At 32.5% G+C, this 72089-nt stretch overlaps 1 protein-coding gene across 1 annotated transcript; it reads right to left on the bottom strand.

Moving 5' to 3' along the window:
• Positions 1-27233: 27233 nt before the first annotated feature.
• On the bottom strand, positions 27234-30755 carry LOC108487285 (protein PIN-LIKES 6-like). The gene is made up of 10 exons (XM_017791586.2): positions 30230-30755; positions 30066-30145; positions 29851-29975; positions 29594-29715; positions 29146-29334; positions 28983-29057; positions 28385-28485; positions 28240-28292; positions 27872-28066; positions 27234-27608 (listed from the first exon to the last, which is right to left on the bottom strand). Exons 1-10 carry the CDS (start codon positions 30398-30400, stop codon positions 27487-27489), a joined length of 1233 nt encoding a protein of 410 aa, XP_017647075.1. The 5' UTR covers positions 30401-30755; the 3' UTR covers positions 27234-27486.
• Positions 30756-72089: the final 41334 nt, after the last annotated feature.

Below are 72089 nucleotides of genomic sequence, written 5' to 3'. Positions count from 1 at the left end.
TCATGGCATGAATATCCGATTTATTTCCTAATGTTCAAACAGGAGTACTACTATCTCAATATTCATCATACATAATCATTTCCGCAAACAAGCAATTTATGCTATATCAATTCAAACACATATAATAACAATGTAGTTGTATTATTTACATACAACTTACCTCGATATACAAAATGTAGGCGACTAGCTCGGCTTAGTCCACTAGTTTTGTTTTTCCCCGATCTAGGCCCGAATTTTGTAATTCTTGATCTAAAATGATAAAAATTCACAAGTTTAAATCATTTTATCAATCTAAGTACTCAAAAATTTATAATTGGGCAAAATGACCATTTTACCCCTAGACCTGAAAATTGAATTTTATCGAATTTCCTTATTAGCCAAGCCTAACCGACCATTTATTACTCTTATGAAAACCCCAAATTTCCAATATTTCACAACATTATTATCTATTTTTACAAACTTTACAAAATGGTCCTATTATGGCTTTCATGAGAAATCCCTTCACAAAAGTTGTTTACTTTACAACCATGATTCATTTTCTTCCATAAAATTTTAGAAAAAAACATGACCACACTCATGATAAAACCCTATACTTTCAACCATTTTGCAAAATAGTCCCCTCATTTGAAAGCTCATGCTAGGAGGGTTCCAAAAATATAAAAATTATCAAGAAAAGTCATCAAAACCACTTACTTGTAGGGAAATTAAGTGGCTGAAATTTTTCAAGCTTCCAAAACCCTTATATGGTTGATATTTTCGGTCAAGAAGGAATGATGAATGAAAAAGATGAAGGCTAGGCTTTAGGGTATTATTTTATCACACATTAGGTCATCAAATAGCTAACACTTTGACTATTTTATTTTCTTTGTCTTATGGTCGGCCAAGCCTCTCTAAAGGGTCTAATTGCCTTTTAAAGACCCCCAATTTAAGTTTCATGGCAATTTAACACCCTTAGCTATCAAATCAAGACTTTTGCATTATATGCAATTTAGTCCTTTTTCGTAATTAAGCATTAAATTGCCAAAATTACTTAACCAAATTTTTCATGCACTAATATAAACATGCTATAAATTTAAAATAATAATAAAATAATTTCTTCAACTTTGGATTGGTGGTCTCGAAACCACCGCTCCAATTGAGCCCAAAATTGGGCTGTTATAATAGGAATTTTCATGTCTCTTTATAGAGACTTCTTTCATCAATACGTGTCTTTCTAAATAATAATGTCTTTAAAATAAACACATAATTATTCATTTAATATTATAACTATTCAAATAATATTATTTAAATGTTATAATTTTTTTTCAAAAAATCAAATAATATAATCTTTTGATTAATTACACCCATTCATTTATAATCATTGGAACACTATAAATATTTGAAAATGTTCCAACAATCTCCCCCCATTTTCAAAATATTTTAGATTTTGATATTCTTGGAAATCAATTTGCATAAATGAAGGTATCTTACGATTGAATCTTCATTTAGTGAAAACATGTTAAAGTTAATCGAAATTGCATGGTAGACTAAGCATTGAACCAAGTATTTTATTTGATTAACCGAACACATCTCACACAATGATTTCAACATCGGTCAATGCATAGTATCTAGGGACACTATTATGGACATGTGCCTGTGTCCTCTTTTCATGAGTGCTGTCAGAGCTAAACCCTTGAGCTCCTAGAAGCGGCCACACTTCCACTCACATAAGTAGGTCCCATCAAGAGTGTTCCCGTAATTATAACACTCTAACATATTTATGTTATGGGTCCATTAAGAGTACATTACTCATCCTTCCCTTATCATTACGGGTAATTAGCATTTTAATCTTAAGATGGATTTATTTATAGTGCTAACAATCACATACTAATGATGTACTCTGTCTCATTGAACTCAAGACTTGACAACGTTGAGTCGAGTTTCCATCATGGGTGACTCTAATTAATGGGCTTGAGTCCATCCCTTTTGAAGTCCTTTTTACTGCATCTCTATCAGGACTTTTTGTCAAAGGATCCTCCAAATTTTCACTTGACCTCACATAATTAATAGTGATCACTCCATCAAAGATTAATTGTCAGACATAGCTATATCTTAATCCAATATATCTAGACATTCCATTATATACTTGGCTATATGCCTTTGCTAGAGTAGCGTCACTATCACAAATGATAGAAATAGGTGAAATTGGCTTAGGCCATAAAGGTACATCATAAAGCAAATTTCTTAACCATTCTGCTTCTTTAGATGCAGCGGCTAATGAAATAAATTCTGCTGCCATGGTGGAATCAATAATACATGTTTGTTTCTTGGAACCCTAAGAAATGGCTCCTCCACCAAGAATGAAGATCCATCCACTAGTAGATGCATGATCTTCCAAACTTGTAATCCAACTAGCATCCGAATACCCTTCTAAAATTGGAGGATATCCATTATAACACAATCCATAGTTAATAGTTTTCTTTAGTACCTAAGTACTCTATTCAAAGCTTACCAACGCAAACTACTTGGATTACTTGTGTACCTACTCAATTTCCCAACAGCATATGTAATATCTAGTCTTGTACAAGTCATTATGTACATAAGACAACCAATTAGACTTACATATTTCAATTAATCAATTTTCCTACCAGTATTAGATACTAATTTTATTTGAGGATCCATGCGTGTAGATGCTGGTATACAGTTGAAAAGATCAAACTTTTTAAGCACATTTTCAATGTAATGTGATTGTGATAAAGCTATAGTGCTTTCATCTCAGGTTATTTTAATCCCAAGAATAAAATCTGCTACACCTATATCCTTCATAGCAAAGTTGTTTGACAAGAATTTTTTTGTGTTTTCTATTTGTTCCAAATCCGTGCCAAAAATGAGCATGTCATCTACATATAAGCAAATTATGACACCTTTTCCATTTTTAAATTTGCTATATATACATTTATCGGATTCATTTATTTTATAGCCATTAGCTAAAACATCATTTTCAAACTTTTGATGCCATTGTTTGGTGCTTGTTTAAGTCCATATAAAGATTTAACAAGCTTACATTCCTTATGCTCTTGTCCTGGAATAACAAATCCTTCCAATTGTTCCATGTACACTTCCTCTTCCAATTCACCATTTAAAAATGCAATTTTAACATCCATTTGGTGAACATCCAAATTATATATAGAGGTAAGTGATATTAAGAGTCTAATTATAGTAATTCTTGCTATTGGAGCATAGGTATCAAAGTAATCGATACCTTGTTTTTGTGTAAAACCTTTGGCTACCAACCTTGCTTTAAACTTATCAATGGTTCCATCAACCTTCATTTTCTTTTTGAAGATCCATTTACAACCTATTAGTTTGGAACCCGATAGAAGATCAATAAGATCCAAGTTTGATTTCCCATTATTGAATCCATCTCATCATTTATTGCTTCTTTCCAAAAAATAGAGTCTTGAGATTTCATTGCCTCTTCAAATGTAATAGGATCAAATTCCGTATTATAACAATAAGGTAACTTATTGCTTATACTTTCACCTTTTCCTTCTACAAGAAACATAATGAAATTTGGTCCAAAATCTTTTACCTTTTTAATCCTCTTACTTCTTCTTAATTCTTGACAAGATTCATCATTATTATCAATTTGTTCAAATGGAATCTCATTCTCATTTGAAGAATGAATCAATTGTTACTATTTTCATCAAAAATAGCATCTCTTGATTCAATAACAATATTAATTGAAATTGAACCATTTGGTTCAATTACCATGAACCTATATGCCTTGCTATTATGTGCATATCCTATAAATATGCATTCAATTCCTCTTTCACCTAACTTTTTACGTTTAGGTGTTGGAACTTTGACAATAACTTTATAACCCCAAACCTTCAAATAATTAAGGTTTGGTTTCCTTTTCTTCCATTGCTCATAAGGGGTTATTTTATTTTCCTTATTAGGAACTCTATTCAAAAAATGACAAGCTGTCAGAACAACTTCTTCCCAAAAACCTTGTCCAAGACCTGAATATGATAACATTGAATTTACCATTTCACTTAAGACTCTATTTTTCCTTTCAGCTACACAATTTTGTTGTGGTGTGTAAGGAGCTGAAACTTAATGAACAATTCCAGTGGATTCAAAATAACTTAGATTATAGTATTATTGACCTCTATCCGATCTTAAGCACTTGATAAATGATTCACACTAAAGTTCAACTTCAGATTTATAAACTTACAATTAACAATTCCAATTAAATTAATATTTTTACTATTTAATTTAAATATTCAAATTGACTAGAAAATCGTATCAAGTGCTTCATCTTTTGAATGCAATAAATATACATAAAAATATCTAGAACAATCATCAATAAAAGTAACAAAATATTTTTTTCCACCTAATGTAGGAGTATTATGCATGTCATATAAATCACTATGTATCAAATCAAGCAATTTTATTTTCCTTTTAACCTTAGGAAAGGGTTTCTTGTAATTTTAGTCAACATACATGTATTTCATTTTTCAATATTATTATTAAAAACAGAATTAAATCTAACTTATGCATGTCATTCAATTTTCTATAATTCAAATGACCCAATTTATAATGCCATAAATAAAAAGATTCAACCATATAAGCAGCAATAGTATTTTTATTCTTATTAATAATATTCAGTTTGAACATACTCTCATACATATACGCTTTCCCTACAAAAATTCCTCCCTTAGACAAAACAAACTTATCTGCCTCAAAAACAAGTTTGGTGAACTTTGTGAACATGCTTTTGTTTTTGCCATGTACAAGATGTTGTCATTTTCACACTGTGTGAACTTTGTGAACATGCTTTTGTTTTTGCACACATGTTTGGTTGCTCCGGTATCAACTCTACCATGTATTATCATCTTGTGCCATATTAATTTTAGATATTATCGCAATGAACTTTTCATTATTATCAGCCTTAGAAGATGATTTCTTCTTTAAAAATCGACATTCATTCTTGAAATGTCCCGGCTTACCACAATGATAGCATGAGACCTTTTGTTTCTTTTTGAACTTAGGTGCTCTATCAGTCTGTTTGAACTTTCTCTTGAATAGTTTAGTAGTTTGTACTTCCTCCGTAACATGCACTTTGGCATTTTTAAAATTTAGGTTATGATCTTGCTTTCGATATTCTTCTTCAATACGAAGATGATTTGCCAAAGCCTCAAAAGATATTTCCTCTTTCTTATGATTTAGACTTTTTTTTAAAGTCTTTCCAAGATGGAGGAAGTTTGTCTATTATGGAGGATACAACAATTGTTTCATCTATTTTCATATCATATTGCTTGAATTGATTCAACATCTTTTCAATATCACGAAATTGTTCCATAACAGAATGACCATCAACCATTTGATAATTATTGAAACGTCTGACAAGAAATTTCTTACTTGTAACATCTTCGATCATGTATCTTGTCTCCAATTTGTCCCATGATTCTTTAGCGGTGACCATGTTTTAGTAGGTGTCGAACAAACCATCAGATAAACCATTCAATATGTGGCCCATGCACATGTAATCAGTATTTTCCCATTTTTTTTCTTTCTCGGGTTGCAGCAACAGATTCGTTTTCATTCTCTTTAGGTCTTGGAGTATCCAAAACATAAGCAGTCTTCAAAGTTGATAATAAGAAGTGTATCTTTTTCTGCCATCGTCGAAAATTGCCACCATCAAACCGATCAAGTTTGACAAATTGGAAGGCAACTCCCTTAGTGTTTCACTTTCATGTGTTGTGGTAGTCATCATGAAATATAACCTTAATATTGTTTGTAATAGCCCATTTTTGAGTTATATCGAAATAGTGGTTTCAGGACAACAAATTCGATGTTAAAATATTAATTAATTATTTTATTAAATTTTACATCATGATAGAATTATTATGTGAAAGTTTCGTAAAGAAATTTTACTGTTTGAATACTTAATTTGGTAAAAGGACTAAATCGCATAAAATGCAAAAGTTGCATGCTATTAGTTAAAGGTGTCAATTGGCCTTGGATTTTAAATATGATGGCTTTAAATGGTAATTAGACCATTTTAAATGATAGTGGACAATTTTGGACAACCATTAAGTGATTTTATATGTTTATTATTAAGGTTAATATAGTAATTCATTAATAAAGGTTGATAAAATAAAAACAAAAAGGAATTTTGTCCATCTTTATTCTTGTTGGCCGAATATTGAAGAAGAGAAAGATGTCATTTTGTTCATTTAGGGTTCGGCACACACATAGCTTGATTAAGGTACGGTTTTAGCTCATTTTTTTATTGTTTCTATGTTTTTGTAATTGTTGCAGCTTAATCTAACTAGCCCGTATCTTAGTTTTGAAACTGTTATAGATTTTTAAAGTTGCCATTGTTGAATCTATGAGTTATTTGATGTTTAATGTTGAAATATGAAAGCTTGATGATAGTTTTACATGTTTTGTAAAGTGATTTTTGACAAAAATGTCTAATAGGGATTAAATTATGAAATGTACAAATTGAGTGGTTGAAATGTAAAATAAATGAAAGTTTTGGGCTTCTAGGGACCTATATGTAATTCAGCCAAGCTTGGGTTTAAATAAATTATGTGAATTTTGTGTAATTATGAAATAATGACTAAATTGTTAAAAGTGTGAAAGTTTAGGGGCTAAAGTGCAAATATGCCTAAATGTATGTTTTGGACTAAATTGAAAGAATATATGATTGAATAAGTCAATTTTGAATTCATATAGATCAAGAAAGAAAGAATTCAGATTTAGATCGAGGGAAAAACAAGGTTATTGAGTAGTCGACTCAATACGACAATTCTGAATATGAGGTAAGTTCGTATAATTGAACTTAAAGGTGTACTATCTTTTGATGGATGAAATTGAGTTAGTAATTATTCTATTGAATAAATGTTAAGTTATTAAATGAAATGTACGAATTGAGTAAGGTAAGTTGCCGAATAAGACCATAGTTAGGCTATGGCAATCGAGTAATAAGACCATAACCGGGTTATGGAATGTGAACAAAAGACCATGGTAGGGCCCTAGTAATATATGTTTAAGACCATAGTTGGATTATGGCATCAAAAAATCGATGAATTTGTATCGTAAGCACTTATAAACCAGAGCGGTTTAATAAAAGTATTGATGAGAAACAGAAATGTATCGGTACAGGTATGTACGGAAAACTATTCAAGTATAGAGATAGATGAAGTTGAGAACTCATGAATTAGGATATGAATAAATTTTATGTTAGCTTATGAATTGATGCTTTAAATGTTTATGATTTTATCCATTTTGATTTGCTAATGAATATTGTGATTATTTCATGTTCACATACGGACTTACTAAGCTTTATAGCTTACTCTGTTTAATTTTTGATATTTTATAGTTTGAAGAAGCTAGCTCAGATCCAGGGATCATCAAAGACTTCCTCACACTGTCGATCATCTGTTTTGGTACTTTTGAAGTTATGTATATATGGTATATGGCATGTATAGGCTTGATTCATTTTGGTATGTTTGATGGATATGTATTTTGGCCATTTGAGTTGGTATAAAATGATGAACTTGTTGATGCTTATGAATGTGCAAGTAGTTCTACTCTTAATGTTTGGTAATAAACCTATGATGAATGAATGGAATTGAAGTGGTTATGTATGTTTGGATTAGTTTTGCTAAATGAATTATACATGTGAATTATGCTTAGTAAAGCAAATTAAATTGTTTGGTAATTGAATAGGTAAATGATATGGAATTGAGTATTGAATTTAGTTGAAATGGATGTGGTTATGATTATGTATTGGTTGAAGACTTTTGGTTGCATAATTGTGTCTTAAAATGATACCATATGAGCTTGTGTAGGTATGTGCAAGAAAGGGTGGCAAATTGGTCTTATAAATGGCCTATTTTTGTCCACATAGGTAGAGACGAAGGCATGTGTCTTAGCCATATGCGACACATGGTTAGGTTACACAGCCATGTGCCCCCTGGTGTTGTAATTGAATTTAAGTCAGTATGCTCCACACGGTCTCACACACGGGCATGTGACTGGCCGTATGGTATAAGTTAATATACCCCTTAAATGGCACAAGGCCTAGCACACGGGCGTGCGTGGCCATTTCGTAGGGCAAACGGGCTAGACACACGAGCGTGTGGTTGGCCGTATGACCCAAGTCAGTATACTCTCCAGTTTTCACACGACCTGGCACACAGGCGTGTCCTTGACCGTGTGATGCAAGTCAGTATGTATGCCCTATTTCCACACGGCCTAAGACACGGGTGTGTCTACTAGCCATGTGAGGCACACGGCCTATTCACACGGGCGTCTGACCCTTGTATGATAAAAAAATTCCTAAGTTTTTTGAAATTTTTATATGTTATCAGTTTAGTCCCGAACCACTTCTAAAGCATATTTAAGGCCTCGTAGGCCCTTATAAGGGACAATGTGATTGTTTTGAATGATATATGAGAAAAAATGCTTAAGGTTAATAACTGTAAGCTAAATGTTGTATATTGATCGGTAATGCCTTGTAACCCTACTCTGGAAATGGATACGGGTTAGGGGTGTTACATTGTTAGTACAAATCTCTGGTGAGGAAAATCTCGAACACACAAATGGAACTCGAACAGAAGAAGAAATAGGACAAGGCTCCAAGGCGTGTACCAAGCCACTATCTTTAAGGTTATATTCGCCCCTACCTAACTTCGGTGTGCAACTAGTTCCAAGGAAATTAACCTTGAGGATACAATGAAGCCAATGACTATTTGCGTTTTACACTAACGAGAATAGCCCACTACACACTAAGTAATGTATGACAAGAAACTCAATTTCTATAAAGGATTTCTACAATAATACTTTATAGAATAATCTAATAATATTAGAAAATAAAGGAAGAAAGAAAGAATATTAGAATTTGTTGGTATGATTTCCAAATGAAATCTCATTCCTATTTATAGGAAATTTCATGCCTCTTCATAGAGACTTCTTTCATCAATAGGTGTCTTTCCGAATAATAATGTCTTTAAATAAACACATAATTATTCATTTAATATTATAACTATTCAAATAATATTATTTAAATAGTTATAATTCTTTTTCAAAAAATCAAATAATATAATCTTTTGATTAATTACACCCATTCATTTATAATTATTTGAACACTATAAATATTTGAAAATGTTCCAACTGAGTGGAGTTGAGAGTTATATTTATTGTATGTTGATTATGGTTTTGTTCTCTATTAGGGCTACATGAACTTAGCTTGTAAAGGGGTTATGGGTTTTAGCCAATAGAGGTGGATTGTTACTGTTGTTTGATTTAGAGATAGAATAAGAGTATATCTTGAGTGGGGCTCCATAAAAATAAGACCATTGTGTCTGAAATGTGTTAAAAAAGATTGGTTTTGTCATTTCTTTTTCCTCTTTTTTTATTTCCTTACAAGTTCATTTCTTGTTCTTTTTATTGTTGCAACAAATTATAAGCATAGTAGACTTTATCACATTGCAGGCTAATTTTGTTTCAAGAACAAACCTAGATCTAAATAAGAACAACAAGAAAACTACAAAAGCTTAGTGAGATAAGAGAACTTAGAAGAACAATATGATAGTTGGACGATGGATAAGGATAAATCAATGAAATAAAGAAAAGGAAGGTTAGATGGGAAGCAAGATGCAACAATCTAAAAGAGAATTAGAATATTTTAGTTGTTTAAGCATCACAAATTTAGGGTTTTTTAAAAATAGATTTAATTTAAATTTAGGTTGAGTAAAATAGTTTGAAATTAGGTTGAGTAAAAATATAAAAAGAAAAAAATATGATCCAATAATATACCTTACTTTGTAAACAGAATAGGTTTATGCCTTTTTGGTAATTTCTCAACTGAGTTGGGACTTAGTTGATGGGCGACACCAACTCAGTTAAAGGCTTTATTATAGTAGAGATATGTATTAATATCAATTAAATTGGTCAATTCAATTATGAATTTCATTAATCGATAATTAACATAACTATTCTAACCAAACCCTAATTCAATTTAACTAAAATTACTGTCTTAACTGAAATGAAAAAACTAAATGTGTCAGTTAAATAAATTGCACTAACTTTTGGTCATTGTTACAAATCCCACAAGAATTGAAGCCTTATAGTTGGAGGCTAGGAAGTTGTGTGCATTATAATATATGTATATGCAATTGTAGTTGTGTTGTGTTTGTGTATTTCAAAGTATTTGTTGGAGAATGTTGCATTATACTTCTTTTGAATAGAAGTATGGGATAAATTTGTTGCCACCGAACTACCACAACTATAATATTTAAAATAGGGTGATGAAGATTGAGGAGTGTACTAGATCACTCTCTTGACACAATACACATCCTCTCGGTGATAATAATCTGTGCAAAGAAGTTTTATTGTACATCATTCCCCTATGATACAAGAAACTTAATCACCCACTGTACATCTTGCTAACCTACACAAGTTAGAAGGCGAAAGTTGCACCAAAATTAACACTTTTTTCAGCCAAATAATTACAACCCTTAAAAAGGAAAAACTTAAGAAAAGACTTTAAATTTTAAGGATAGTAGAGACAATTAAAAAGAAAGCTTTTCTCTTTGAAAAATGATATGCATTAGTAATGAAATAACGTTGATATTTATAATGTAAGATTAAAAAATAATGAAGCAAAACATTAAATCAACGTTTAATAATCATTTATTAATATCATAACTTTAATTAAAATGAAACTTTTAATTGAAATAAAAATAACATTAATAAATTCATTAAAATCTCATGAAGTTAACTAACCTCATTAGATTTTTATTAAAATACATCAATAATATTTGTATTCTACTTTCATTTAATATCAAAATGTGTTACAATCTCTATCTAGCATTTTTTTTAAATTTCTATGATTTGTAGATTTTGTTATTTTTATTCTTAAAATCAAATTATGCTTAGAAGATTATGTTGTTTTTATTTTTAAAATCAAAATATGCTTATAGTTCCATAATTGATTTTTGGATATTTTGGAATTTAGGCTTGAAATTGTCAATTAAGATGTTTTAATATTAGTTGATTCATAATAAAATAACTCTTCGATATAATTAGGTATATTTCATAGATGGGTCACATGAGGATTCGATAATTAACATGTCCAAATCACTAGTGCCAAATCTGAAGCTCATCAATCATGGATTTTTGACATTTTATCAAATATTGTTGTTGTTGTCCATCACTATGCATTCATCCTTTGAGGACTTGACGTGGAGATCTTGGTCAAAGTTTACTAATATTGATGAGACTAGTCTTTAGTCCTTTTACTAGCAACATATTTTTCAACTTAGACATGCCTCCTAGATTAAGAACTCCGTTGTTGAGAAGTTCTTCTCTCTTCTTATCTGTAAAGGTGACTTTGCCTTATTTACAATGTTTGATCTCCTTCAAAAAACCATATTCACCAGTCATTTGTCTCGAATAACTACTACTAAAGTATCACTCATTGTCTGTACTAACTTGCAAGGAAGAGTGAACAACCAATAAACATATTTCATATTTTCTTACCTATATCTTTTTTAAACTATTGAGACTTTTTTATTACTTGTCTTGTTAGAACACTGGTATTAATATCTTTACTTTTCCCCCATCTAAAATTTTTGAAGTGTTTGAAACATAGATGCTTTATATGATCTACAACACCACAATAATGCCATATTGGTCTCTGCTTCTTCTTCTTGTCCATTTTAAAGGGTGCAATAGTTTGCTTGGCTCTAATAAAGACAATAGATGTGGAAGATTTTTCTTAATTGAGCTAAGAATACTATGATCACAATTTTGTATGATCACGGAAATGATTTCATCAAGTTTTTCACCCCTTGTGCTTATCCTTTTCAAATGCTCCTTATAACATTCAACTATGCTTTAGTGGTCTTTAATTTCATTTTTTTATCAATAATCACATCTTTTTCTATTACACCCTCTACAAGCTTTAAATTTACTTTTTCAAGATTGTAACATACTTACTTACAAATTTGTTAATAGTAAAAACCATATTTCATTTCTCCAGCATAACTTTACAAGTCTTCTGTAAACTAAAAGCATCGCCATCCATTTCACAACCTCATTAGATTATGTTTCAGAGAATGTTAAAACATTAGATGTAACACTTATCGTTTTAAAAATAAAAGCAACATAATTGGATCCATCTAGCATTAAGGGGAATGACACTAAACTTCCTTCTTTCATTAAGTTTACATTGAACTAGACAAACATGATCCAACAACGAAATGATTAGCGTTAGACTCTGATACCAATTGAAAGTGTATTTTGTATGAACTTGTTAGACATACTTATTGTAGGTGTAGTTGTAATAAGTAGTTGTAACAAATAAGAAAACAAAATAAATATGAGCATTAGAAAATGTTTAGGCAACTTTGTAAAACCCTATGTCTGGGATGTCTTACTTAAGATGAATCAACTACTAAATCATAGTACTATCAATGATTTAAACTCAACCAATCACTTGATTATTGCAACCATTTTTTCATGTTTAGTATGAACTCTCTTACTTACTCAACCTTAACTACAGAAATCTTACTAAAGGTGCCAAGAACTTCTTACAATAATGAAATAATAGAATTGCATTAAGTAAAACAAGTCTTATAGTGTGGATTTGACGTTTTCAAATTTGTACTATATGATGGAGGATTGTAATCTCTATTTATATGCTCTACCAACCAGTTGATTATTTTCACCAAGATGATCTTTTAAATATTCAAGATAATGATGGCATTAAGAAATCTTTGTAATTAAGAGATCTTTAACCCAATCTTTTTCCATAAACAATCATATACTAGCCTTTGCTAGTAAAAGATTCTATAATCTAATTTCCAATTACAAATATAATTTTTATATCGTTTGCTACTGAATCTCAACATAAACGATAAAAAAGATAAATATAAGTCAAAATTGTCAACCAAAACACGCTATTACTTATTACATAAGTCGTTGTAGTAGTTTTTATGACAAGGTCTGCAATTCATGTAACAACTGCATTGGCAATAATATTTGAATTGTCAAAATAATTGATATATTTTAATTATGCTTATTATTTTGAATAATGCTATTACACAGAACTAAAATTATATATTTTAAAGTGCAACAAATGTTATGTAACGCCTCGAATTTTGGGCCTAGAAGTTTAGAGATTTGAACATAGGGGTTGTAACGCCCCGTACCCGAGACCGTCGACGGAGTCGAACACGAGGTGTTAACAGATTTAATTCATTACTTAAACAGCTCAAACAATTTATTTTTAAAATTTCCAATTAAACTAGCAATCTGCATCACAGTCGCTTAAAAATTCATATATCGAGTTACGAAACTTGAAATCCAATTTCATCAATATTTCCTGAAAATAGACTCATTTATCTATTTACTAATTTTTTTATAGAATTTTTGGTCAAGCCAATTAGTACAGTTTATTAGTTAAAGTCTCCCTGTTTGAGGTTTGACCGCTCTAACCTCTGTGTATTACTGAATCGAGATATCTCTGCATGCAGAATTTCAATGACTATGAAGTTTGTTTCTCTTAAAACTATACTCAATAAGGAATCTGTACATATAAAGAATTACTTATAATTATATTTTTAAAATTTATGATAAATTTTAAAGTCGTAACAGGGATCCAAATCACTCGCCCTGTTTCACAAAAATTCAAATATCTCATAAAATATAATTCATATACTGTTTTGTTCAATCCATATGAAAATAGACTTATTAAGCTTCAATCTCATAACATATTCATCATTTAATTTCATTTCTACTATTTTTAGTGATTTTTCAAATTTACATCACTACTGCTGTTAGAATCTATTTTATGGTAAATTTTACCTATTTCATGGTTTCCAAGGATTAGCTAGCAATTTGACATACATAACACCAAATATGATCATGATTAGCCATTCCAATGGCTAATCATTACCAAGCATTTCCATACCACTCAATAACCATATCATAAGACCATATATACAAAATGATTATAATGCTATACATGCCATACTCAAAATATACAAGTCATTATGCCAAGGTGGTATACAGATAGTGTGAGCAAACCTCCGACCGTTCCCGATTTTCGAGCTGGCTTGTCAAAACTACAAGGAATGAAAAGGATGGAGTAAGCATAAATGCTTAGTAAGTTCACATGCAAATAGCAAGTAACATAACCATATAAGCAAACATAAAACATCATTTGCATAATCATCTCCAAGACATTCATATCATATTTTCATTTATCATCTTACCATATTATTGTTATATCGATTTTTCAACCCGAGGGTTAAGTACATACTGCTCAAAGTATCCATTTCACAAAGACTCACCAATACGTCCCTTTCATCTCTAGTATTCCTCCATTTGAGTAGAACTTTACCCGTTGAACACATCGGAATATAATTCGGATACATGGAAAGTTTGCACATAAGTGCCACATATGTAGCCAAGCTACCATGTAACCCGCCCATAAGCAAACTCGGACTCAACTCAATGAGCTCGGGCGTTCGCATCCACAAGTGAACTCGGACTCAACTCAACGAGCTCAGATGCCTAGTTACATCTCTCGAACTCGGACTCAACTCAATGAGTTCGGACATTCGCATCCATAAGTGAACTCGGACTCAACTCAACGAGCTCGGATGCCTAGTTACATCTCTCGAACTTGGACTCAACTCAACGAGTTCGGACATTCACATCCATAAGTGAACTCGGACTCAACTTAACGAGTTCGGATGCCCAAATATCCTAGTCACATGTCACTTGTATCCTAATCCATTCCTAAGATTCAACGGGACCTTTTTCCCAATCATGTGTCTCAACCATCTTCTATGGAATACCGATACCGATACTCGGTAGTATTTCACATTTTCCAAGTATATCACACAATTTGACATATTATCAAACAATTATCACGAGTATAATATTTCATAATAATTATCATATCATTTAAATAACATAAAAACATTTAAAATAATAACTATGTTACCAACATTTACATATGAACTTACCTCGTATGCGAAAATGGCTACTTTTACCATTTCGTCCACAACTTGGTATTTTTCCATTTTAGCCCGAATTTCAGTTTTCCTTGCTAATCGAGCTTTGAAGCTTGAAAAACCCTAGCCATGGCTTCTCCTTGCTATATTCGGCCATGAGGTTGAAGATGAGGAAAATTGGCTTTTAATTTTGTATTTTAATTCATTTTACCCCTAAATGACCAAAATGCCCTTACTACTAAACTTTTCAAAAATTCCATCCATGTCCAATTTTTGTCCATAGACTTATAAATTGGTAAAATTGCTATTTAAGACCTCCTAATTAATATTTCAAAACAATTTCATACTAGAAACTTCTAGAATGCAAGTTTTGCAAATTATTCGATTTAGTCCCTAATTTCAATTTAAGCACTTTATGCATAAAATTTCTTCACGAAAATTTCACACAATCATGCAATCATATCATAAACCTTAAAATAATCATAAAATAATTATTTCTATCTCGAATTTTGTGGTCACGAAACCACTATTTCGACTAGGCCCAAAATCAGGATATTACAACTCTCCCCCCTTTAGGGATTTTCGTCCCCAAAAATCTTACCAGAAAAGTGGTCTTCACTTAGATTCCTCAATTTCATATTCGGTGCTGAAGAACTTTCACTCAGGCGGTGCCTCCAATATATCTCATTAATTTCTCATATATTCTGAAAGTTTACGAACTCATCTCTTAATTGTTCTTAAATTTTCAACCCTTCTCTGTTTCCCTTGTCATCTTGACATAAAACCAGATCTCAATTTGGTTAATGGAGACTAGAATTCCAAGAAATTCAACAATCAAAAAGACCTGAAATTCCATGAATCTGATGAGTAGGAATTCATTCAATACCGATATGATTTATAGATCTCGCCAAACATTTAATAATAGGATACATCACATTTTCCTCTTTCCGCCATGGAAATAATTCTGATATGGCCTCAAGAATAATCCTTCTCATTTTCATCCCAATACCAACACTGGCAAGGATAATTTTGATAGATCCCAATGCTCGGCTTTAACCTCTTTAACAACTCAAATTTTATGTAACATCGAATGCTCTAAACTATCACATTACCTCACTGTCTTGAAACACATCACAATTCATACAACAGTACATTACTGAAAGTCAAGAAGTCTTTGCTCAATGTAGACTAGTCTAGTTCAGATGCTTCGGTTACCGATATTCTCATCTATCCGAACTCTATCAACATGTAATAAACTTTTCAGCTTTCACAAGACGAAAACCTTATCATTCGTAGTGACTTTAACTAATATCCAACTCTTTCTAATAAATATACACTTCTTGTTCAGACTATTTACTCTTTTATCTGTACAAAATGAAATTCTATTATCAGACTTGAGAAAAATAATCCTGACATAATTGTCACATGAAATCTCTCAAATAAATAATTCACCATACCGACTGAAACTCGCGCTTTTATCACTTATGCCTTTATTGATGTCAAATCCTTACGTAAATTAGAAAAATCCCAATACTAAAATCACCACATTACCAAGATCAAATTAGAAGTATAGTCATATTTGACATGATTATCACGAATGAAGAACGACTTGAACATGAGTCTTAATTGACAAATTATGGAACAAAGATAACAAGAAAACCGAATAAAGAAATCCAAGATAGAGAAACCCGAATAAAGAAATCCGAATAAAGAGATCCGGGATAAAGAAACCCAAGATATGATACTATGCCGGGAATCGAAAACCAAACTCATAGAGAAAATACTGAGAATACCCGATAATTCTTCAAAGAAAGAAAGTCCAAAAGAAAACATCATTTAATCCCATCGAATCAAATATAACAAGAACAATATATCTTCCCATACATATATATCGATGAAGCATCAAGTAGAAGAAAGCAGAAACATAATATCTTACGTATTCTCTCATCAATTCTTATCGATTGAAATGAAATAGAATATCCGATGAAATAGAGCAATATAAATTATAAACCAGTTAGACTACCAATGCTTTCATCCAACACCAGAATTAGAAAACATTCCCATATAACAAGAATTTCTTCAGAAGATCAATAGCCATAGAAATATTTCGAGAACGGTAAACACATAAAACATCTCAAAAGAGACGCTAAATCATCGATCATAACTATCACACTCAGATAGTTCACATTTCAAATATCATTTCCCAAGTAGTTTCGCCATCAAAATTTCATATTAAACCATTCACTAAAGAAGGCCGATTCGAAAAAATTTCGATTTACACTTTTCTCGACCTTGCACGAGCAATTCGATTTACCAAAGAGAATTCCTTCTCTAATCGGGACAATGCATAATTCCAATAATCTTTATATCAATCCGATACTTTCATCGGCTCGACTTTACTTATCAGCTCATTTTCAATCTCGATCATACTTATAATTATTCTATCACTGAACTCTTTAGGTTCTCAACCGGAAACTTATTCAATACAAATCTCATGAAATTCCATTATAAGTACCACTTCGGTAAGGGAGAGGGGTTGTAGGACCTCTGACTCGACTTTCTTATACGTACACATATGACACAACTTCCATCATCATAGCAACATCATCAAAATCATGTCATTCATTCAGGCAATGCAACATTCATATTGGCTTACACCAATTTTCCTATTGTCCCATTTAGACAATATACTTATGCATACATTCTATGTTTTCTAGATAGCTTTACTTATCCATTCATTTAATTAAATTAATTCATGCTCATGACATCATATAAGGCCAAACAAACATAGATATTTGCATCACAATCACAACTTTCATTTCGTGTATCATCATGTACATATCATTACAATCATATAATTCAGTCCAACAATTGAACATAGATAAGTTCATTTCATTATAATCCTTTATCTCATAAAAATTGTTTATCATTAACATTCATCAACATTCAACGTCCAATCAAGACAAGGACATTTTCATTCGTATCATGATATTATGACCTTTATTCATACCTCTACTACTTTCTATTTATTCCGTTCATCTTATCAAGTAAGCCACATACACTACATCGTATGAGCATTAAGCAAATATGGATATTTATCACAACATGAACTTTCATCTCACATATTATCACATATGTATCATAAACTTTTATTCATACTTTTCTCGAACCGAGACTTATCATAATCATAACTTTACTCAAATACCTTCGCATAACATTGAACATGGTCAGTAGCATTTCGGTTGGAGAGTACCTGCCTAAATAAGACGGTACTTATACGCGTCGGAAGACATCACACTATCACAGATCAGTGGCATGTATAGCTAAACTTTTACACATGCTAAGTTAGTCTGAGAATCGACTAAACCTGCTCTGATACCACCAAATGTAAGGCCCCGTACCCGAGACCATCGCCGGAGTCGAACACGAGGTGTTAACAGACTTAATTCATTACTTAAACAGCTCAAACAATTTATTTTTAAAATTTCCAGTTAAACTAGCAATCTGCGTCACAGTTGCTTAAAAATTCATATATCGAGTTACAAACTTGAAATCCAATTCCGTCAATTTTCCATGAAAATAGACTCACTTATCTATTTACTAATTTTTTTATAGAATTTTTGGTCGAGCTAATTAGTACAGTTTATTAGTTAAAGTCTCCCCTGTTTCAGGGTTCGACTACTCTGACCTCTGTGTATTACGAATCAGATATATCTCTGTACAGAATTTCAATGACTATGAAGTTTGTTTCTCTTAAAACTATACTCAATAAGGAATCTGTACATATAAAGAATGACTTCTAATTATATTTGTACAATTTATGATAAATTTTTAAAGTCAAAACAGGGGATCCAGAAATCACTCTGGCCCTGTTTCACAAAAATTCAAATTTCTCATAAAATATAATTCATATACCTGTTTTGTTCAATCCATATGAAAATAGACTCATTAAGCTTCAATTTCATAACATACTCATCATTTAATTCCATTTCTACTATTTTTAGTGATTTTTCAAATTTACATCACTACTGCTGTTAGAATCTATTTTATGGTAAATTTTACCTATTTCATGGTTTCCATGGATTAGCTAGTAATTTGACATACATAACACCAAATATGATCATGATTAGCCATTCCAATGGCTAATCATTACCAAGAATTTCCATACCACTCAATAACCATATCATAAGACCATATATACAAAATGATTATAATGCTATACATGTCATACTCAAAATATACAAGCCATTATGCCAAGATGGTATCTGAGATAGTGTGAGCGAACCTCCGACCGTTCCCGATTTCCGAGCTGGCTTGTCAAAACTACAAGGAATGAAAAGGATGGAGTAAGCATAAATGCTTAGTAAGTTCACATGCAAATAGCAAGTAACATAACCATATAAGCAAACATAAAACATCATTTGCATAATCATCACCAAGACATTCATATCATATTTTCATTTATCATCTTACCATATTATTGTTATATCGATTTTTCAACCCGAGGGTTAAGTACATACCTGTTCAAAGTATCCATTTCACAACACTTACCAATACGTCCCTTTCATCTCTAGTATTCCTCCATTTGAGTAGAACTTTACCCGTTGAACACATCGAAATATAATTCGGATACATGGAAAGTTTGCACATAAGTGCCACATATGTAGCCAAGCTACCATGTAACCCGCCCATAAGCGAACTCGGACTCAACTCAATGAGCTCGGGCGTTCGCATCCACAAGTGAACTCGGACTCAACTCAACGAGCTCGGATGCCTAGTTACATCTCTCGAACTCGGACTCAACTCAACGAGTTCGGACATTCGCATCCATAAGTGAACTCGGACTCAACTCAACGAGCTCGGATGCCTAGTTACATCTCTCAAACTCGGACTCAACTCTACGAGTTCGGACATTCACATCCATAAGTGAACTCGGACTCAACTCAACGAGTTTGGATGCCCAATTATCCTAGTGACATGTCACTTGTATCCTAATCCATTCCTAAGGTTCAACGGGACCTTTTTCCCAATCATGTGTCCCAACCATCTTCTACAGAATGCAGATACCGATACTCGGTAGTATTTCACATTTTCCAAGTGTATCACACAATTTGACATATTATCAAACTATTATCACGAGTATAATATTTCATAATAATTATCATATCATTTAAATAACATAAAAACATTTAAAATAATAACTATGTTACCAACATTTACATATGAACTTACCTCGTATGCGAAAATGGCTACTTTTACCATTTCGTCCACAACTTGGTATTTTTCCATTTTAGCCCGAATTTCAGTTTTCCTTGCTAATCGAGCTTGGAAGCTTGAAAAACCCTAGCCATGGTTTCTCCTTGCTATATTCGGCCATGGGGTTGAAGATGAGCAAAATTGGCTTTTAATTTTGTATTTTAATTCATTTTACCCTAAATAACCAAAATGCCCTTACTACTAAATTTTCAAAATTCCATCCATGTCCAATTTTGTCCATAGACTTATAAATTGGTAAAATTGCTATTTAAGACCTCCTAATTAATATTTCAAAACAATTTCATACTAGAAACTTCTAGAATGTAAGTTATGCAAATTATTCGATTTAGTCCCTAATTTCAATTTAAGCACTTTATGCATAAAATTTCTTCACGAAATTTTCACACAATCATGCAATCATATCATAGACCTTAAAATAATCATAAAATAATTATTTCTATCTCGGATTTTGTGGTCACGAAACCACTATTCCGACTAGGCCCAAAATCAGGATATTACAGGGGTAGTGAGGAGGCTGCACATAAGTGTTTAGTTGTGCACTTAAGTGACAAGAATAGGCCTACTAGTTTGGTGGTTAAGTGAGAGTTAGCATACTTTGAGGATTCGGGTTCGAGTGGTAGAAGGCGCATTTTTGGATAGTCATTATTTTATTTGTTTTATTTTTTTTGTTTTAGTTAATAAATATTTAGCTATTATATTTTGTAATGGTATATTACTATTTTATTTTTGGTTTGGATGTTCCTCTATTTCTCTTTTTGGTTGTTGTCTCCCTTGCTTTTCTTTTTGGGATTTGTGCTCTTCCTTCGGCTTCTTCGTTGTCAGCTCCAATCACAACATAGGTGTGGGATTCGAATCTGGTTTACCTTTTGTTATTAATTGATATTTCATTTTTTGAAACCCTTTTCTTTGGCTTTTCGTAACTATACATTAACCCCTTTCATTTTTAGGTTTTGAGAAGTTGTAAGAGAAGGGTAAACGCTAGTATCTGAAGTACTCTTGATGTGGTTAAGGTTAGGTACTGCTATGGTGGCTTAAATGGAAGTTTTAGGGATAATTTGGGGTGGTTTTTTGACCGCTCCATCAACCACATGGGCATGTGCCTCGGCACACGGCTGTGTGGATTGAGGAACTAGGGTTCCGGGTCAAATTGGGTGCCATACGACCGTGTGGCCGATTTGGGGATTTTGTCAGAATTCACACGGTTGTGTCCCTTGGAACACAGGCGTGTGGATTTAAGAATTAGGGTTTCAGGGATTTAGAGTCACACGACCTGGCCACATGACCGTATGATTGATTTGGGGATTTAAGGATCCCACACGGGCTTGTGTTTTGGAACACACGGTCGTGTCTGATAGCACACTGGCGTGTGAGACCTCACACGGCCGTGTCTGATGGCACACTGGCGTGTGAGACCCTCACACGGTCATGTTTGCCCTACACTTTAATTTAGCGAATTTGGACAATGTGTTACACGACCTGTTCACACGGCCGTGTCCCTACTTTACACGGTCTTGTGCCTCTATCACACTACCGTGTGCTACCTTTCACACGGGCATTCGGATCCCTACACGGCCTGGTTTGTCCTACATGGCCGGGGCATACGGGCGTGTGGCCCTATTTCGCCAGATCTTGGTTTTAGGGCAAATGTAAGTGCAATTAGGACTTTGTGTGTTTAAACCCTTAGCTAAGCTTTGGTGAGGGTGTTTACGACTATGATTTGAGTTTGGATAATGCGTTACTTGTGATTGGTTGTGTGACATGTTTGATTCCGAACCCGGTTAGCTGGGTGAGTGTGTGTGCAACTAGTTCTATCTAACTGCTTGACTACGTTTCATTGATATGCGAGGTTATTTTGTAATTGATACTGAACTCAAGTAATGAGTGTGTACATTTCTGATTCTAATTAACCGAATATGAGTGACTGTCTCTGATTGACTATCTGGAAATCGGTATTTTGAGTTTTATGCATCTGTCTGCGTACATACATTTGCATGAAATTATTTTGGGTAGGACTTTGAAGGGAAGGAAGATTGACTAAACTGAACTGGCAGCTGATCTGTTAGTTATTAGCCTTAATACCCAGAGGGTCATGGGTGGTCCTAATATCCTGAGGGTCGTGGACAATTTGACTGTACTGCGGACTATACAGAACATACGTCAGCATCGCTGTATATCATTGACTAAATTGGTAGTTTTACTGTAACCTAATGGTATAGTGGTTTACCGCATTGCATTGTCCTGCATGTACGTTAGCTACGCCACGTACCACTATCTGATCTGGCAGTTTATACTGCATGTCTGTACCGCGGTTTACCGCATTACACGGTACAGCTTATTCACTAACTTTGCTGCATAATATAAGTGACTGGCAGTTTATCTGCATACTGTTAGCCCCAATACCCAGAGGGTCGTGGGCAGTCCCAATTCCCTGAGGGTCGAGGACAATCCTGATAGCCATCATTGTTGGGCAACCTGGGATAACATCAGTTGGAGTGTAGGGTTGGATGGGCCTTATGAGATCCTGAGTAGAGCGATTGGTGGGACGAGCTTGAAGCTCTTATGAGAAGTGATTAGGGACGGAGAGGTGTGTTGGCTGGATGGGTGAGTTTCTCTTAACTCAATTGCATTCATATGCATCACATTGACTGTTCGATGGAAATGTCTGATTGATTGTTCGATTGAAAGGCACTTGTGCCTATGAGAATTGTGCAGACTTTGACTGCGACTGTCTGACTAGATAGTTACTATGACTATTGAGGATTACAACTACTGTGCCTGAATGGTACGTGAAACTGTGTGTCTGATTGACCCATATGACTGTAAAGTACATATGGTGTGTGTTTGATTTTGGGTGAATTCGCTCAACTGTCATCTGTCTGTAAGTATGTTCTGCTTTTGAACTACTTCTAGTTCTCTGTTTCTATTTTTGTGGTTTAATTGGTTTGTTCTCACACTGAGCTCGAGTAGCTCACCCCTTCTTTTGTTTTCCTTTTTAGGTACAGTTCAAGATTCTGCTGATGGGCTTAGTACACGAAGGTCTCGAACAGTCTCGGTGAAAGTAGAATACTAGTTTGTGATTTCCAGTTTTTATATTTGGTTTTTGTACTGTAAGATTTTTTAATACTGTGGTACAATTACTGTTTTAAACTTTTATGCGAACATGTTATTCTCTTGTGGACAGAATTTTAAACAATTAAACCGTTTTGATTTGTTTTGAGATAAACATTGTCAGAAATGGAATTTTGAACGACTTGTTTTGTAGAAATCTTCTCACGATCACTTCAGTAATCAATGTAGCATTCCGAATTCGATCCAGACTTCTAAGCCGGGTTTAGGGTGTTACATGTTACGTTAAAAACTACTTCTACAACATATAGAATATAAAACTATCGTATAAAAGATAAAGTCATAAAATCTAAAACATATAAAATTTAAAACTATCGTATAAAAGATAAAGTCATAAAATTCATACTAAGTGAAAGAATATTTATCATAAAGTATAAGTATGTTTTATATTTGGTAAGATTTTAAATTCTATAACAATTTTTTTCTCAACTAAAAGATATATATTATTTTGAGAAAAAAATTAGAATACAACACTTAAGATAACTTCCATACAACACTTGTATAAACAATCGATCACCTCTGTGAAAAATAAAATAAAATAAAATAAATAAAATAAAGAACACACAACATTTACGTGGAAACCCTTTCGGGAAAAAACCACGGGCAGAGGAGAAGAAAATTCACTATGTCGAAAAATTTGACTCAAATACAAGAGGAATAGACTATGTCTATTTATAGGATTGCAAAGCCATATTCTAGTAGGATTGAAACACCTTATCCTAATCAATATAAAATAGATGGAGTTTAATAAGGTTTAAAAACCTTATTCTAAAATAAAATAAAAGAAGTCTAGTTCTATATGGATTTTACTTTTATTTTATTTTCCATCGTATTTTATTTAAATAAGAATTTGGGTCACTTAATTCTAACAGTCTCCACCTTGACACAAATTCTCAATGAACAAGTTCTTCTTCGCGAACTTTCAATAAACAAGTTCTCCACCTCTTCCATAAAACCCCTTAAGGGTTTAACTTCAACAATGAACACCAACCAAGTCTAAGCAATGCTCAAACTTGGTTATAGGAAGTGACTTAGTCATCATATCTGCAGGATTTTCATGAGTACTAATTTTGCTCACAACAATATCACCACGAGCAATAATATCAAGAACAAAATGATACCAAATATCAATGTGTTTTGTTCTCTCATGAAACATTTGATCTTTTGTAAGAAAGATTGCACTCTGACTGTCACAAAATACTGTGCTGATTTGAAGGTCTTCATTGAGTTTACTAAATAGTCCCTTCAACCAAATAGCTTCTTTACAAGCCTTAGTAATCGCCATGTACTCAGCTTCATTGGTAGACAAAGCGACTGTAGTTTGCAAAGTGGCTTTCCAACTAATTGCAGAACCTCCGATTGTAAAGACGTAACCTGTGAGAGATCTTCTTTTATCAAGGTCTCCAGCACCCTATAACTCCATCTTTAGTTCTTCAAAACTGTAAGTAAACATCAGTAGTGCCTCGTAAGTATCTTAAAATCCACTGAACTGCTTTCCAATGTTCTTTATTGGGATTTGCCATATATCTGCTAACTGCACTGACTGCATATGATAAATCTGGACGTGAACAAACCATAGCATACATGAGAGATCCCACTGCACTAGAGTATGGAACATGTGACATGTACTCAATCTCATCATCTGATTGAGGAGACAAGGCCGATGAAAGTCTGAAATGCTGCTAAATGAGTACTAACAGGCTTAGCACTCTGCATATTGAACCTGCAAAGAACTTTCTTAATGTACCCCTTCTGACTTAGGTACAATTTACTTGCTTTTCTATCTCTGAGAATCTCCATACCAAATATCTTCTTTGTGGTCCTAAATCTTTCATCTCAAATTCTTCACTTAGTTGGGCTTTAACCTTTCTTATCTCTCCTTTATCTTTTGCTGCTATACCTGCTGTTCCTGGACAAGTAAATGTTGTTTCTTTTCCATGTCAGCCATTTGCACATATGAATGAGGTGGAATGCTCAATGACGCAGCAAATGGGTCTTGATTGACATTCTGAATTGTTCCATCTCGTACAGGAAGAGCTAAAACCGGTGTTTTCCTAGCCTTGGCAATGCCACACTACTAGCACTCCCCACTTAATCGACCAGAGCTAACATGCTGCCTTAGCATTCCTCGATCATACATGCCATTCAACAATAATGGATCAAGCCCACCACCCAAAGTCGCTTTTTGCCTCGACAAGTTACTAGTCGACTCAACCAAAGCCAATTCCCAATCCGCCTTCCCGGTTCAAGAATTGGGTTTATAGCAGATGTCACTTCAGTGCCCATTTGATGGGAATGCTTCCATGATCCATTACCATTATTTTTTGCAGGACCACTAAACAAAGCCAAAGCAAATTTGTTTCCACGATCATCGGCTATGACAACATCATCCTCAAATTCACTAAACCCTCCCGGGTTCTGCAGTTTGATGAGCTCGGCTCTAATGGTGGCGGTGGTGGAGCATAATTCTCAAAGTGTAGCGCCTTTATTTCATTCATATTTGGTTCAGCTCTTCCTCTTTAGGTGGAGGAGGAAGCTCCTTTCTCTCTGGACTCGTTGGCTTCTTAGTTCTATCCCTCACAAATTCCTCCAATGTCTCCAACAACTTATCTATAATCCTCTGCACCTCAGGATACTCCGATGACTTAGCCACACCGCAGATCTGGTGTTGCGATCCAACAGCGGAATTTCATACTTCAAAGACGCCATTACCGTGATCGAGATGAATAACCTGGAAGCTCTAAAACCAATTTGTGAAAAATAAAATAAAATAAATAAAATAAATAACATACAAATTTTACGTGAAAACCCTTTCGGGAAAAAACCACGGGCAGAGGAGAAGAAAATTCACTATGTTGAAAAATTTGACTCAAATACAAGAGGAATAGACTATGTCTATTTATAGGCTTGCAAAGCCATATTCTAGTAGGATTGAAACACCTTATCCTAATCAATATAAAATAGATGAAGTTTAATAAGGTTTAAAAACCTTATTCTAAAATAAAATAAAAGAAGTCTAGTTCTATATAGATTTTACTTTTATTTTATTTTCCATCGTATTTTATTTAAATAAGAATTTGGGTCACTTAATTCTAACAACCTCAATATAAACTTTTCATATAAAAACAAAAAGACAAGCTAAATGAACAAACTAAAATGCCTTAATAAACAATTGAAAATTATATGTAATAATACATTCACACAACCAACCTAAATCCCTTTACAAATCAACTCCAAAATTAAAAAAAAAAATACACCACTAAGGCATTGATAATACAATAGGTTTCACCACTTATTCATCAAAATTTTGCTTTAACTTAGATCACTTGCAATTGTATCAACCTTATAAAAAGTCATCATTATATTTCTTAACCAAACTTGAGCCCAACTTTCATGACTTCATTATCGACCTTTCAACTTATCATTCTCTTAGTCACCATTAAAATCATATAAGATCAATCAATTTCTAATACTTTCCGCAATTTCTCCTCCTTTTGATTTTTTTTAACCACTATTACTCTTTTTTACTGCTTAAAAGCTTTTAGAACAAGATATAAAGTTGTTCTTCATCATTAATGATAAAAAAACAACCATATATATGGGTGTCTTTCATTAGTAAAGATTGCATTTTCTGTATAATATGTATAAAATTCTCTACCATTATATTATGAATATTGTATTAAGATTTATTAAAATTTTCGTAAATGACTTTTGCAACAATTTAATTATTATGACACGAGATTAAAATGTAACAATTGGATGGATATTTTAAAAGTAATCATATTAACAATCAGAGCCTAAATATCCATGCTAATTGATTATATTATTATATATTATCCTAACATATATACCAAATAATAATCAGTGTCTTCATACACTTCACTAAATTTATCAAAAAAATTTGCAAAATAGAGTTTATCTTCTGTAATCACAACCACAGCTTATGCATGCATTTCTCTCTTCATCACGCTATTGATGCTAACATGCATGGAAATAGATAAAATACCAAAAAAAAAAACTGTGGCTGTTACTATAACAATGAGAGCTTAACACAGTTTTAGAAAAGTATGTTCAAATAGAGAATTATCCATCCTGCCATAGAGAAAACTGCAAAAATGTGAACCCAAAACAGCACAGCAGCTGACTCCTTTCCACAGCCTCTTAAATTAGCAACGGCACCTGTTTAAGCCAACAACATTATAAATAAAACTTTTATATTATAGAACAAAACAGTTTAAATAAAACATTGTTATCTAATCAATTTACAAATTTTAAATTTGATAAAAAAAATTTAAATTGATGTTAAAAAATCAAATATATACTTCTCATTTACTTTAATCAATTAGATAGCTCATATAAAACAACCTTTTATGTAAATATGTCTTATTCTGACAGTTAAATTCTTCATTTTCCAAAAAATTTACTAAAAATAGAGTTATTACCAGAAAGCACAGATGTTGGCATTGAATGCTGAAGAAGAAGAACAAATCGAAACATCTTATCACCAGCAGGAAGAAAACCAAGCTTATCAGCCATCATCACAATACCAAGTCCTGCAGGAGGCACCAAGCATAAACGCCCAAAAATTATAGCAGCAAGTGTTTTTAAACCAATTCTTGAACTTCCTGGTCCGGGTCCTGCAAATGAAACACAAATTCATCAAATTACTTCACATAAGAAATTGCTTCCTATAATTAGAAATCATGTGGCAAAACCGATAGTATAAGAAAAATCCTTCTATGAGACTAACACTGTCCAAAATTTCACATAGGTATATAAGAAAAACAAGAACAAAGATATTTTAACTTGCCCTCAACAAGGTTGCCTCCTAGTGCCAGCAAAATGCATGGAATCATGGCTTCTCTGTTAAGATGAAAAATAATTAACCCGTCATAAACTCAAATACAATTAAAAATAACCAAATACTTATTTTCATTAGAACATCCAAAACATACCCAAGAATAATGCAGCTATCTGTCAAGAAATAAAGTGGAGCATCACTTGTAAATATTAATTTCTTTAGAAACGGCACTGCACCAAGAATCATGGCTAGAATCTGCAGTAAGTACACAATTGCCCAATTTATAAGCAATCAAAAAGGAAAAAAAAGAAGAAAAACACTTATATATATTTTACTCACCAAAATAGACATAAAACTAATTAAAAGCACTTAAACATTTATGGGTACTGAAAAAAGTAAAATCCAATCCATAACTTCAGTTTCTTATATTTTTCTTTTTCCCTTCATCTATCAAAGAGTTTGTGATCAATCCTTAAAACCAGAACAGAAACGAACACACTTAGACATTTCAAGTTCACAACTGAAAACTCACACTCCAACAACAAAAAAGGGCAAGAGCTGATCAATATGTTCAACAAAAATTTACCAGTTGCATTCAGGTAATTAAATTAAACCACGAACGTGCAGTATTTCTTACCCACATTGCATTACCAATCTAAAATTTGAGATTTGACAGTGATTTGGAAGGGAAACTAGCAGTTATTTCGCTAAATGAATTTATAAAAGAAACCAAAATAATGAGTGCAACTTACTGAAGCAATAATAGGAGGTTGAAGAATCTGTTTGAGCTTTAACTTCTCATAAATAAAAACAAGAAAACTTTTAATCTGCACAAAAATCCGAGAAAGTTGAATTATCAGAAAACATTTGTTGTAAAGCAAAATACAGAACAAATTCAAATAAACCTGATCTCACCTTTCCTTTCGTATCTGAATTATCTGAATCCACTGATGCATCCTCTTGCACCAGCAATGGAGCTCGCTCAGGAGAGACATCCTTCTGAGGGATCTTAAGGGGAAGACTTGCATCTTCAAGGTCAAAGGTACCTTCCACGGGAGGAGCTAACATATTAAATACATATGTGTATAGAATGATTGCGCCAACCTGATATATATTATGGTTAAAACTCATTCGTATAGTGTCCATTACTTAAAAGGGACTAAAGGTACCATATTTTTCCCATGAAAAGTAAAATTCCAAATAAACAGTCGAATTGGCATTAAACAAATAAAAGAAAAGTTGTATTTTCTTTCCCGCAAACAGATTTTCATCACAATCAGTGCAGAAAATACACAAAAATCCATATATAAAGTGTTGTGACTAACTTTGGCACATAAGATTAATTGGTTAAAAGCAAACATACCCACTGTCCAAATGAAATATATGCAGTTCCCTGAGTGGTACAAGTGTCTGTGTCCCCAAAAGGATTTGATGTATCTCTACATAAAGCTGCAATCAGAACAAGTGGTACATTCCCAATGTTTCCTGCATCAAGTGTTAAATGATTCATAACATAAAACAAACAGCTCAAAGGTTTAGGCAATAAGACACTTGTAAAGAGAGAGAGAGAGATTGGCAGCATCAACTGTGAATACAGAACGACTGATATTAGTGGCTTACCAATCCCGATTTGTACGATTGAGAACTTGAAGTATGGGTAGGGAGGCCTGACTACGGTTACAACAATGAAACCTATGAGTGAGCCAACCAAAGAGCCGAGAACAACATTCACAGGTATGAACCACCTGCAACCCAATCCAATGGTAAGATATAGCCTAGACTTTTCATGATACAGAGATGCAACAAGAAAGAAAAACAGACTCATGAATCCATACCAATCAAGCATTTTCTGCAGAGTAATAGCTTGTCCCAGTTGAGAGAAGATCAAACACGGAAGCAAAAGAGAAAACACCAACTGGTATCATCAAAGTCCAAAGTTAACCAACAAAAAAAAAAAATCAAATTACCCTTTGATCTAAACAAAGAAAAAAGAAATTACCCCGTTTAAAAGCTTTCGGCCGTTAGCAGGCAAGATATTAACATACTTGGAAGCCATTAAAAAGCCCAGAAAACACATGGTGAACACTTTGGCTATCGGCAGAACTGCAATCTTTATGCTACCTAACAAAGACTCTCCTCCTCCACCTACCGCCGACAGAATCCTCTCCATCTTCTTCTTCTCCGTTATGCTTTGCTCTTGATTCTTAGGACATAAAACAATAATTGGGTGTTATTCCAAATACAGAGTATTGTTTTCACTCGCCTCGCAGTTGCAACGCGACTAAGAAACAAACAACTCTTTTATATGTATCAAATAGATGTAATTGGAATTGGTTTGGGTATTTGATTTTGTTTTGAGTGTAAACTCTCCTTAAATTCCCTTCCCTTTAAGTTCGCAGTTTCCCACCTTCTGGATCTCTTCTGTGTTCTTCGGTTAATTGGATTTAATCTACGTGATGTAGATGTTCTATTTATCATATAAAACTATTCCACTGAGTTTGAGTTTGATGACAACTCAATCAACTTTATTCTAATTAATTTTAAATTTAAAATAATTAATTAATTATTAACCATTAAAATATTCTAAAAAGTAATAAAGCCAAATAATTAATTAGTTCTAACTTTTCTTCCACTAAAGTAATATTTTCAATTCCTGAAACTACCCTATTCCAATTTATACTGAATCCACTTCACACCTTTTTTTCTTAAATTATTCAATAAATTCAATCTTATATATTTTACACACTAAATTAAAAAAAATTAATTATACATTAGCTTAATTAGTATAAGTATTATCATTAATGTAAAATTATATGAATTGAGTTTATTGGAGTACATTACTCTCTTATTTATGAGTTAAAATAAATTATAAATAGATCTAAATATTATATAAAAACAGATATAATCCAAAGAATATTAAAAAAACTTAAAAAACAAACAAACTACTCTTCCAACTTGTTTGAGCCTATCTACCAAAAAAAAAAAAAAAGTACAACTACTATTCAAATAACAACAAAAATAAATTATTGTATTTGATTGTAAAAGACATTTTATCAAATATATTATAGATTATGCATATAAAGTCAACATCAATTGACAGAATATTAAATCTTTAAATCTTAAAATTGGGATTTAAGTTATTTAATTTAAAAATAAAATATAAATTTGTTAAAATACATAAGCATTTTATAATAAAATTTAATTACTTTTTACTTTTTAATGATGAACTTATAACAACAATTTAATTAATTTTTATTCGTTAATAAATAATAATATGGACAACATTAAATTAAATTGTGCTTATTTTCTAATTAAAAAGTTTTAAGCTCTATTTGGTTTCAAAATATATATCTATATTATTTTAGAAAATGGAAAAACACATTTAGTTAATAAACATAAATATTTGTTTTCAATAGTAAAAACATGCAAACATTTTTGACAACTATTCTCCTAATAGAAATATCAAAGTATATTTTTATAAGTCGCATATTTGATATTTAAATTTTTTTTTCGATCAGGCGAATCCATTCAAAGTTGTATTAAAAAATTTCAATTATATATAAAACATATTTAGTGAAAAACATTAAAAGAATTAAAATTCTTTGAATATAATATATTTTACTTATCAGTTTTCATATTTAGGTCAACTTAAATTTATCCTTTTTCTATTTTATCATTCTGGTTAAAATTTTCTATATTCTTTAAATATAATTTTTTTGATCAAATTTCAAAAATTTATATTCATTTTAAAAATAAATAAATTCCTAAATATAACCTATTTTAATTTTATTTTTTACCTTTTATATAAAATTCGGAACATTAATTTATTTATTTTTCATTTCTATCAAATCGGATAAAAATTTATTTTAGATAAAATTTCAAAATTCCTAAATATAATTTAATTTAATTTATTTCTATTTTTCATCTTGGATAGATTTTTAAACTTATCTAAATGATTGAATTTATCTTTTGGTTAAAATTTTAGAAATTCTCCGGATATAAATTGTTTTTCCTATTTTTATCCAAAATAAAATTAAAATTCAGGATGAAATATAATTGAAATTAAAAATTAAAAATGGAGTAGGAATAAGAATTTTTATGGTTTTGTGAGTTATTGTAGGTTAAGCAAATTTAGCACATTTTTCTGAAATTTTGTTTTGAGTTAAATTTAGCAAATTTATGAGTTTGAAGTAAAATTTTATTTGTAATAAAATAGGTTAGCTGTATTTGTATAAATTTAGTTAACTGTATTTGTATAAGTTACTAAAATTACAGTAGATGAATTGTTTAGTTTACCAAATTTATCACTTCCAACTAATTCTAATAAATTTAGTTAATTGGATAAAAATTTGAATTTGGATTTGAATTTTTAAATTCTTTATTTTGATAATAAATATCAAAATATATTTTAGTTTATGTAAATTTAGGTTCAAGAGTTAATTTTGAATTTTAAAATTTGAAATTTAAAAAAAACATGAGAAATTTTTATTTTATCTTCTTTCACAAACCCAAACAATAAATAAATAATTTCACTTATAATATATTATCAACAAAACTCAAGATTTTCAAAATCAAATCAGGAAACTGGTCTAACCATCTATTCTCGGTTTAATTGGTTTGACCAGTCTAACCAGTTTGATTGAATAAATTATTAAAAATAAAAAAAATAAAAAAATATTGATTTGAACAATTCAAACGGTTCACGAGTCAATCGGTTCGACCCCTTATTCTAGATCGGTACATTGGTTGACTCCCCATCCAATTGGTCTAATCAATCAACTCGTTCTAAAAATAGTAACAAAAGTTTATGCATTTAATTTAATATAATATAAATATTCAAATATTCAATTTATTAATTTTCACAATTTTATTAAAACCATAACTTTTAATTTATACTTAAGTTTACTTATTTATCAAATTATATTATTTTATCCATATGTAAACAAAGTATAGATGACTTGTATAAATAATATGATAAAATTGAGATTTCTTTTAATATTTTAACCCATAAATTTTATAAAAAAAAGCATAATTAAGAAAAAAACTGTTTGAAAGAATATAAACAAGCAATCAATTTTTATATTAAATTGCTGATTTTTTTTCATTCAAAATCAAGGTTTTTAGAATCAAATGAAAGTTAGAATAATTAAAGTCATCAGTTTTTGGTCTAATCAATACGACCAATTTGACCAGTTAGTCCAATCCCATTAAATAAATAATTAAAAATTCATAAGAATAAAAAATATTTTAAAAAATAAAAAAATTATGGTTCAACCGATTCAACCACCCCATCAATCAATATTTTTTTCCAATTCAACCGGTCTGTACTAGTTACTAGGTTAACCGTTTTAATAACTTTCTCCGAACCAAGAACCCCTAGACCAATATTTCGTTCGGTTCTCAATCTGATTGGTTATTCCGATCCGATTCAAATAACTATGTTCAAAATTATGAATTTCAAATATTATAATTTCTAAACAACAAAAAATAAAAATAATAAATTCAAAAATCATAAAATTTAAATCTACAAAAATGAAATCCAAATGTAATAGTTTATTTTAGCAAATTTATCGCTTTGAATTAACATTTTAAGTTATAATAAATTAAATTTAGTTAACTGTATTTTGTATAAGTTACCAAAAGTACACTGATGAATTGTTTATTTTACCCAATTTACCAAATCTCTCACTTGGAATTAACATTTTAGCTTTTAATAAATAGATTAAGTTAGCTATTTTTGTGTAAGTTAAGATGAATTGTTTATTTTGCCCTTCCACAGTAATAGGAATTCGTTCGGACAGTAGGTGCTGTTTCGTCTTTTTACTATTTTTTACTTCCCTAAATGGTCAATCATTTGGAATTATTGCTTTTGCTTTGGGCAGTTTTAATGACAAATATTTTACAAACAGCAGATAGCATGTGAGTGTGATTCACACCACACGGACAGCATGTGAAGTGAGACAACGACCAAACCCTTTCTTGTATATTCCATTGTCTTCTATAATTATTTCTTCTTCACTTCTATTCTCTACAAATTTTACTTTCTAACCTAACTTCCACGGTCATAAAGTGTTCAGATAAGATATTTTAATTTGTAAAACACACACACACACACACACACGACATCTCTTTCCTTAAATTACTTACAACAAATTTTAAAATTCTTTAATTGTTTTTATTCAATTAAATAATTAAAACACCCTTCTAAGTTTTATTTATTATGATTAAACTAGAAGTTACGTGAAAGATCATTATCTTATATATTACAAGTGGTATAAAAAATTTTACAAACAAGCTTGAGTTTATGTCATTTGTTTTAAGATATAATAAAATGATAATTAAATAATTAAAAAGACATTTGATATCATCTTAAATTTACTTTTGAAAATTTTTACTCTATTGATAATAAATAATATGATTACCTTATCTTATTTGTCGAAATCATTTTTTGTTTTGAAAACGGGATTGATATTTTATTTTGAAAATGAAAACGGGAGTTGCCATCAATCCTTCTTATAAGGTGTGACCGGATCACATTACGGTTAATCGTTCTAAATAAACGTTGTGATTTATTAAAACAGTAATTTTAGTCTACGAAATTCAAGAAAATGGGTTCGAGAGTCGGTTACATACGAGGAAGGATTAGCACCCTCGTAACGCCCAAAATTAGTACCTAATTGATTAATTGATGTCTTAACGTCAAAAGTTGAAAACTCAAAAAAAATTTAACTACAATCCTCTCCTTTTATTAATGTCGGTTAAAAACTTGAGCGAATTAAAACGAGTATTGAAGACCCTCTCGTCTCAAAGGTACCAAAATGTCACATCTCGTGAGTTAGGACACGACATTTGAACCCTTCGAAAGTAAGCTGGCCTTTTAAAATTGTTTTATTTTGAAATTCATACTTTAATTTTTGGAAGGGTATTCGATTGTTTAGATCCAACAAGAAAAATCGAGACCCCGTGAATTAGGGCATGACTTTCTCGAGTTTCTAAATACGAAATATGACCTTCATTTTTATTTAAAATTCATGTATTTTGAAATTTAAAAGGATGTTTGGCTATTTAGATTCAACGAAATGAATCGAGACCCCGTAAGTTAGGGCACGATTTTCGAGTCTTTAAAATTCGAAACATTGCCTTATTATTGAATATTTTTGAGAAATAACGAGTGTAGTAATTAGACAAAACATAATTTCTTATTAAAAACAATGATTTGGATAAAATTGTCGCTAAATAAGAAAAATATAAATACGTTAACAAAAACAATTTACAATATCACATGATATACTAAATTTTAATGCTAATATGGACAATCAAAAGAAAAAATAATAAGACAACATAACTAATGACATGAATAATAACAACGACAACAATGATGATAATACAAAAAAACGATAATAAAAGTGATAATAATAATAAAATCTAAATCTTGGAGTAATGAATAAATAAATGAAAGGGATAATAAAAGAAAATGTGAAAGAGGCCGGATATAAACAATGAAATAAAGGTGATATCAAATGAATAAATGAAGATTAATAAAAATTTAAATAATAAGATAAAAGAAAAATTTGAAAATAAGCAAGTAAATAAAAAATATTAAATAAAACAAAACAAAACAAAAGGGAATAATAATAATGACAAGTAATAATAGTCACTAACAATAATAATGTAAGTAAATAACAAAAGGAAATATATAATGTAATAACAATAATAGAAAATAATAATAATAATAAATAATAGGGATAATAGTAAACAAAATAATAATAATAATAAAAGACAAACAACACATCTTGTAAAAAAAGAAAAAGAAACAAGAAATTTTGAAGTTAAATGGACCCTGGATTAAATTGAAATTAAAATAAAATTAAAGGGCAGAATTTAAAAGAAAAAATAAACTGGGACCTAAATGTAACGCTCGCAAAGATTCGAGGGCCGAATGGGGAAATATCCCCCTGTTTTTAAAACAACATCGTTCTTTATGGGACCCAAATAAAATTGAAAAATGAATTCAGGGGTAAAATCAAAAGATATAAGAAAGTTAAAATGGGGACCTAATCGAAAATAGCCTCAAAAGCGGAAGGACTGAGGGCGCAAATAGACCCTCAGTCCAAAAACACACGGATCCTTGGCGGGTATGGGTCGGATCTCGGATACGGGTCGCTAAACGACGCCGTTTTGACGTCAGGACTCAAGGCACAAAACGGTGTCGTTTTACTCCCCTATAAAAACCCAATTTTTTTTTAAAAAACTTCATTTTAGCTGTGCCTTTTAAAAAAAAAGGGAAAAGGGGTTTTAAGTTTCTCTCTGGGTTCCCCATTTTCGGCGATCGGACCACCGTTCGTTCGTAGCCCGCGACCACCATATACGGTGGCCGGAGGTACGAAACTGGCCCCCTTTCAACCCCTTTTTCCTTCTCCGACCCAGATTCGTGGTCAAAACACTCAAATACCTCATGAAAATTGGAAGAAGTCAAGAAAGGCTCTCGGTTTCAACCTCTCCGACCACCAAAAGGTAAACAAAATGTTGTATTTTTCCTTCTATGTACATGCGCACGATATTTAAAAATAGATAGCCTATGAAAATGAGAATACCTAATCTTCTTGATTGATATTTGTGTGTTTGTAGTAGTATGCGTGTAAAAAAAAAAGAGAGAGAGCTTTACAATTCTTTGGTTGCTCTTTTACAACCAGAAAGAAAAAGAAAAAAATAAAATATATTTTTTGTTTTTCTCTGCTTTGCTATCGTTTGTCCTCTCTTTGTGCAGGTACGGAGGTACGGGGCTAGCTGTGGCGTGGTGGTACATGGCACTCGGCGTGGGGCATACGGAGGCACACTAGAAGCTGTACAAGGGTTGTGGCGCACCTAGGGAAACCTAGGCTTTTTGTGAAGTTTAAGTTCTGGGCCATTTGGGCCTGGTTTTGGGTATCGGGCCTTGGGTTAGGATTGTAATGGACTTGGACTGCTGATTTGGATTTAATTTTATTATAATTTTTTTTTTGGTTTTTGTTTTTGTATCTATATGGGCCCGGGCAGATTGGGCCAGTTACATTATTTATATGTTGGTAAATTAGGCATATATGCCAAATTTTTTTGAAAAATTAGGAAAATAGGCTAATTTTAGAGAGAACGTGTGAAAGTGCGCCCATATTTTTATTTCTTTAGGATTAGGGTTAGAGGTTTTTTGTTAAAAATTAGGGTTTAAGTTTTTAAGAGTGAAACCGTAAAAGTTTATAGGTAGATTTAAGGGGTCGGGGATACGATAACGTGTCTCAGAACACATACAATTCATATGTCATCCAAGATAGGACCATTACCTCAGAAACTGATCCTATAGAAATAAGTTTTTGGGTGATAGTGTTTGATATGGTCACGGGTCAAAGTCCAAGTAGAGGTCCTAGTCGGTGGCCATGATGCGATCATGAGTTCAAGATTTTTAGATACCCGCAAGTGATGCCTTATATATACCATACATAAGATTGAGACCATAATCATAGAGAAAAACGAAAGGCTTTTCGGTGTAATCAATGTAATTGTTTTCTCTATTTCTAGGCAGTCGATATCTTTAAGTTTCATTCTTATCCGAAAGATGACATCGAGGTGGACATAATAGGGCTCTCAAGAAGAGAGCAGAAATTTTAACGAAAGTAGAGGTCAAACTCGGGTCGACGCAATAACGATTATAATTGTTAATGAGTTATTTAATAACGACAACCATTGTCACCCAAAATAAACATCACCTTCCAAAATAATCACTCCCCGCCTAAGAGTCCTCTTGCGCCCACAGCGGTGCCGGCCTTCAGATAAGAAAGAAGGTTAAACATACTAGCTACGTGGAAATGGAGAAAAAAATTATGCCGATTATAACGGGAAGCCCTATAATTTTTCCCTATGATTATACTCTCAAACTTCTGTATGATATTTATAAGGCAACATTTTTAGGTATCTCAAAAGTTTGAGCTTGTGCCCACATAACGACAATCAACTCGCTCCTATATTGTACTCCGATTCATGACCTCATAACGACCGTTGATTGAGACTTTTATGTAGAGTTTTACATGTGACTGTAAAAAGTAAAATCACCCCAAAATTTGACTTCCACAGGATAGGTTTTCGAGGTAATGGTCCCATCTCAGTAGGATATATAGAATGTGTGCATCTAGGAGCAATATTACATCATCGGCAACTTAAAAATACCTCAAACAGAAAATTTTATGAGTGACGAAAAAATTTAACACTAAAGCTGGGAAGAAAATCGAGAGAGAGAAATATTGTAAAGTGGAGGCATTAAGGCCGGAAGAGATGATAGGTGATTTAAGGATAATAGATTATGAAGAGGGAAACCCCCTTTTATAAGTACGAGAGAGAGGTGAGATCACAAAAGAAAAAATCCCCATGGTCAAAAACACATCTCAAGACTAGCGTTTTCATCAAATATTTAAAAAACGTATTTTAGATTTACTTTGGATTCCTGGGATTAGGGTACTTTTTGGTAGACTTTCCACTAAATACAAGAAAAACACGTCCAGCTAGGTCCGCTTTCTTGCCATGTCAGCAGGAAAGCTCGCCTAGCTGGACGGGCTTTCTTACCATTTCCACTAAAATCTTCTAAAAAATACCTTGATTCTAAGAATCTCGGGTAAAATCTAAAGTACATTTTGAGGCATTGAATATCCTTTGAAGCATGCATTTGATGAAATTATTTGATCTGTGAAAATGAGTTTATGAGCACCGAAGAGCATTTTATTATTATTCGATGAAAGCGTGTATTTTGAAACACATTTAAAAGTACGCATCCATATCTCCTCATGATATTCTGCTATTAAAGTATTGAAATATTTATAACTTAGACACATAAGAAATCCATATCAAACATTGAAGAGTTGCACTGCAAGTGTCGTCTGTATTTCTTTGGATAACCATTTGAATATTTTTTTGTTCTAAATATCTAATTCATTTTAAATTGAAATGAGTCGATGAGCGAAATCCGTGATTTACGTCGACAAAAAAATTTGCAATATGGAAGTCGGGTTTATATTTGTAGGAGCCAAATTTGTGGAATTGACTTTCAATTGTACCATTTAATTATGTGAACTACAAACTAGAATTAAGAGGAAAGTTAGGGTTTCGAGTAGAGGAAGAATTTTGAGCTTGCACTGTCGATATTTGGCATCAGTTGACCCGTTTAAATATGAGCTATTTGTTATGAAAGGTGAGCTCGAGTTGGAGGTGATTATATCATGACACTGCTCAAGAGGAAATGCTATAATGAAGTTATTTTTCGAGTTTGCTGAGGCTAATAAAGCTAGTCCATCTTTGACCACTGTTGTGGCTAATACGAGGACCGAAGCAGAAGTAAAAAGTCCTACTACATGGTTGTACAGTGGGCTCACTGTTTTGTTACAAAGCTCTTATTATGATGCTCCCGAAGTATCAATGAAGATGACAATGGAGGCGCAGTTGAGGAAGAAGATGCAATCAAAGAAGAAGGGGCAGTGGATGCTATTAACGGAGCAGAGTTAGCCTCCAATCCAATTTGGCAGTCTAGTCCAGATGGTTTGGAAGTACACTTTTTCTAAACTAGAGCATGTTCCAACTGAGCAAGAACCTTGTGGTTCGGATAATGATGGTTAAGCTAATGCTCTGGATCCAAATCCATGATTCAGGGAATTGAACTTCACCTCACATAACCAATATCGACATCTCTGTCTAGGGTAGTTTAGAGTTTCGCACAAATCATCTGGCTATGCAAGCTCATTGTTAGATCTCCGGGTATTGAAAGTTGGCATGGAGTACCCAAATAAAGATATTTTTCTTGCTGTACTGAAGTGATACAACTTCAAAAACGATGCGAATTATCACATAAACAAAATCTCATTTAAAGAAATTCGAGAAAAAACGCACGATGCACAATGGGAGGTGCAAATGGAAAATCATGACATCTTTTTAGAAGGAGATGAGCTTGTGGATGATAAAGAAGTATTTCGTCCACAGACTTGTATTGCAGTAGGTGTACGATGCGATCATTCGATTTTCTGACATAATGTGACCTGGCCAGGGTTTTCATTTTTTCTAATAGCGTAACTTTAACTCGCAATGTACAAGCGTAAGCTAGGATCATTCGATATTAGACTCCGACATGATATCTGGTATAAATCTACCTATGGTGAAAACAAGTACCAAGTTTCCCGTCCTTGTGTTGATTGCCAACATTTGTAGCTAGTATGATTACACGCCATCATACTACAAGGCATGAGTTGCAAAACAAAAGACTATGGATAAGTCACATCACGGCTAGGACATGTCGTACAACGATTTGTGTCAATAGTGTCAGATACTTGATTGGTACATATTAAATTCCGTAATCGATCTGGAAACACACCTAGCGTATTTCGATGATCATTTAGTCCTTGGGAAAAGAGCATTTCATAGATTCTTTTGGACCTTCAATCAATGTAGGGAAGTTTTTGGGCACTGGAAACCTTTTGTGCAAATTGATGACACCTGGCTGTACGAGAGGTATAAGTATCAGTTGTTGGTTTTTGTTACTCAGGATAGTAATAAAAGGATTCTACTAATAGCATTTGCAATAAATCCCTCTGAAAAGGCAGATGATTGAGATTTCTTCCTTAACCGATTGCGTTGTCGCATTTGCCCGTAGCCCAAAATATGTGTCATATCTAATAAAGAAACTGGAATCTTGACCACTATTGAGTAACATGGTAGCCTTTGGGATCGCACTTGAGTAACATGGTAGCCTTTGGGATCGCACTTACCATAGGTATTGTATAAGGCATGTCGACTCTAACTGCTATTCAAAATGGCATTTGGAAAGTGAATGAGATCAATGCATTGACATGAGTATGTAGTTTCCACTATTTTTGCAATCATGCTAAACCATATATGGAGTATATTGTTTGCATTTATGGGCATACATTTCTCGACAGGGTACGAGTTCGTCCAACATTGTTTTTATGAGATGTTGGATAACTTGTGCGCCATCAATAACACCGGTGCAGACTACCTCGCTAACATACCCTTCAAACCGTGGACGCAATTGTATGAAAGGGGTCTATAGTACAAACACATGATAATGAACCTAGCCGAATGCATCAATTTTATACTGAAGGGACGCATCATTTGTCAATAACCTCAGTTGTTAAAGAAACATACTTTCGTTTGACTGCCTTATTTTCAAAGCGAGTGGCGGCATATATTGGGCAGATAGCAGTGGTCATGTTTGGTGCAATGATGTCATGAAAGAAATTAGACGAAATGTAGATAGAGCTAATACTATGTATGTTGTGTATCACTCGAGTCCAAACCTGATATTGCAGGTCACGGAGTATGTTAGGCCTGTGCAAAAAATGTCAGGGGCATCATATCGTGTTGACCTATCCAAAGGGACGTGCAATTGTGGGAGATTTCAAGCACTTCGATTCCCATATGCACATGTAATTGTCGCATGTGCTAAGGTTCGAATTGAGTATATGTCTTATATTAACGATGTGTACAAACTAGAACGCATGCACAATGTATGGAGAGCTGAATTCCTATCCATCCTAGATGAGAGTATGTGGCCGCCAATGTCCAGCGCCTCGTTCAAGTTGGCCTTAAACATGAACTTGTGTCGCATCCTGAAAGGTCGTCCGACTTCTACTCGGATGTGCACCAATATGGATGTTCATGAGAGGGGTAATCAACAGAGGCTATACGGGTCCTCTAAAAACCCAAGGCATACAAAGACAACATGTTTCGTATTGAGGGATTCATTGAGGTTTCAACGTCTCTAGCATTCATTTTTTCTTGTGATATAAAATTAATTACAATGTTTTTTTTTTGTACAAAATTTGTTCTTTCTTTTTTTATTGCTTTTAATTTGTATTTGCTACCTTCTACTAACATTCATATAGTGGAAAATTTGCTACTTTAAGCTCTATTTCAAGTACTAATTTCAATTTCTCTGGTGATTGAAATTTTACCATTTTTACGATCTTGCCCCTGTACCTTAATAATTCACTAAATCGATAAAGGTACCTATTCAAAGTTAAACATTTCATATCAAATATTAAATATGGAAAATAATGTATAATTTACATTAAATTTTAATATAAAAAAATATGAGTTGCAATAGAAATATAAAAAAAAAGTGGTTGTTTTTTATTGATGTTGTCGAAACCATTTTTTAAATTTGAAAAACGGGGATCGAATTTAAAAACGAAAATAGAGTCGCCATCACTCCTTTTTGTTTAGGTGTGATTGGATCACCTAATAAAGTATTTTATTTTATTAAAATATCAATTTTGGCCTACGAAATTCAAGAAAATGGGTTCGGGAGTCGGTTAGGTATGAGGAAGGATTAGCACCCTCGTTACGCCCAGAATTGGTACCTAATTGATTAAATGATATCCTTATGTCTAAAATTTAAAAAGATTTTGAAATGCGGTTTCTTTTAAAACATTTGAATAACTCGAATTCAATGTTAAAATTCTTTTGTTACGAAGGAATAAAATATCACATCCAGTACATTAGGACATTACCCTTAAAACCCTCGAAGCCAAAATCGACTCTTAATCTTCAAAAATTCAGGCGTTAAAAATTACAAAAGGATATTCAGTTATTTGGTTCAACGAAGAACCGAAACCCAGCTCGTTAAGGTACGATTTCTTGGTTTTTCAAACACAGAACATTGCCTTATCTTGAAGTTAAGAAAACACGAGCGAAATCTTAAAAGAATGTTTGGTTATTTGGTTAAACAGAAAATCGAAACTCAACACGTTAGGGCACGATTTCTCGAATTTCCAAACATCAAACATTACCTTTGTTTTGAGAAATTTTCAAATAAATAATTATAAAACCAGCTCAAAACGCCTTTACTTGAAATAAAAATGAGACGACCAATATCAATCAAAACATTGAAATTTGAATCACGATGCAATAATGTAGAAAAAGCAAAGTTACAAACATGGAACAATATACATAGATGAAATATTATATAAAAAATAATATAAACAAAAAAGAACAAATTAACATACACACAATAGCAATGATCTCACATCCTATTTTGAAAAACTAACATTAATAAAAAAAATAATGAAAGCAAAAAAATATAGCTAATTAAAGAAATAAATTAGAATAAAATATAAAAAGTTTAGAACATAGATGAATAAAAATTGAAATAATAATACAAAAGACTAATAAACAATATGAAACAATAATACGTGAAATAATATGAAAACTAAAAACAACACAAAAATACAAAACAATATGGAAACTAGGAGTCAATATGATATATAATTTTTTTAAAAAACTATTAAATATATGAAAATTTACAAATAAACAACACATGATAGAAGAAGAATAAACTAATAATATATAAATGATTATTAAAATAAATATTATGAAAGAAGAAGTTTGGAGCAAATAATGCACAAAATATCTTAAAAACAAAACATGTCTATTTAAAGTTGATAATATACCCATAATAATAAAACAATATAAATAATATATAATGGGGTAATAGTACATGAAAGAATTTTAAATAATAAAAATATGATAAAACATGTTTTTAAAGAATAAACTATATACATAATAGATTTGAAAGGTCTATATATATATAAATAGATTTAAAAGAAATTATATATATAAAATAACATGGAATTAATAATATATATAGAATAAAACTAATTTTATCATAAACTATATAAGGCTATTTAAATGAAATATTATACAAAATTTTAAAACAATATGATATACAAGAATGTTTTAAAACAATAATGATATAACTTTAAAAAAAACAAATGCAAGTAAAATACCAAATTGAAATGAAGTAAAATGATTAAAGTAATTCAAGATATATATTTAAATAATTTTTAAAAGAAAAGAATACTAAGTAAATAAAAAATAAAAGAATTACATATTGAAATGAAAGAAAAAACTCAACTGAAATAAAATAAACTTAAAGGGATAATTAATAAATAAGATAGAACATTGAAATAGAACCAAGGACCAAAGCGCAATGCGCGGGGATTGAAAAGGTAAATGTTCCAGATCTCATAACACAGCGTTTAAACGTGGACTAAATTGAAACAGTATGCAAATCCCAAAGAAAAATTTAAAAATGCAAAAGGAATCAAACAGGACTCAATTTGAAAAATAGCGCGAAAGGGAGGGACCAATCGTGCAAATAACCGGAAGCAGCGAAACGCACGGATCCTCCCCAGGTCGGGTCAGTACGCGTACGGGTTAGCATGAAACGGTGCTGTTTCGGCGCCTGGGTTCCAAAGACTAAACGACGCCGTTTTTACTTGTTATTAAGACTAAAAATTTGAATGGCAATCTGCCATTCTTTACAGCAACAAAACCAATCCCTATTTGCTAGGGTTTTAGCCTTAACTTAAAGGAGATGATTGAGCGCCGCCACACCACCGTTGACCTTGGTGGTAGACCACGCACAGAAGGGACGCGATGAGAGGCCGGAGGTAAGTATCATTCTCCCTTTGTTTTTTCATGCGAAAGAGGAAAACTAAAAAGGAAAACTAAAAACATTTAGAAAAGAAATCAAATCCGAAAACTAGAGGAAGAAGTTGAAATTTTTCATCACCTTGAATTTCTCATTGATATGTATTCAAAATTTGAGAGTCAAAAAAGAAAAAAAATTATCCCCTCTTACATTTGATTCCGTTCGGCTTTATAGCCGAAAAAATAAAAATAAAAGAGAAAAAGAAAATACAAATTTCCTTGCTGTCATTTGCTATCTATTGCTTGCTTGCTATTTTTGTTTGTTAGTTTGTTGCAGGTACAAGAGTGGCCAGCTGAAGGAACGAAGGTGCACGTGGTGGCTGAGGCAATGGTGTGCGTAAAAACTGGCACGAAGGCAGCAGCGGTGCAAGGGGCCCTTGCTCTAAGGTTTCCAGAAAACTGTTAAGGAGATGGGCCTATCGGGCTTGTTTTGATTTGGGTTAGGGGTCTTTAATTTTTGGTTTGAGCCTCAAGATTTGGGCTTTGTATTTTTGGACTATAAACAGTTTAATTTATATTCTATTTTTTGTTTGGTTTATTTATTTATTGTAAATAAACTTAAAGGCCCAGGCAAAATGGGCTTTCTATAGATGTCATTTATATTTACATGACAAAAAATAAACGAAAAACACATCATCAGTCATTACGTTTTGGAATTTACAGTATATTTACTGGGTCAAATCTATCTTTGTGACACTGTTTTGTCTGTCTTTATGAAACGGTCTTTTTGTATTCTTTTTGCTTGGAGGAGTTGGTTTGTCTCTACAGATTAAGTGATTCTTGTTATGGAGGAAGGCATAGCAAATCTGAGGCTAATGGACGAGGAGGAAGAAGAGTTCAATGAGGAATCGACTATGGTGGAGAGGAGTTATCAATTTTGTTTGGTTGGGCGCTGTTTAACTGACAATGTAGTTCATTTTCCTTCCCTTCGAAATACTATGGCTGATCTCTAGCACCCCATTGGTGGGATTTGTATATTAGATCTGGGGGAAAAGAGATACATTTTCCAATTCTTTCATGAAGTTGATTTGCAAAGGGTGATATCTGGTACACCATGGTTTTTCAATAACCATCTGCTTATTTTACAAAAAGTTCAAAATGGAGAAGATCCATTAAGCATTCTATTAAATTTTACTAAGTTTTGGGTGCAGATACATGATTTGCCTTATGGCTTAATGTTGGAGTCAATGGCTAAACAATTTGGTGAATTTTTGGGGCAGTTTATTGAATATGATTATACTATTCCTGCGAAGGGGTTTCAGAAATATATATGTGTACGGGTTCGTTTGGATGTGTCCATGCCATTAAAAAGGAAGAAAAAGGTCAGGGTAGGCAAAGAGATGACGGTTTATGCTCATTTTCAGTATGAAAAGTTGAGTCTTTTTTGCTTCATCTACGGTAAATTGGGGTATGGAGAAAGCTTTTGTCCATTAAGATTACGTATTGATCCTGGTAATATCGTATTTGGGTGGAACATTTCTTTAAGGGCGGTGGCGCGTCGAAGGAACAACATGGTGAGTCAGTGGCTAGTGAGGTGGATAGATCTGTTTGCTGTAACACAGAAATAGAAAGGAATAACCAGTTCAGTAATTTTAACGGTGAGAGAAATTTTAGGAGAAATTTAAGGGCTGACATAGGGACAAGATCTATACTCCCTAATTCAATCTTAAGGAATCTGGTCAGAAGCAGATTTTTAAGGATTCGGATAACTGGCATATTTTGGATAAGGAAGGTTTGGCTATCAATGTGGGGGATAATGGGCTTATGGATATGATGTTTAATCAATAAGATGACCCGCTATTTGTTTTGGAAGGTAAAAAAGGTCAAAGGGTGGTGGAAGGTTCGGTAATTGATTTTAAAAGTAGCTCGGATGGAGTTGTATCGGCTAGCTCTGTTGAACAGAACAGCCGAATGAAATGAGGATCCTTAGTTGGAACGTTCGTGGTTTGGGGAGATCACAAACTATCAATCGAGTTAAGAATAAATTAAGAGCTGTTAATCCCCAAATTTTGTTTTTTATTGAAACAAAATTAAGTGTGAAATGATGGAACGGGTTAGATTGAAGTGTGGTTTTTTAAATGGAATTGATGTAAGAGCGTCAGGTACTAAAGGTGGATTATCATTGGGGTGGAAAGGAAATTCGGTGGTTCAGCTCAAAAGTTTTTCTAGCTGGCATATTGATGTTGAGATTCATGACAATGATAGTAGTATTAGTTGGAGATTTACGGGATTTTATAGGAATCCTGAAGAAATATTTAGAGGCGATTTTTGGAGGTTGCTTCGACAGTTGGGCCATGATCAATCGATTCCTTGGGTGGTTATGAGGGATTTCAACGAGATAACGAGTTCTTTTGAGAAAAAGGGTGGTCGTCTTAGATCAGAACGGCAAATGGAGGAGTTTCGAAGTGCTCTTGAAGACTGTGGGCTAAATGATTTAGGCTACACGGGTAGATGGTTTACGTGGGAACGAGGGTGATTTCTTTCTACAAATATAAGAGAGAGGCTTGATAGAGGGGTTTCTTCTATTAATTGGCTGAATCTTTTCCCAAATTGCAAAGTGGAACATTTATCCCATGCTTTTTCGGATCACTGTCCTATTTTGCTAGATACCATTGGTCAACAGAGGTTCGATCATACTGAGGGGTTGAAACTGTTTCGTTTTGAGGCTAGTTGGTGCCTTGAGAACTCATTTGAGAAGATACTTAAAAGGAAATAGGAATGGCTAACAGTGAGTGTGCCGAGTAAGCTTGAGCTTTTGGGTCGACATTGTAACGCACCAATTTTCAGGAATTCTGTGAATGTTGGCATAGGTTTAATTATGTTAGTGGGCCTCTAGAAGGCCCAAGCTTAAGATAGAACCCGACAATTTTAGTTAATTTTTGTTCTTTAAGAAAAAGGGGGTGAAATTATGAAATAGGACCTATGTGAAAATGTTTGAAAATGCTATAGGCTAAATTGAAGTGGCCAAATAAATAGGAGTGCAAAATAGGAGGATTTGCATGACAAACCTCCCATTTTACATAAAGTGGCCAGCCATCATGTTGTTGTAGACAATATGAGCACTTGATATCCATAATTCATGGTACAAATTGATAATGGGTTAGGTAAATGTTCCATGATAATGGATTAGGTAAATATTCCATGATAATGGGTTAGGTAAATGTTCCATGATAATGGTTTAGGTAAATGTTCCATGATGGGCATTTCATGTCTTTTGTATTAAAGAATTAAATGGATGAAATATGAAATTTTATTAAAAGAAAAAGGGGTAAAAAGAACAAAGTTTTGTCCATCTTTGTTCATCATAGTCGAAAGTTAGAGAAGAGAAAGGAGAGGAGAAAGCTCTTGAATGTTCGGTCACTTGGGGAAGAAAATTGAAGGTAAGTTCATGGTAGTTTGCTTCTATCTTGATGTTCATGAGTTCTTCTTGATTCTACCTTAACTCTTGAAGCATATTTTGGTTTTTAGTTGTGTTGTGAGCATTTAGTCATGAATTAAAATGAAGGAAATGGTTGTTGTTTCATGTTCTTTTGATGAAAAATGGAAGATAGGTGAAGTTGAGCCAAACAAATGAGCATGCATGTGCCTTAGATGCTAAAGGGAAAAATCGGCTAACATGTTGTGCTTTAAAATGATGAAATGGAGATTATACTTAAGTAAATTCATAGATATGTGATGATTGATTGGTGACATACATGTTTAAATAACATGCATGCAAGTTATGTGTGAAAGAGTGAATTTGGTAATAAATCTGCTTGGGACAGCAGCAGTAATGTGACTTTGGAAAATCACCATAAATTGTGGGAGATGAATTAGAAGCTGAATAAATTATGTAATTAAATTTTAATGAGTCTAGTTTCAAATGAAATAAACGAGAACATATTTTGAATTCTGTACAATGAGAAATTTGATTCGTAATGAAGAGTGGTCAGATTAGTCAAACAGTGAAACATGGGAAAACTTTGAGAAAAATCTGGTATTGATTGGCTAAACCAAAAATTCTGAAACTTTTATGGATAGAAGATATATGAGTCTATTTTCAGGAAAAATTAACGGCACTTGATTTGGAGTTTCGTAGCTTCAGTTATAAATAATTTAGTGACTGTTGCTCAGGAAGACAGCTTGCAGTGAAATTATGATTATGTGGTAAACATTGACAAAAATTTGTTAATGAGTTGCTTATTGATTTCTTATAAGCTTACTATGATCTGTAGGTGTGGTTGGCCGAATATTGTAAGGGGTTAATACGTAGTTTGTATTTGAATAGTTAGATTAACGTGTTAGTAATCCAATTGTAGGCGGTTCGTGTGTGGATCTCGTCAGCATATCGTCGCAAACAGGTGTGTAACTAACACCCTCTTATAAACTAGATCGGCACAAGCCGAAATGCCGAAAAACCTGTATTTTGAGATCTTGCGAGTGTGTGAATGCTCATGAGATTAATAGTTTGATGTATATGGTAAATTAAAGTGATAAGACTGCAGAGTGAGCGATTCTGTGCATTTTGATATTTTTGGGCTTAATGAACCAAAAACGGGATAATGAGCCAACGGGCCCAAATTTCTAAAAAAACGCGGTAAGTGTTTCTGATCGTACGTAAATGGCTATGTTATGTATGAAAACCTTAAGAATAGTTAAATTACTTGAATACCCCTATGTATGCAAAATTACCATTATACCCCTAAGGTTACTTTTGACTGAAAAGCATGACGATCTGATTCTGTATGATGTATGCCATGATTATATATCTGTTGCATGGGGACTTAGGTTATACTATGGAGGAAACGTCCTGGTGGCTATGCCACAATTATCTGATCTGGTGGCTCTGCCACATATATCTGTCCTGGTGGCTATGCCACAATTATCTGATCTGGTGGCTCTGCCACATATATCTGTTATGGTGGCTCTGCCACAATATCTGTATCTGGTGACTTCGTCACAATATCTGGCAGCCTCGCTACGATTTCTATGGTGTGTAGCGGTTGGGTGGGTCGAGTAGTCTCCCCACATGGTGTAAGGCTGGATGCACGGAGTGTTATGGATGAATCTGGGTTGGGTTTACGCATAAACATGTAATATCTTACGTTACATTATGGGCCTATGGGCTTTATTCGAATTCCGTTCGGGCTAAGGCCAACTTATTCTATTTACGTGGTTTGAGTGATATAGGCTATGGTTGGGTTAATTTACACATCGAGTTTCCCCAAACTCACCCCTTTTATTTTCATCCACGCAGTAATCCCCAACCATAGTGGGCTTGGAGTGTGAGGGAATTTGAGTGGCCACCCATTCGAAAGTTTGATTTTCTTCCGTGAACTGGATATCCTTTTATTTACGTTTGAAGTTTTGGGGTTTTTAAATGTAATAAGTCCGCTTAATTATTTTTGATGGTTTTATTATGTATTACTAAGATAGGTATTACGTATTTTAACTGTTGAAATTGGATAGCTTTAAGGCGCATTTTCAAAAACAACAATTGATTTCAAAATAACACGACAGCAAGCAAAGCTTCCGCAATGAAAGTATTTTCCAAAATTAATCACTTTTCCTAAAAATGACTTAATCAAATCGGTTTCCTAGAAATATCCATGACGTTAAGGTGTGGCAATGGCGGTATGCATGTCTAGGATTGGATCCGAAGGAGCTTGGTACTTAGCGATCCGATAGACTCACCACCTCTTTTCCGGTTTCCTACCTGGTGCACAGCTTTCATTCACTTTAACCTATAATGAAATTATCTTTTAAAACACTAAGCAAGTTTTTCTGGATCAACAATATAAAATATTTTGAACGTTTCGATGTGGCATGTCAGATCCGGTCATAATGTCTGGGCAGGGTTTGGGGTGTTACAGACATCTTCATCAATAGGATCGGGCTCAGATTAGGGAGAAAAAGAGAGGTCATTTTGGTCTTGAAGAAAGGCTAAATAAATTGTATTATTAGGAACCTACCGATGAGATCTTAGCTAAAATTTTGGATGCTCAATTGAAGATTAATCTGGAGGCTGACCAAAAAGAAGTTTTTTGGGAGTAGAGGGCACGTGTTAATTGGCTAAAGAATGGGGATCGAAATACAAGCTTCTTTCACAAAATAGCGATGCAACGTCATTTTAAAGACAGAATAAATGGTCTAGAAAGTAATGAGGGTAGTTGGGTTTCTACGATAGATGAGATGCTTCATCTTGCTGTGAAATATTTTGATAATCTTTTTTCGGCTTCTAAGGAGGGGGCAGATAATCGGCTGTTTGGGATTGTGGAAAAATAGATCTCTACGGATATGAATGCGGACCTTTTAAAGCATTTTACCGAGGAGGAGATTAGAGCTGCTGTCAGAGACATGGCTCCATTGAAAGCACCCGACATTGATGATTTTTCTGCAATTTTCTTTCAAAAATATTGGCATAATGTAGGGCCTGATGTCGCCAAATTCTACTTATCTATCCTAAGAGGTGAATCAGAATTATGAGAGATTAATAAAACTTCTATTGTTTTAATTCATAAAGTTGAGAAACGTAGGAATCTCTACCAATTTAGACCCATAAGCTTATGTAACGTTATTTATAAGATCATTGCAAAAGTTTTGCTGAATCGATTAAGTAAGATTTTGGGGTGTTGCATTAATGAAGCTCAATAAGCGTTTATCCTAGGAAGACTTATCTCTGATAACATGCTTATTGCTTATAAGCTTTTACACTCTCTTAAGATGAAGAAGAAAGGGAAGAAAGACAATTTTGCGCTTAAACTCAATATGAGTAAAGCGTATGATCGTGTAGAAGGAGATTTCTTAGCTGGAATGATGACTCGGTTAGGCTTCTATGCGGATTGGGTTGTGCTTATAATGAGATGCGTTTGTTCGGTCAGCTACTCTAATGGGGCTATGAGTGAGAGGTTTATGCCATCTCGTAAGTTAAGATAGGGTGATCCTTTAAGCCCTTATCTCTTTCTTATTTGTGCCGAGGGGTTCTCTATTTTGCTTGAAAAAGCCAAACAAAGTAGTTTGATGAAAGGGGCTCCTATTGGTAGGGAGAGATTTTCGATAAACCACTTGTTCTTTGCAGACGATTGTATTCTTTTTGGGGATGCTTCTAGTGAAGCAGCTATGGTGGTTCATGACACTATTCGGGAATATGAGTCAATATCAGGGCAACAAGTAAATTTTGATAAATCCCTTATTTATTTTGGGGCAAATGTGGAAGCTAACATCAAAGAGTCGATTGTTAATCTTTTGGGAGTTCGAGAAGCCTCTAATCCTAAAAAGTATTTAGGTCTACCAATCATGGTCGGTAGGAAAAAGAACTGGGCTTTTGCTGATTTTGTAGACAGATTCAGGAAAAGAATTAGTGGCTGGAGTGTGCGATTTTTATCAATGGGGGTAAGGAGGTTTTTATAAAGTCAGTTCTACAAGCTTTACCAGTGTATGTCATGCAATGTTTCGCGCTGCCAAAAGAGCTTTGTCACAAATTAGAGGGTATCATGAACAAATTTTGGTGGTCAAACTCTAAATCTGCTAAAAGTATTCATTGGAGCACGTGGGATGCGCTTTGTGCCCCAAAATGTGATGGTGGTCTGGGTTTTCGAAAACTGGGGTTATTTAATAAGATGCTACTTGAAAAACAGGTGTGGCATATGTTATCTCAGCAGAATAGTCTTTTAGCTAAAGTTTTTAAAGCAAGATATTTTCCGTTTTCAGATATTCTGTGTGCAAAAATTGGCTCTTACCCATCGTTTACCTGGAGAAGTATTTATGGGGCCAGAGATTTGATTGCTGAGGGGATTATTTGGAGAATAGGGAACAGAACTCGTGTTAATTTGTGGAATAATCCTTGGATCCTTGGCCAGAATAACAATAGATTAGTATTCCAGAATTTTATTCTGCAATTGAATTGTGTGAATCAATTAATTGAGCCGGTCACCAATACCTGGAATAAGAAGCTTATTGGCAGTATTGCTGATAGTGACTAGCTTCAGCGAATTTTGGCCATTCCGATTAACATTCATGGCTTGGAGGATATGCTGGTCTAGAAACACGAAGCTACTGAGGAGTTCTCTGTGAGGAGTGGGTATAAGGTCCTTATTACAGAGAAAAATCAATACAATATTTACAATCTGCCTAATACGCATTTTTCTACAGATTTTTACAAGATGCTTTAGAATTTGCAAATTCCTTCAAAAATAAAAATTCATGTGTGGAGATTGTCGAAAAACTTGGTGCCACATCTCTGTAATCTTGCTCAGAAAACTCTTGTAGCTGAAGTTTTTTGTCCTCTTTGCAAGGAGGAGCCGGAGGACTCTGATCACCTACTGTGGTTGTGCTGCATTTTACGACAGTTGTGGAGGGGCTTACAAGTCAAGGAGGCTCTGGTTGGATGTACCTCGAATCAAAAAAATCATTTTGTTAACACTTTTATTGCAGGTGATGACAATAACAGACAGATGATATCCATTTCATTATGGGCATTATGGTAGCGCAGAAACAAATGGGTGCATGAAGGTATCAAGTTCTCTTTACAGGAAACTTTAAGCTTCATCAATGGATATTTTAAGGAGATAAGTTTATGTAATGAGTCTCTAAAGAGTGTTCCCAGATTTATGACAGAAAAACTATGGAGACCACTAAAAAATGGGTTCATTAAAGTAAACTTCAATGCATCATTTCAAAGTGTTTCAAATAGTTCAATTTCTGCAATTCTAGCTAGAGATTACAAAGGAGAAATGGTAGGGGCGAGTATTTTCACAGCCGAAAACGTGGTAGACGCTTTTGTTGCCGAGGCGAGAGCCTGTGAAAGGGCTATCCTCTTTGTAACAAAGATGGGTTTTCATCGGTCATATTGGAGGGGGGCTCTCTGACGGTAATAAAAAAGCTTAAGGCATTTGTGGATGATAAATCCATACTCAGATCGATTATTCATAACATTCGTGCTACTGAGAAGAATTTTGAAAGTATTTCTTACCTTTTTATTCCTCGAGAGGCAAACAAGACAATTCACACTCTTGCCATGGAAGAGAAGAGACGGCAAGGGTCAGGTATTTGGGCTGAAGGGGTTCCTGAACAGGTGAAGAAGATGGCTGAGATTGACCAAATGAATTGGTTCCAGAATATTTGATATTAGGATGTGTACTCTGCTTTTGGAGAAGGTTCTTTGAATCTCCTTGGTTCTGTTCGGAGTGCACAAGTTTTCTTCATTTTTCTCTACACAGATCTGTCTGTTGTAAGGTTAGAAGATCATTTGGCTAATATCTCCTTAGCGCTGAGTTTTTTGGGTTTTGGTATATGGCGTTTAGTTTTCTTTTTACTTGTTTTGTTTGGTTCTGTGGGCGTGTTTAATTTGTTTTTGACTATTTTTGGTTTGCTTTTTGCGTTTGAGTGGTTGTTGATGTTAGGTATTAAGCTGTGTGCCATTTCCTTTCTTTCTTTAATGAATATCAGTATATTTTGCAAAAAAAAAAAAACACATTATCGGTGTCGTTGGGTCGAATATGTGGCACAGGGTAGTGGTAATGATTGCACGTAGGATTTCTGCATAAAAGTGGTGGTGTCAGCTCCTCTTCTTCATTGTGATCATAGTTCTCATCTTTTTTGTCTTCACCTCGACCTTCATACTCATCTTCATCTCCACTCTCACCTTTGTCTTTGCCTCTATTTCCTTTCTCCATGTTTGAGTGCGATGTCATCCTAGCCTCCCATCGTGTGTCCTCTACTCCACAAGAAGGTGGTAGCGCCGATGACCTACTTCGATAAAATAACGACGCGGTGGGTGTTTGTGATACTATTAGCGAATAACTATATGATGTCACAAAACCCAGATACGTCGACATTGATGTGCTCATTGATACTATCATTGATGAAAGCATCAATGTCACCATCAATGTCGGCATGAGTCATCATGTGTGTTGGAATTTGTGTTAATATCGATCTCGACATAAGGGCGTAAAATGTTGGGAACGGAGGTTCCTTAAAAAATGTACCTGCGGGAAGTGTAAATGCAAGGTGTTGCAGTGGTGTATAGTGTGGTACTTGTGAAAAACATGGAGTTAGTGAAATGAATAGGAATAAGTGGAGTGAATTCACTAGGATGTGGTGTAGACATTTGTGGCGCTTGTTGGATTGGAGCTGAGGACGAACTAGTTGTAACACCCCCTAACCCCAAACCGTTACCGGAACGAGGTTATGAGGCATTACCGGATATATCAGACAACATACGAATAAATTTACAATTAATATAACTTTCATAGTATAATATAATAATTAAGTCCCTATCTTGAACTCTCGAAGTTCAAACACGTATTAAAAGTAGAACGGGACTTGTTCGAGTATTCCAATTTTTTTTATATAAAAATTTCGGCAGCATTTCTGCTTATTTTTACCTAAACCTCCTGCAAATTCAAACCAAAACAACCAACACCAATATTTCACATTCATATACTAATATTTATATTATTAACAAAATTTTAATTTAATAACTATCGTAGCATCATTCAAAATTGATTAAAAACTTCATTCATTTAACAACTTAATGTTCATGTATCAAAATATCATGTACTTTTCTTACCATTTCATTTAACCATCTAAATCTTATAATTCATCCTTCACTACTCAAAACAATATACATATTCAAGTGACTAAATAACACCTATGTACATGCCACCTTTACCCAAAAGAAAATATACATCACCAAGTTTGTGTTGGAGTCGGGATTGTTCGGATCTTTGAGGGACACTTGACTTCTACTAACTCAAGACGGAAACAATCAGTCGACGAGTATGGATATACTCAGTGGTATTACTATAAATCAAGACTATTTAACATTAATAAATTACAAACATCAACCATAAATTTTATAATTATTTAAACTACTTTTATATAGAATAATTTTACTTCATAAATCTTAAATTCATAATTCATTTTTTCATACTAACTCAATTCATAATTTAGTTCATACATTCTTTCTCGTACTTTTCAATAGTGCTAAAACAAATAATCTCATTTTCAAAATTTCATTTCAATTATTTACCCTATTAACAAAGCTCGGACTATGACAAATACGCGGATTTCCACCCAAACACACCAGAATATCCAACCCAAACACCCGGAATATTGTAAATCCTCCATAACACACCGGTATAATATATCCTCCCAAACACACCAATAAGGCATTAAATGCCTATTCGGATAAACCGAAGTATATAATAACAGAAACATATTATCGGCCGAACTACAATCTCTTCATCACATCACAAATCCAATGGCATGCCATTTGTATCGAATCTAGTCCAACAAGTTAATAGGGTATTATTTTATTTTATTTTTCTAATTTCAATTTCATTTACACAAAAATTTTCAATACTCATTCAATTCAAATATCTATTATCTTAATTCATATACAAATTAATTTTCACACAAGTGTATACCATCAACACCATACATTTGTCACAATTTATTTATTTTCAATCAATACACTTTTCAAATAATCACATATTCCATAATTCACTTATTCAATTCAATTTGATTCAATTTATATCACTTTCATTTTCACTCAATATTCATATCGATTTCACATACTTACCTCAAGTCTTATTTACCATACATAACAATTAAAATTTCAGCAATCAATAATAATTAAAATTTGAATTATAGTAATACACACCGTAATTCTCCCGTTTTAGTCCTCGATGACTTTCTCCTTTCCTTTCGATGTTGATGCTTCCAGTTCTTTGTTGGCTCTGAAAATAATAGTAATTTACATTATTATTTACAGCATTAATTATAATAAATAATTAAATTTCTAAACAACTCCTACCTTATTCCCAATTTAATCCTAACTAAACTTAATTATTTTCTTAATCCAATTCACTCTCTTTTTCTATTCAAATTTTGTCTAAACTTATATTTAACTATAAAATTTCCAGCATATTTCCCTAATTTCGAAATTTATTCAATTTAGTCCCTACAACATAAAACTTATAGCCTAGTTTACAATTTAATCCCTTAATCAATTCTAACTTAGAATTCATTCAATTAAATCCCTAATTCCATAATTTTTCCAACATGAACCCTACTTGGAAACATATGAACTCTTGAACTATCAACTTAATTTCATCAAAATCTTGTTTCAAAGCTCCTAAAACATCAAAATTAACTAAAAAGGACTTAATTGACTTACCAAATTAACTCCAAGCTTCAAATCCTTAGTTTTCTCTTTTATTTTTCTTTCCCTTTTTCTTTCTCTTTTTCTCCCCTGCTTCCCGTTTTCAACTCTGTTTCTATTTCCTTTTGTTTCTTTATTTCTTTAATTCTTTTATACTTTATTATTTTATTAACATAATATAATATTAATATAATATTTAAAATATCTTTTACTTTAATATTAAGTAAATTAATAATTATATAACAAGTGTACATATTTATATTATTACAAATGTCATTATCTAATTTGCTTATTAAATAAAAATCTCATGATTTAATTAATACAATTAATAATTATAAAATATTTTTATACTTAAATTATAAGTAATTAAATATTTAAATTACAAATGTACCCATACAATTCTTACACATGTATATTTTATTACCATACAATTGTCTTCTATTTAATTTATTTATAATATATTATCAATTAAATAATCATAACAATTTAATATAAAACCATAATAATAATCATTATAATATATAAAACCTAAAAAAAATCTTTGATTTTATTTCACCAATATGCCACCTCATTTGTAGTCAATGGCTTAATTGCCATTGTAATCCTTTTATTTTTATTGCTTTATAATTAAACTTTTACCCTTTATTCAATTTAATCCTTTTATTACTTACTCTAAATTAAGCTAAATTCACTTAATTAGATCCTAATTAGACACACCACTAGGCTCATAAATATTTTTAATAATTATTTTCGAACTTATTTCACTAAGACGGAGGCCCTATAACTCACTTTTTCGGTGTCCGTGAATTTCAGGTCATTACATTTCTCCCCCCCTTAATAAATTTCGTCCTCGAAATTTACCTGAGAAGAGATGAGGATATTGTACTCTCATAGTTTCCTCTGGTTCCCAAGTCGCTTCTTCAACATTATGATTTCTCCATAGGACTTTCACTAAAGGAAGCTTTTTATTTCTTAATTCTTTCACTTCTCGTGCTAAAATTTGAACCGGCTCTTCTTCATATGATAGATCAGGTCGAACTTCAATAACTTCTGTAGAAATTATATGAGAAGGATCTGATCTATATTTCCGTAGCATCGAAACATGAAAAACATCATGAATCCTTTGTAATTCAGAAGGTAAAGCCAATCGATATGCAACTGGTCCAATTCTTTCCACTATTTCATACGGCCCAATAAAACGTGGGGTCAATTTACCTTTCCGACCAAATCTCAAAACTTTTTTCCAAGGAGAAACCTTAAGAAATACTTTGTCTCCAACTGAATATTCAATGTCCCGACGTTTCAGATCAGCATAAGATTTTTGTCTGTCAAAAGCTGTTTTTAATCTCTGTTGAATCTTCTTGACTGTTTCTTCTGTTTCACGAATCAATTCCGGCCCAATTACTTTTCTTTCATTCAATTCCGTCCAACATACTAGTGATCTACATTTTCGACCATATAACGCTTCATACGGAGCCATCTGAATACTAGATTGGAAACTATTATTATAGACAAACTCAGCTAGTGGCAAATATCACTCCCAACCTGCTTCAAACTCAATAATACAAGTTCGAAGCATATCTTCTAGTACCTGAATTACCCGTCCGTCAGTTTACGGATAAAAAGCTGTACTGAAACTAAGTCTAGTACCCAACGACTCATGTAACTGTCTCCAAAATCTCGATGTGAACCGAGGATCTCGATCTGAAATTATTGATATCAGAATGCCATGTAGTCTAACAATTTCTCGAATATACATGTCTACAAGCTTCTGCAACGACCAATCAGTCCTGACTGCTATAAAATGTGCTGACTTGGTAAGTCTATCAACTATCACCCAAATAGCATTCTTTTTGCTTGCTGACAACGGTAATCCTGTAATAAAATCCATCGTGATGCGATCCCATTTCCATTCAGGAATATTAATAGGCTGAAGCAATCCAGTAGGAACCTGATGTTCTGCCTTTACCCGTTGCCAAGTCAGACATTTACTTACAAATTCTACTATGTCTTTTTTCATCCCTGGCCACCAGTATAATTCTCTTAAATCTCGATACATTTTCGTGCCTCCGGGGTGCATAGCAAACGAACTATCATGAGCTTCCCATAGAATTAACTCTTTAAGCTCAGAAGTATTTGGAATACAAATCTGATTTCGAAACCTCAAGCATCCACAATCATCAATACTAAAATTTTCTGCTGTGCCATTCTGTACTATCTCTCTTTTCTTCAATAATTTGTCATCTTCCAACTGAGCTGATTTAATCTGATCAAACATTAACGGTTTTACTCTTAATTCGGCCAAAAGACTCCCATCATCAGTGATACTAAGCCGTGCAAACATTGCTCTTAATTCAATTATGACTTTTTCGCTAATACATCAGCTACAACATTAGCTCTTCCCGGATGATAGTCTATAACACAATCATAATCTTTCAAAAGCTCGATCCAACGCCTTTGTCTCAAATTCAATTCCTTCTGAGAAAGAAGATACTTCAAACTCTTATGATCAGTATAGATGTAGCATTTTTCACCATAAAGATAATGTCTCCAAATCTTCAATGCAAAAATTACAACTGCTAACTCAAGATCATGAGTGGGATAATTCCTTTCATGTGATTTCAATTGACGAGATGCATAGGCTATTACGTTTCCATCCTGCATCAATACACAACCCAAACCACTCAAAGAAGCATCACTATACACTACAAAATCTTTACCCGATTCTGGCAATGTCAAAACTAGTGCTTCGGTTAACATTCACTTCAATGTTTCAAAACTTTTCTGACATTGATCATCCCAAATAAAAGGAACATTCTTCTGCAATAGTTTAGTCATTGGTAGTGCTATCTTTGAGAATCCATTTACAAAGCTCCTGTAATACCCAGCTAAACCGAGAAAACTGCGTACCTCCGATACATTATTTGGCACCTTCCACTGAACAATTGCTTCGATCTTTTTCGGATCAACTCGAATTCCATCTGCAGATATTACATGTCCCAGAAATACCACTTCTGATAACCAGAACTCGCATTTACTAAGCTTTCCATATAACTGTTTCTTTCGTAAAATTTGTAGAACTATTCGAAGATGCTGATCATGTTCTGCCTCTGTCTTCGAATATACCAATATATCATCAATGAAAACCACCACAAACTGATCTAAATACGGCTGAAAGATACGATTCATGAGATCCATAAAAGCAGCTGGGGCATTTGTTAACCCAAATGGCATTACCAAGAACTCATAATGGCCATACCTCGTACGAAAAGCTGTTTTCGGTACATCACTTTCTTTTACCTTCAACTGATAGTAACCCGACCTTAAGTCGATCTTCGAAAACATAGAAGCTTCTCTCAACTGATCAAATAAATCATCAATGCGAGGCAACGGGTACTTATTTTTAATTGTTACCTTGTTCAACTGTCGGTAATCGATACAAAGACGCATAGAGCCATCTTTCTTTTTAACAAACAATACTGGAGCTCCCCAAGGTGAAATGCTTGGTCTAATAAATCCACGATCTAGTAAATCTTGTAACTGCACCTTCAACTCTTTCAACTCAGTGGGCGACATTCGATACGGAGGTATAGAAATTGGTGTTGTACATGGATACACCTCAATAGCAAATTCAACCTCTCTGTCAGGTGGTAAGCCCGGTAATTCTTCTGGGAATACATCTGGAAACTCACATACAGTCCTAATCTGACTGCACTGACTCCCAACTGAATCAGAATTAATAACATATGCCAAGTATGCTGGACAACCCTGCTGCAGTAATTTATTAGCCTTCATCGTTGAAATAATGCGTGTCGAACCACTGGTACGGATGCCATTCACTTCAATTCTATTCCCATTTTCTGTCTGAATACTAAACCTCTTTTTATAGCAATCCAAAACTACCCCATGTTCATATAGCCAGTCCATACCAAAAATGATATCAAAATCACCAAAAGGCATGATCAACAAGTCCACAAGAAACATTTTATCATGTATTATTAACGGGCACCTCCGACATACTCTATCTACTAACACCGTTTGTCCTAAAGGGCTAGACACTTCTATAGAAACTTTAGACATTTCAGATTCTAATTTTCCCGATTCGACTAGCTTTGAATTTATATATGAGTGTGACGAACCCGGATCAATTAAAGCATAAATAGGCTTAGAATACAATAGAAATATACCTGTAACAACATCATGTGCATCGCCCTCCTCACGGGTCCGGACTACGTACGCTCTGGCCGGCGCTCTGGCCTCTGACTGTTGTGTAACTATATCACTGTTTCTTCTGACACCTCCACCTCTAGACACAGAACCCGAACCACCCCTACTAGATCCTCTGCCACGAACAGTAGGTACTGATCTTTGAGATGTTGCAGGTGTGGCACTTTCACCTTTCGAACAATCTCGGATGAAATGATCTGTAGCCCCACATCGAAAACATCATCGAGTTATCCTCCAACATTCACCTAAATGTTTCTTTCCGCAGTGCTCACAGTCTGGAATTTCTATACTTCGGGATGGACCTCTCACACTACTAGTAGATACTGTCATCTGTTTACCTCTGCTTCTACCACCTCTATTTGAACTAAAACTGGATCTCCAGTCACTTCTTGATTCTCTGAATCTCTTCGGTAATGGATTAGAACTAGTAGTTCCCATACATTTCCCAGCTGATTTACCAATTTCTGATTTTTTATCCAGACTCAGTACTTGTTCTATCATTTTTGCTCGCTCAACTAGATCAACAAGTTCAGTAATTCTGAGACTTACCAATTGAATCTTGATTTCATCTCCAGTCCTCAGAGAAATCGTTTACAACTATCGCCTCGGTTGGAACATATTCTAAAGCATACTGTTCAATCTAGAGAACTCTCGCTCATAATCCAAGATCTTGACATATTCCCTGTTTCAACACTAAAACTCTTGTTTTTCTCTTGATGTACAATTCCCCAATATACTTCTTCGAAATTCTTTTTGAAACAAGGCCCAAGTTACACGATCATCCGCAAATGTCTAACCACGATTCCCACCGAGATACACTTCTCCTTGTAACAGTGATACAGCACATATCAGACTCTCTCGGGGGGTGCAGTCTAATTGTTGCAAAACTCTTTTTGTTGTTTCTATCCAATTTTCAGCAACGGATGGATCAGCTCCTTTTAATCCCTGAAATTCCGTGGCACCATATTTTCGTAGCTCTTTAATTGGGGCCTGTCTAACAGTAGGTACAGATGTAGTAGCAGGTATAGCTCTCACTATATGCTGTAATGCATCAGCTATATCTCTTAACAATTGTGAGGTATTTCTTTCTCTCCCTACGTTAGGAGATTGATTATTTAACGGATTCACACTAGGTGTAGCAGATTCAGTTTTTTCTAATTCTCGACTTCCAGTATACATTTGCTGTTCAACATTATCCATTCTTTTATCTGACATTTTATCTATAAAACAAAATCAAATAAATACATTAGCATCCAAAAATCCCGACTCAATTTCGACTCGACAGTGGCATGTACTTCTAAACTCACTTCCGAGCCCAATTTAGCCCGAGAATCGGCTAAACCTGATAGCTCTGATACCAACAATTGTAACACCCCCTAACCCTAAACCGTTACCGAAACGAGGTTATGAGGCATTACCGGACATATCAGACAACTTACGAATAAATTTACAATTAATATAACTTTCATAGTATAATATAATAATTAAGTCCCTATCTTGAACTCTCGAAGTTCAAACACGTATTAAAAGTAGAACGGGACTTGTTCGAGTATTCCAATTTTTTTAATAAAAATTTGGTGACATTTCGCTTATTTTACCTAAACCTCCCGCAAATTCAAACCAAAACAACCAACACCAATATTTCACATTCATATACTAATATTTATATTATTAACAAAATTTTAATTTAATAACTATCATAGCATCATTCAAAATTGATTAAAAACTTCATTTATTTAACAACTTAATGTTCATGTATCAAAATATCATGTACTTTCCTTACCATTTCATTTAACCATCTAAATTTTATAATTTATCCTTCACTACCCAAAGTAATATACATATTCAAGTGACTAAATAATACCTATGTACATGCCACCTTTACCCAAAAGAAAAATATACATCACCAAGTTTGTGTTGGAGTCGGGATTGTTCTGGATGTTGAGCCGGGACACTTGACTTCTACTAACTGCACGCGCATGAAACAACCGTGATTGAGTATGGACATACTCAGTAGTATTACTATAAATCAAGACTATTTAACATTAATAAATTACAAACATCAACCATAAATTTTATAATTATTTAAACTACTTTTATATAAAATTATTTTACTTCATAAATCTTAAATTCATAATTTATTTTTCTCATACTAACTCAATTCATAATTTAGTTCATACATTCTTTCTCGTACTTTTCAATAGTGCTAAAACAAATAATCTCATTTTCAAAATTTCATTTCAATTATTTACCCTATTAACAAAGCTCGGACTATAACAGATACGCGGATTTCCACCCAAACACACCAGAATATCCAACCCAAACACACCCGGAATATTGTAAATCCTCCATAACACATCGGTATAATATATCCTCCCAAACACACCAATAAGGCATTAAATGCCTATTCGGATAAACCGAAGTATATAATAACAGAAACATCTTCTCGGCCGAACTACAATCTCTTCATCACATCACAAATCCAATGGCATGCCATTTGTATCGAATCTAGCCCGACAAGTTAATAGGGTATTTTTTTTTTTTCTAATTTCAATTTCATTTACACAAAAATTTTCAATACTCATTCAATTCAAATATCTATTATCTTAATTCATATACAAATTAATTTTCACACAAGTGTATACCATCAACACCATACATTTGTCACAATTTATTTATTTTCAATCAATACACTTTTCAAATAATCACATATTCCATAATTCACTTATTCAATTCAATTTGATTCAATTTATATCACTTTCATTTTCACTCAATATTCATATCGATTTCACATACTTACCTCAAGTCTTATTTACCATACATAACAATTAAAATTTCAGCAATCAATAATAATTAAAATTTGAATTATAGTAATACACACCGTAATTCTCCCGTTTTAGTCCTCGATGACTTTCTCCTTTCCTTTCGATGCTGATGCTTCCGGTTCTTTGTTGGCTACGAAAATAATAGTAATTTACATTATTATTTACAGCATTAATTATAATAAATAATTAAATTTCTAAACAACTCCTACCTTATTCCCAATTTAATCCTAACTAAACTTAATTATTTTCTTAATCCAATTCACTCTCTTTTCTATTCAAATTTTGTCTAAACTTATATTTAACTATAAAATTTCCAGCATATTTCCCTAATTTCGAAATTTATTCAATTTAGTCCCTACAACATAAAACTTATAGCCTAGTTTACAATTTAATCCCTTAATCAATTCTAACTTAGAATTCATTCAATTAAATCCCTAATTCCATAATTTTTCCAACATGAACCCTACTTGAAACATATGAACTCTTGAACTATCAACTTAATTTCATCAAAATCTTGTTTCAAAGCTCCTAAAACATCAAAATTAACTAAAAGGACTTAATTGACTTACCAAATTAACTCCAAGCTTCAAATCCTTAGTTTTCTCTTTTATTTTTCTTTCCTTTTCTTTCTCTTTTCTCCCCTGCTTCCCGTTTTCAACTCTGTTTCTATTTCCTTTTGTTTCTTTATTTCTTTAATTCTTTTATACTTTATTATTTTATTAACATAATATAATATTAATATAATATATTAAAATATCTTTTACTTTAATATTAAGTAAATTAATAATTATATAACAAGTGTACATATTTATATTATTACAAATGTCATTATCTAATTTGCTTATTAAATAAAAATTTCATGATTTAATTAATACAATTAATAATTATAAAATATTTTTATACTTAAATTATAAGTAATTAAATATTTAAATTACAAATGTACCCATATAATTCTTACACATGTATATTTTATTACCATACAATTGTCTTCTATTTAATTTATTTATAATATATTATCAATTAAATAATCATAACAATTTAATATAAAACCATAATAATAATCATTATAATATATAAAACCTAAAAAAAATCTTTGATTTTATTTCACCAATATGCCACCTCATTTGTAGTCAATGGCTTAATTGCCATTGTAATCCTTTTTATTTTTTATTACTTTATTATTAAACTTTTACCCTTTATTCAATTTAATCCTTTTTATTACTTACTCTAAATTAAGCTAAATCCACTTAATTAGATCCTAATTAGACACACCACTAGGCTTATAAATATTTTTAATAATTATTTTCGAACTTATTTCACTAAGACGGAGGCCCTATAACTCACTTTTCCGGTGCCCGTGAATTTCAGGTCATTACACTAGTTGCAGCATTTCCTCCTGACCTACGCTGCTGGGACGATTGTTGTGGCCTCTTTTAATAAAGTTGCATACTCCTTGCCTCAACTGATAGTAGGTATGGCTTGTCGATGACTTTGAACCAAGACATATACTCCAAATAGGTTGTCGTGTCTGATGAGAAAATGGTTTCGCAGATGGGTAAGAATTTCATCCTACGATCCCAAATGTCGATGTACTCCTTATGGTAATCTCGTTAATTTTCGTCAGTCTTTCCTCGCAGATCAAGCTTGTGCAGTGCTTTCATGTTTCGTGGTAGCTGAGAATTTTTTTTCCTCTACCCGAACTATCGCCATCACTCAATTCGATTCGTGCATCCCCACTATCACGTACATTATTAACGGCACATTTGCATCCTACATACTCTAAATGGCCAAAAATTCTGGTCAGACGTATTCTATGTTATATGGATTGATGTATGACATCCATTCAAACTGCAGTGCACAACTGTAAATTCTATTATGTATGAAATTTTAAATTACAAATCATTGCATAATTATTATAGGTTTGAAAAAAAATTAGTAACTAACCTCGGCTTTCAAGCGTTGATCTAATAATAGTCGGATAACTTGGAGCTCTTTCGATAGTCTCATGTAACTCAGCCCATGGTTCTACCTATTCAAGCGATATGTTAATTTAAACATATAATAAACAAACAACATTTACTATATTAACTACATATTATTATAAAATGATTTTTACCTTGTCACCAATGGGAACGTGTAAGGGTCATTCACTCAGGGATATAGAAATGGTAGTCGCCACCACACCCATGACTGTAGTAGAAGCGGGGAACCACCAATTGACATCTTTTCAGGTTCTGTCGCTTGACACAACTTTCGGTTAACCTCAGGATGAATGCTCGGGCGTATTACTCTTTGACGATGTCGGGCGTGTTTGGAGGAAGTTCTTTAAAATTAGTTTTCAACCACTTCATAACTATCTGGTCACCTTGAAATTTGTTCGACACCTTTCCTAAAAATGCCTCACAAATTTCCTCTTTGCCGGGAACGACTATTGACCCCATAACGACTGACCCATCTACTGGTTATAAAGCTACGTTCTCGAGTGTGATTGTACACACGTCGTTTGGAAGATGGGATGTGTGTGTCTTGGGTCTTCATCTTTTCACCAATGCGCTGATGAGTGTAGGATCTAATTTGCAGTCCCTAAGCATACAAGACACATGTAAGAATCTCGCGTCTTGCAAATAACCACGAATTTCGGTGTCTAGACTCTTTGACAAATTATGTATGAACCCTACCAAAACACGATCATTCGTCTATTTATTCGACAAAATAAAATATTTTAAAAATTTAAAAAAAAACTTCAAATTTAACTTAATTAAAAGTAACAAAATTTAAAAATTCTTCTTACCATTATTGCTTGAGCGGCGGAAATGTATTTGTCATTGAAATGAATCAAATAGCTTGCCATTTGTGAAAATTTAAGTGAAATGAATATAAAAAATAATTAGATAAAACTATAGTATTTTTAAACAAAGTGTATAGGAAATTTTCAAATATAAGTTGAGAAAATTGAGAGTTTAGAGAGAACAGAGAAAGCTGGATTTGAGTGAAAAGAAGAAAAATTGCATGGTATTTAAAGGAAAAAGAATTACCATTGGCCCTTTTGAAAAATTTTACCGTTACCAACTTTTAAAAAAACGTTGGGAAAATAACTGTTGGAGGAAAGTGCGTCCAGCTAGATGCATTTTTTGTACAGTTGATAGAAAAACTGGAATCATTTTTACACGCTCTCTCAAAAAATGACTTATTTTCCTAATTTAAAAAAACCTAAAATACCAATTAAAAAATACACATATTTTTCTAACGTAGCCTTATATGTTATATAATTTATAAAGGACAATCCATTTATAATTTGTTAATAATTTATTTCGGCCTGTCTTTGGGTTGATTATGGGTCAGGGGTTTTGTAACTCTCTATCATATGTCGTTTTCAGATCATCTTTTCTCATTCCCATTCAAAACACGGTTTTTTCTGTTTAATCATCTTTCTTATTATATATTTAATTTCTATGGAGCGAGTTAAAACTTTTGTTAATGCTTAAAATAATATTTGGTATTTAAATTTGATATTTTTAATTTTGTATTTAAATTTTTGGTCCAATTTAGTATCTGAACTTCATATTTTTCTAATTTGGTACCTAAATTTTTTAGGTTCAATTTTGGTACCTAAATTTATTAAATATTGTACAAATTATGTAAAATACTAACGGTGTTAATTTTTTTTTTTGTTATGCTACACAAGTATTGTCAGTATTAGAGGAAATTCATGTTAAAAAATAAATATTGAACTATGCTTAGCAATTAATATTAAATAAGAAAAGAAAAGATTTTAAAACCTCAAATTAAAAGAAATTTATTAATTTCAATTAATATAATAATTAATTAAATAAATAAAACTAAAAGTAATTAAGCATATAAAATACAAAAAAAAATATTGTCATATGTCATATGCAGGTCATATATTGATTATTTTTGCTATCCCATAAAACAAAACAATTTTAATATATTGGTGTAATTTATAAAATATTTGACAAGTACCAAATCAGGAAAAAAAGATTAGATACCAAATTAGGAAAAGAGTCAAGTTCAAGTACTAAATTGAACCCAAAAGATAGAGTACCAACTTAAGAAAAATTGTCAAATTTAGACACCAAATTAGATAAAAATGTTAATTTCAAATGCCAAATATTACGCTAAACTTTTTGTTAAATATTTGTTTTAAATTGTATAACATTCATCCTTCATTTTAATATGGTAAAAGAAAATTCTTATTATTTATTTAATAAAATATAATTTGTAAAAACTTTAAAATTGGTTAGAATTATTCTTAAGAAAAAGCTTTTTTATTTTTATTTAAAAAACACTATGATTGAAAGATAATTTTGTATTCTAATAGCACGAAGACTATAACCATAAAACAAATGTATAAAATTCTTAGTGAACAGATGTGACTTAGTTTTGAACACATCAATCCCTGCAATATTTTGAAAATAATGAATTAGAAAAATATTTTAAAAATAAATTAATGAATCATTTATATATCTTTGGGAACTTACATTCGAATGCAAGATGTTTGGCTGAAGTCCCAAAACTATTTTCTCGATTTACATTAGCAACGAACTTGCCTTTTCTGAATCAGTGGGTAAGGTAGTAATTATGGAACAAATGTGCATATGTAGTATAAAAATCAATAGAAATGTTATCAATTAAGGTTAGGCCGATTACATTTCAAAAGTAGGAGGTTTAGATAAAAATATAAATTCGAAAAATTAGTTTGAACAAAAAAAATAAAATTTATTTAGAAAACGGATTAAGCCTCGGGTAAGACTTTTTTAACTTGACCCAAATATGTAAAATAAAATGCATCTTTTTTTATTGTTGCTGTTATTTTTCTTTTTTGTTATTTTCTTGTGTTTTACATTTTTTGAACATTTATTTTCAATTTGTGGGGAAACATTTATTTTAATATTTTAATATTTTTGATTTATTATATTTTAAAAATTATATAAAAATTAATATGGGCTGGGCCTGAGTTTTAAAATTTTTATCCGAGTCGGGATTAGACAAAATTCTATGCCCATTTTTTGGGTCAGATCGGACCTAATAAACGGGCCAAAAATTTTGGTTGGGCCCTACCCAGCCCATGAGCACCTCTATTATCAACAAGTGATTGGGTGCAATGATAAGACACATTGTACTCTTAATGGGAGCTTGAAGACTATTTTTTTAGAGGAACAACTACGAACTCTAAATATTTTCGGTTGTAAAACGAACATGAATAATATAAAAAAAATTAATAAAAAAGTTATGAATAAGATTAAAGAAAGTTAGAAATGGAAAAAAAAAAAGAAAAGAAGAGATTAATTCACATTGATTACCATTTTGTATTGTTCAAAACAAATTGCACTTCACTTTTGTAATCGTAAAACTTCTACATTAGTAGTGAAATTATGATATATATTGGCAATTTAGTATCTAATAATTAAACTTGAATTAGTAACATGGTTTAAAATTTTATTTTGATAATTAGAGAAAGGAAATAAAATTGTTTGAAATCGAACTTAAATTTTTATATCCGTAACATAATGTTTTTGTTATTGGGTCAAGAAGTTGACTAAAATTTTAAAAAAAAAGAAAGAAAGGAAGAAGCTAAAAGCTTGTAAAATTGTACATAGGTAAGATTTGGAAGTCAATTTGAATTAGTATGTTAATGTGGTAAATGGTAAAATTAATTCACTAATATGGAAAAAAAGGGTAAAATGGAATTTAGTTAGAGCAATATTAAGCATATATGAAGGCTTAGTGCGTGAAAGTAGTTTTTGTGGCGTAAGTTGTTATGATTAAAGTCAAATCCGAATCAATATTAAGCATATATGTTTTTTAGCTTGTCATGTACTTAAGTGTTTGGTAAGTCACTCAACCTATTGTATGGTATGCTTTTTGAGTTGGTTTGTATGAATTGAGGTATAACTTAGTTCTAAGTGTTTGTATGTTTGAGGTAGAATTTGCTTATTAATGTATAGATTTAGCCAAAATGGCAATGTTATGGTCTTCTGATTGATGGTCCCTAATAGTCTTTTAAGTATACATTTGATTCATAAATTTAGGCCAGAATGGTATGATAGAAATTGTTTGATTAATTATTTTGGTATGCTTAAATTAATATTTTGGGATTGATTTTTGCCGCTTTGTATATAGGTATAGATACCTATGCGCAAGACGTATCTACAGGGTTGGCAAGGGCCTTAACCCCCTTAAAATGGAAAAAAAATTCTATTTAGGTCCTTTAAAATTTTAAATTAGTAAAAATAAAATTACATTTTAACCCCCTAAAAATGATAAAATTTTGATTTAATTCTTTAAAAAAATATTAAAATATAGATTATTCAAATGGTGAAATTGTATTTTTACTATCTTAAAATTACAATTTAATTTTGGTCCCCCTAAAAAAAATTTCTTCGCCCCTACCTATGCAAAGATATCGATATTAGCATAACTCAGTAGTCAATTAAACTTTTGAGAGAGGCTAAGTACTAATATTTGAAGTAATAGTATCGATACCACAACTTAAGTATTGATACATTAGCAGAGGGTATCGATACTTACTGAAATTAGTAGTTATTTAAGTTTTGTTAAGAGGTTAAGTATGAATATCTAACATTAAGGTATAAATACCTCAATACTCAAATACTAATACATTGTTGGGAGGAATTGACACCCACTGGCTTAATTATTTTAAAATGGATGCATCAAGTTCAATATTGAGGAGTAAGATATGGATACATTTTTAATAAATCACTTATTTAGATTCATCAATAATTTGGGTAAGGATGCTACAATTAAAATAAAATTTTTATTTTAATTGATAAAACTTTAAACAGATGATAAATTCAACATAATTTTTCTCTAAATTGAATTACTTTATAAATTATTCACAATATATCATAAATTGATATACTAAGTTACTAACACAAATAATTTATTTTTCTAAATTGAATTAATATGAAGAGTTATGCAAAATATTAAACAATTTAAAATTCAATATAAACACAACAACAAAAACAAACAAAACAATTTTAACCCAATACTACTTAATGCTTAAACAAACAGTGCTTAATCTAAAAATGCCCAGAACAATGGACTTTAAAATAAAATTTAATTTAATTGTTTTTCAAAAAAATAAAAAACCTAAAAAGTAATTAACATATCTTTCATTTTTCTAACCTTTCAAAAATTATTATTATTATCAGTATTATTATTATTATTTTTGCAATATACTAAACAAAGCATTCAAGTGATCATCTCGAACACATTAATTCTACAAGTAGACTTGTTCATGAGTTGGGTCGAGTCTTGACAAAATTTTAGGCCCGTTTGATAGATCTAAACCAACTCGAAAAATGAGCCTAAAATTTTACTCAAGTCCAGTCTGGATAAAAATGCTAAAACTCGGGCTCGGCTTGACCCGCTCATATTAATTTTTTATATAATTTTTAAAAAATATAGTACATCAAAATAATAAAATCATTTAAATAAATGATTCCCAACAAATTGAAAATAAATTTAAAAATCTTTATACTTAAATAACATTAATATAGGTGTAACTTGATAAGCAAATACTTTTAAATAATAACAAAATTAATAATAAAATAAAGTTATACAATATCTAACAATAACAATAAAATATTAACAATATAATAGTGAAATGATAATAAAATAATGAGAAAAAAAGAAAATAATAGGAAAACATCATAAATTTTTTCTATTTTCGCATATTTATGCCGAGCCGAGCCCGGGTCAAAAAGACTTACATGAAGCTTGATCCGTTTTCTAAACAAACTTTATTTTTTTACCCAAACCTATTTTTTGACTTAAATTTTTACTTAAACCTTTCACTTTTCGAACAAGACTTCGAGCTCATGGACAAACCTATCTACAAGACTTAATTAAATAATGGACCTCAAATTATGCTCTTTGTTTGAATTAAATACCTAAACTATTTTTATAAGTCGGGCATCGAGGAATTAATAAAAAAGTTCGTAATTTAATATTTATTTTTGGAACATCAATCATTCGAATTCAGATTTTTTTTGAAGTAAAATAACATCCAACAAACGATTGACTAATAATTCAATATTTAATTTGAAGTGAAAAGCAAAGCAATTAAACACGATAGTTGCGATATCCAATTATGTATA

The sequence above is a fragment of the Gossypium arboreum genome, chromosome 10 (genome assembly GCF_025698485.1).
Source record: "Gossypium arboreum isolate Shixiya-1 chromosome 10, ASM2569848v2, whole genome shotgun sequence".
Lineage (NCBI taxonomy): Eukaryota > Viridiplantae > Streptophyta > Magnoliopsida > Malvales > Malvaceae > Gossypium > Gossypium arboreum.
This window is presented reverse-complemented; position numbering and strand designations above follow the sequence as displayed.

Excerpts from the sequence above, each read along its gene's own strand:
- LOC108487285 (XM_017791586.2), bottom strand. The coding sequence starts at position 30,400 with ATGGAGAGGATTCTGTCGGCGGTAGGTGGAGGAGGAGAGTCTTTGTTA. Across the intron at positions 30,146-30,229 it reads GCCGAAAGCTTTTAAACGGG|TTGGTGTTTTCTCTTTTGCT; the intron begins GTAATTTCTTTT and ends TGATGATACCAG. Across the intron at positions 28,067-28,239 it reads AGGAGGCAACCTTGTTGAGG|GACCCGGACCAGGAAGTTCA; the intron begins GCAAGTTAAAAT and ends TTTCATTTGCAG.